Here is a 72,089-nt window from a genome sequence, read left to right as displayed (position 1 = left end):
ATAAAGAAAATGTGGTATGTTTTCACAAGAGAGTAAGAAACAATGACATCCTAAAATTCACAGGCAAATGGACAGAACAAGAAAAAAGCCATACTAAGTGAGGTAACCCAAAATCAGAAAGACAAATATAGTGTGTACTGATTCATAAGTGGACATCAGACATAAAGCTAAAGATACCCAGTCTACAATCCATATCCCCAGAGAAGCCCGAGCCCTCTTCCAGAAACGGATGGAAGTAGATGCAGAAATCCACAACTAGCCACTGGGCCAAGCTCCTGGAGTACAATAAAAGTGCGGGGGGAGTGATAATACAAACAAAGCAGTCAAGACCATGATGGGGGAAACCCACAGAATCAGCTGACTCAAGCCAGTGAGAGATCACTGACTCGGGTCTGACAAATGGGGAATCTGTATAAGACCAAACTAGACTCCCTTAATATAGGTGATAATGGTGTGACTGGGACAATATATGAGGCAGTGGGTGGAATACCTAACACTAATGTACAAACTGACTTAGTGGAGCCCATTCTATATGGAGAGATACCTTGCCCAGCCTAGACACAGGGGTGTGGGGATGGAGAGTTGCCCTGGTCCTGCCTCAGCCAGATGATGGGACAGACTTAGGAGACTTCCTATGGGAGGCCTTACCCTCTCCATGGAGCAGATGGAAGGAGGGGGAGTGGAGGGGTTGGGAGGGAAGGAGGGAGGGAGAACTGGGATTGGAACATAAAAAATTAAGTAATAATTAAAAATACACTATTAAAGAAAGTGGAGGGACAGACCAGTTTTGGTAGCTGTGTGGTTAAAGGGAAAGCACTGCTCAAGCTTCCAGCTGACAAGAGACTAGAATCTGCTCAGATAATGGCCAGCCACATGAGAATAAGGAAAGCCAACTTGGCAAAGGACAGGAACATTGCCTCTATCAGGCCAAACCCTTCACCAGAGGCACACAGAACCCTCCGTGGAACTGCTGAGACAGGCCCTCTCATTTCTTTTTGAAATGCATGTCCCAAGAGTATTAGATACACTCTGGAAGCAACCACACATTTCTGAATAATGATTTCTGAAGTGAAGACGTGTCAGTAGTGTAGTAATGTGGAGAAAAGAAAAATATTGTATTTGGTGGTAGGCTTGCAAACACTGCAGGATTCACTTTGACTCAAGCTGATGTCCACTAACAAGGTCTTCTGACTAAGTCATTACTGCCAAGGGGAAGCAGCTGTCCTTCACTATCCCCCTCTCCTGACTGCATGTTAAAAGTCACATTGAAGCATACCAAAAGAGCAAGTTCAGGCTCAGGGGCAGGCTCCTTTTATTTTAGAGATAGGATGTAGCTATAGAACCCAGACTAACCCTGAATTCATGGTCCTCTTGCCTTAGCCTCCTGAATGAGCCATCATGCCCTGCTCAGAGACAGATTCTGAGCATTTATCACATCAGACCACTTTCCTTGAACATGAGGGGATACATTTTCCAGCCCTGTCTACCCATCTGAAAAATAATAAAAACTTACATGTCCAGAAAACTCTTTAATTTGATTCATTGGATGAACACTATAAAGTGTTTAATGGGACTTATCACTTCTATCACTCTCTATATACACCCCAAAAAGACCAATACAAATCTATGTGAGACAAGATTACCCAATACTGGTAAGCCTCTCCCAGCCCAAACTCCTTCCTTCACCACACTGCAGGGACTTAGCCTCACTAGACTTATTTCTCTCTAAAATTCATCTTTTAAGAGATTTTAGAAGCATCATTCCTAGGCATGAAAGTACTAAATTAGTGCATTTTTGGATAATATCATGTTGAACTGTTTGATTTTTAAGGTTACTGTAGAGTTGCTGAATGAACTTTCATTTTAAAAATTATTAACTTTTGCTTAGAATTAGGATAGAATTTCCAGCAAGTATTAAAATGGCCTGAAACATACTTCTGCTATGTTGTAACATGTATTTATATGAAAAAGCATGTTCAGTGCTGAGTATTGCAAAATCAAAATACTGATAAGCTCTGAAAACCACCAAATGCATTCTGTACCCTGCATTATGAAATATTCAGCCAGGACTAAAGTCTTTGTGTGAAAGAAACAGCCACATCTATCTTAGTAGTATATAAATTTGTGTTATTAATAAATGGTTAAAGTATGTGACTACTGAAGAATTGGTTTGCATAAAGTTCTGTATGATTATTATCAGTAAGTATTTAGTGAGCATAACTATTTTATATACTCAGAAACTCAAGATAACATTAAAATTTCTTAGCAAGACTGTTTCACAGTATTCTACTTAGCAATGATGCTGCAATTTAGTAATTCACTCCATTCTGAGCAGGCAGGATTTTTTTTTGATGTTTTACTATTATGATTATTGCTACAAAATCATTTAGCATGTGTTGTAGCTTTTGATTAAAGCTATATACAAATTTCCATTGATTACAACATGCCAGGACATGATTTAGCTTAGCAGATATGGCCAAACTGTTTTCTAGTTTGACTATATTCAGTTCTCACACCAGCAGGGCCTCACAGGCAACACTGCTAGCAGCACTGTCTACTTCTCATTCTTACTAACACTCACTGTGTTGTCTGCTCTCCATATTAGCCATCTAGTCAGGGAGCATTATCACCTAGTGGATCTTGTTTGCTGTTCTGTGTTTTGGGTAGTCAGTCATTGTAATGAAGGACATTGACTTTGTAATGTTAAACTACTCTTGTGAACCTGAATAAAAGCTCCTTTTCAGTGTCGTTCTTAAAAAAAAATAACAGCCATTGTGGAACTCATATTAGGGGTTCCTGAATTATAAATAGAACTACCATATACATAAACTATTCTACTTCCAGGAGTATACCCAGTGGACTCTACACCCTGCCATAGAAAAACGTACACATTCATGTAGGGAGCCGTTCCTGCATTCTCCATTACAATGATGGTGCCTACAGGCACCGAATGTAAATTATTTCACAGGCGCTGGGTAATTTCCATTCCTTTGATCTCTGCCTATCCCGTGGCTCATTTGGCCTGAGGAGCTGAAGCCATTCATAGGGTAACACGTCCCAGGCAGCCGCGGCCAGCCTTTATTAAGGGATGGGATTCTTGGTTCAGGGTCTCCGCTCTGGTAAGCTTATGCTCTCCCCTCTCAAGATGCATTAAAGCTTTCCTGCAGAAGGATCCGAGTGTCCTGCCTGTATTTCTTGCCGGCGAGAACATATAGCGCGCGGGACACATTCATATTGAAAGACCCCGCCCCCTGGCTGGTTCTCTCTCGGTGACACTCCCGTACGCGCGCACACTCCCACACGCCTGGCGGCTGGCTCCCTCCCAAGCCGGTTCACCCAGGCGGGGGGCCCTCGACCCAGGCCCGCCCACCTGGCACCGCGCCCCGGGGCTGGGGCCGAGGGGGAGAGGACGCCCCCCGCCTCCGCGCCCCCCCGCCCGATGGGGAACCTCCGTCCCAAGGTCAGCCACCTGGGCGCGGAGGGAGGAATCAAGTCTGTTGTACCAGACACCAGACCTTGAGAATATGCTGATCTGGAATGGCTCTGTGCCTCATTTGAACCATCCAATAGAATCCCTGCTCCTAGCTTGCGCCTTTTTCCCTATATAAGGACCCCTTTCCCTTGGCTCGGGGCGCTTAGCCACACAGAAGCTAAGTCGCCCCGGGTACCCGCGTCTCCAATAAAGCCTCTTGTTTTTACATCCAGTTCGTGGCCTCGCTGATTCCTGGGTGTGGGTCTCCCTCTACGAAAGTACCCCTTCTGAGTACCCCTTTCAATATTTACCACTGTTCTATTCACAATAACAAGGAATTAAACCAATCTGTAAGTCCATCAACAGATTAATGGATAGTAAAAAGTTGGTATACATACTCTGTCTTAGGGGTTCTCTTCATGTGAAGAGACACCATGACCACAGCAACTCTTATAAGGAAAACATTTCATTGGGGTGGCAGCTTACAGTTTCAGAGGTTCAGTCTATTATCACGACAGGGAACATGGTGAAATGCAGGTAGACATGGAACAGGAAGCAACCGGAAGTGAGCTGAGACACTGAGCAAAGCTTAAGCAAAAGAAACCTCAAAGCCTGCCCCCACAGTGACACACTTCTTTCAACAAGGCCACACCTATCAATAGAGTCACTTCTTCTGAGGTTATGGGGACCAATTACATTCAAATTACCATTTATACAAATGAGATATTAATCAACTCTAAAACAAAGGAAGCATGAAATTTTCAGGAAGATAGATATGTTTAGAATGTTACCCAGTCTTAGGAAGAAAAATCCACGAGGTCTTCCTCATACACCAATTCTAGTCCATATGTATACATGTATATATGCAAACAGCTAAAAGTTTGGTGTCTTAGTTAGGGTTTCTTTTTTTGTGTGACAAGACATCATGCCCATGCCAACTCTTTTAAAGGAAAACATTTGACTGGGGATGGCTTACAGTTTCAGAAGTTTAGTTTATTATGGTCATGGCAGGGAGCATGGTAACGTGCAGGCAGCCATGGTGTTGGAGAAGGAGCTGAGGTAGGAGAAGTGAAAATGACACTAGGCCTAGCTTGAGCATTTGAGATCTCAAAGTCCACCCCTTACTGACACACCTTCTTCAACACACCTCCTCCAACAAGAACACACCTCCTAATAGTGCTACTCCCTATGGGCCTATGGGGCCATTTTCTTTCCAACTACCACCTTTAGAAAGGAGACCAAGAAAGGGTAGTATTTCTTTTGTGTGTGTATTCTACTTGATTTTCCCTTTTATTTCATTCAGGAACCCCACCATATTGGATGATGCTGTCCACATTCAGGATGAATCTTCCCCCTTCAGTTTAACTTCACTGAAAACACCCTCAACAGGCACAGAGAGAAGTGTTTCCTAGATAATCCTTCCCTAGTTTAGTTGACTGTGAAGCCTGACTATCATAGAATCCAAGGTTTAGCCCAAGAGGAAACCCTTCTTATTTCTAACTAAGCTTGAAGCTGTTGTAGTTACTAGAATTCATGGAGCTCTTTAGTTGCAGTAACATGGCCATGGGCAAGGAGCCACAGTCACCACCAACCCTACAGGAATAGACCAAATACTATAAGAATGATGGCTGTTCTCTCCTGCCTTCCCATCCCTGGTACCACCCTAGCATTGGATTGGACTCAGAAAGAAGCCAAAGGGAAGGTCAGGCTGCTATTGTTCACAGCTGTCAGTCTCTGAGTAGTAAGATGAGGAAGGGTGCAGAGTTGATTCAGGGGGGCAACTCATTCCCACCTAACTTCATAAAGGTCCCTCCAGGACATGCTCCCCCCTTTTTTTTGGTCAGGAAAGAAAGGGTAATATTAATTGATGAGGTAGTACAGAATTTAGGTCAAAAAACATGAGTTGAGAAAGAGGATATAAAGATAAGTTTTCACCTGGCTTCAATTCTGTCATGCTCTCAGCCACACACACTTGTGGTGGATAAGTACATAAAAGTGCAATTGGTCGTGAAAGAGTAAAATCTAAAGTGAAACTCTATGGTTTTAGAATGGCTAACTTAAGTGTCCAGACATTCGCTGAGGTATATAAATTTCAGGACTGAGTAATGTTGGCTTGAGTAGCTGCCTTCATCTAGCTTCATGATGTGTGTGAGTTCATCACAGCCAGGTGACTTTTATTTAAAACTATTAAAGGAAATTACCTAGGAGAACTGACAACTTCCATTTACACCAACATGAAATTTCCACACTGAATAACACAATTCATTAAGTTTAACGTTAGCCATCCCATTAGCTGCCTCCAGATGCTCATTGTGGATCATGAATGGAGAGGCCACAGTTTCCATACCGAAGTCACAGAGCCAGCCCAGGGAAATTCATCTGTGAACTTTAAATTATGTTCAGATCCACACTGACTGTGGTGGATCTAATTTGATTTTCTATTTCATGATGACCTTCTGCCACTACCCCTAGATTTTATTTTATTATTAGTTTATGTTTTTAGCATTGCCTCTAGGAATCCCTGTTTACCTAACAACAACAACAACAACAACGGCAATAATGAAAATCCTCTGACACTGCTTTGCTTGTTATTAAAAATCAATTTATTATAAAATTGTAGAACCAAAAAGCCAAATTACAGAATATTTAAAAAAAAAAAAAAAACAAAACTGCAGGCGAGGTGGTGGTATCTTGGAAGCTTGGATCTGGTTCCTCCCAGACTGTTTGACCTTTTCTCATTTCGATCACTGGCTGTAACTCTAAGTACAACTTTTGGGTCCTGAGAATCCTTTCAGTGAATAGTTTTCAAAATGACTGGCACACTTGAGTATATTGGTTGGTCTTCAGTTGCAGATTGTAGAGTCCACTCTTGCTAGCTTACGGAACAAATATATATCACCGTGTTTTTATAATTGTTGCAATAACTGAGAAAGTAGATAGGGCATCTAATAACCATCTCTATGCAAGAACTACACTATTTTTTTTTCAGAATCAGAAGGCTACCAAACCAAGAAATTGCTCGCTATAAAATCATAGTCTTAATTATGATTCATACAAGAAAAATGGCTGCCTGACTTGCCTCTTAATTCAGCCAAGTGAAAAACAGAATCTAAGCACTATGTGGAACTACTTCTTGACACCTGGAGATGTAATTTGTTTCAAAGTTCAAAGAAGGGAGTGAGAGTTCACAACGAGACAATACATAGTATCAACATATAATGTTAGAAGATGTTGTTAAATTTAACTTGGATTAAATTTCTTCTTAGCAAACTGTAACCTAATTGGTATGTAAATGAACTTCCACCTATGAGGAAGCTGAGGCAAGAGGACTACCTACTACTTCAATGCCAGCCTGAGCAATACAGTGAGACCTCACTTATCAAACCAGCCAGCCAACCTGTGCCTCCTAACTTAAGTGATGTTCTTGTAGGGCGAAGAGAAGAGAGATAACTAAGCCAGTAGCTTGTTTGCTGTACACCTAAGTTTACTTAAAAAAAAAAAAACTGGGTCATGCAGCACACACCTGTAATTCCAACACCTGGAAAGTGAATATAGGCAGGTTCATGGAGCTCACTGACTAGTCACCATAACCTACTCCTCAAGTTCTAGGCCAACGAGAAACGTGGTCTCTAAAAACAAGATGGTTGGCTCCTCAGGGATGGTATCTGAGGTTGACTTCCAGCTTCTACATGTATGTACCCATGTGCAAGTGCATCCATGTGCAAACACATGCACCTTTGTGACACCTACCCATCTCTAAGGAGTATGTTCTCTAAGCAATACTTGATCCTTGCACATTCAGAAAAGCTAAGCTTTTGGCTAATCACAAGCTGCACACTGCCAGACATGCTCAAATAAGAAAGAGTGGCCTAACCAATCAGGCTTTTTCTGGATGGCAGACCCATTTCTTGGCTCTAAGTATTCCTTCGCCAAGGAGGAGAGCAGAGCTCTCTAAATAGGCGCCCCCCCAATTAAATTTAACTTGTATGATTATTTTCTTTTTCTAAGATTGGTATACAAAATACAGTTCCAGTGAAACCTGGGAGTTCAGAGTGCTCCGAGGGCCCTGCCAAGGCCGATTGTGCCCACCCATCCTTGCAGGTGACTGTAAGTTCTATCACATTGGAGTTACGGGAGTCTGTATTTTGAATTCTTATGTTTATATGAGCAGTCCTTAAACTGGACTGAATTCATGGTTTTATTGAATCCAGTAACTGACCAGGCCCAATCATCTTTGAGTAGTTACCTTTCTAAGAACAGGCTAGTTCCAACCAAGGAGTCTGGGATGCTATTCTCTGGGTCTCCAGCTAATTTTATGTGTTAAGAGTTAAGGAATTAGAGTATCTGTATCGCCAGCCAAATGGGTTAGCTTTACTAGAGGTTAGAATGAAATGGCTGACTTGGGAAAATTTTTAAATTACATAAAATTATTTACTTGCCAAATAAACTAGAAAGACATTTCAAGGTCCCCACTAAAGAGATGGTATGAATTTGTAATTGGTATATGGAAACATGTAAAATTGGATGGGTTAACTTAGCTTACCTAGAGTTTCCTAGAGTAGAAGACAAGTGAAAAACCTGAGAACCACATGGCTAGAATGAGCCCTAGTCCTTCCACTTTAATTTGAATACAGAGTTCATTGACCTTCCACTTTAATTTGAATACAGAGTTCATTGCTTGGTTAGCTTCTCAGGCTGTTAATAAGAAGCCAGGACTTAGACAAATGCCTTATAAAATGAGCGTGGGCAGGCGGATGTACCTGCTACCACTGAGTTTTCTTCAGTCACGGTCTAAAAAAAGAAAACAAAACAAAGCTCTCTTCTAAACCCAGAGTAAACCCCCTCAAAAGTTTATGAAAGAATCTGGAATTGTCATAAAGACTTACCGTGTAGGAATATGCAATGTTTATGTACTTATCAGTGGGATACTGGGGCCTGGATGGCAACACTGGAAGAGAAAGAAGTCTAGGAGGATTTGAAACACTCTTCACCTTACCACCAAGCCCCTCATTAAACCAGCCAAAGGAACTGTTGGAAAGCTAGATTGACTCCTCAATGTATTCCTACAAAGACATACATTAAAAATATTCACTAATTATAGAATTTGACAGACAAAGAAAACACCACCACCAATAGCAACAACACCTCCAGATCAGCTACTTTCAGAGCATAGAGAATTTTTTTAAAGCTGTAGGACAATATTACTGGTTTAAAAGTAAAATATCCTAGGGCAGAACTTGCAGAGCTCATAGTTGCAAGGTTTTTAGGTGCTGCCAGATTATAGAGCTTGAGAAAACTATTTGTTTTGTTTTTCAAAAGTACGTATGTATGTATTTTATGTGGATGCATATTTTGTCTGCATGTGTGTCTGTGCATGCCTGGCCAGAAGAGGGTACCAGACCCTCTGGTACTGGAGGTATGGATGGCTGTGAGCTACCATGCAGGTACCAAGAATCGAACCTCAGCCTTCTGGTAGATCATATAGTTCTTTTAACCACTAAGCCATCTCTTCAGCCTTAAAAAAAAATTGTAAACCAATCTGGAGTTCATATAATTGGGGTACTTCCTATAGGAGCTGAGGAGCTTTTCCTGTTGTATTTGAAAATGGACTGACTTTATTAGCCCAGTTAGAGAACAGAAGCTGGGCGGAGGGAGTCTGCAGTCAGGATTTGTCAGCCTCCCGCAAGAGTTTATTTCCTTACTCAGTTAATATTTTCATCGATTATTCAGGAATTTCACATCATGCACCCCAATCACTCCTAGTCCTCCCAGCTTGGCCCCCTATCCTGGCAACCCCCAAAAAATGAGGAAGAGAAAAAAAATCCTATTTGTGTTGCCCTTATACTCACTGGAACATGGTCAAGCTCCCATTGGCCAACCCTTAAAGAAAACTGAGTCCTTCTGCACCTGAACCCCAGCCAGAAGCCATCAATTGTGGAGAGGCAGGCTTCAGCATCCTTATCACAATTTTTAAGGGTTCTCTTCAGTGGCTTTCTGAAAGGCTGTTATTTTTATGGGGTGGGATAAGGTGGGAAGAGAGGTTGTCACAGAAGCTTCTATGTCTCTCATTCTCAACTGCAGTCATTGATGACACTGCGAAAGTAGCTTCCTTGTCTTTTATAGTCAACAGGAGTGTGGGTCATGGACTTACACATGAGTTCTGGGGACACCATAGACGATGGACATCTACATGGCCATCAGTGTAACATGTGTCACAGGCCTCAGCATGGTCTCCGGTGGCAGTGCAGACCATAGACATCAACATGGCCCCCTGCTACAGCACAGGCCACAGACACTGTCATAGCCCTGGGCAGCAGCAGAGGTGAAGAATATCAACATGCCCTTCCGGGCAACATGGACCATGAACACCCATATGGTTTCCATTGGGGTGTTTGGGTGCTGGGTCTGCCCAAGCTCCAGGTTGCTGCATGCCACTGTGTTGGCTCTACATGGCAACTGCATGGTCCCTTGTCCGCCACAGCTTTCTCTCACACCTGTCCCTGTGGTTGTGTCTCTACTTCTACCTCTCTCCCTGGAGCACTCACTGCTCTGTTTCTCCATCTTTCCCACCTCTATGGCATGTTTGTTCATAGTAATGCAATGGGAAGCTGCAGTGTGTCACCAAACAGCTTCACATTCAAATATTCATTACAACACACCCTTGGCCTGGTTCAAGGTATCTGGTTTCCGATGCACCCATCAATACTAGACCATTGTCTTGGATAGCCTGCTGTTGCCTAGAGTCAGGGTGAGGCTGTGGCTAGTGGGTCTTATGTTTATATGGAAAGGGTTAAAAATGTGAGGTCTGTAAAATCTCAAATAGGCCATTCTGAAATTTTGTTCAAGTGACCCCAATAGTCACCGAAGCTTGAAGCCTTCAGTGACTTTTCTCAGTGTGGAGGGTGCAATTAAACAGACCATCACGCTGCCTGCCAATGATTGTTACACCCTGCTCCTGCTGGCTTGAGAGCCAAACAGATGAGCCTATGGACTTGTTCAAGAGTTAGGGCGATGGATAAGACTACTAAGCTCTGAACCCTAATATCTTGTCTGATCGGCTCTCAGTTTCAAAACTGAACATACAAGTGGGACCACATGCTTCTCAAAGTAGACAATCAATTACCTCTTGGCACCCATAGCCCGTGCAGGGGCCACAAAGACTCCCTAGGATAAAAGCTTTCCGGGGAGGGGGTGGGGGGGAAAGAGTTACCAAGCACGGGATGTCTGATCATTGGGCACCCACAAATAGGATGGGGTTATGTCTTTTACTTCCTGTCACACTCTTGTTCCTAGCAGATAGCCACAAGGATTAACTGTTAGGCAGCTACCAGAGCAGGCTGTAGCCTAGAGCTCCGGAAAGCGGCCAGTCTCCTAATTCTGCAGCCTTTCATTGCTTCGTTCACTACCCTCAGCTATCCAGGAGGGAGATAAATGAAGTGGGATTACAGGCAGTCTGCCAGGCTCACATGGCTTTTGCATGGATTGTGGCGATCTGAACTGGGTATTTACCTCCAGCACCTTGAACCTCACTTTATCTGAGCACCAGTATCTAGATCACAATGTGGGATTCAGTTATGAAAACTTAAATGATATAGTAATATAATTGGATGTTTGTATTCTTTCTCTTAGGAAGTAAGGCTTTGACTCTGACGGGAGAAGCAGGTAGGCTGACTGCACACTTTCACTGTTCCTTCTGCTTCTTAAAACCACATCCCTCAGTCCCATCCTCAGCTGTGCAAGAGACCTTCAGTAGCTTCTACCTCATCTCGTCTCTAGTGGATCCCACAGATCTTCCCCTCCTAGCCTCCTACCACCCCTCATTGCATAACCCCTGCCCCTGACTCCAGCAGACATTCCCTGGGAAAGAACTCGACACACAAGAAAGGGAAGGCTGGGGAAGCAAGCAGACTAACTGTAGATCTTCACCTCTCCCTCCATTCTAGCAAGTACAATCACCAAGCTCATTCCCAGCTCTGTAGCAGACAGACCTTCTGCTGTGGCCTCTCCTCATTCTCTGTCTCCATTCCCAAGGGGCTAACTAAGCAGATCCTGGCTGGTGGAATAACTTGCTTTCCTCCCTCTTGTGAAACACCCCACTGCCCAAAGTACACCCCTATTCCTAAGTGTGAAGACACAATTCCCTTAACACATTTTATCTGGAACTCCCAGTGGCCACACAGATCAGGACTGCAGAAATTTTCCTACCAAGCAACAAACACACAGCCACCACACTCTTCTAAGAAACAGGGGAAACAGAAACCAAGGGAAAAAAACATTCATTCAACAAAGACAAGACCAGTTATCAGCACCTAGAATTAGAACCATCCCCATCCAAGATGCCTAGATGCCAGCATAATAACACAGTCAATACATCAAGGAAAATATGTCTCCACAAGAGTCCAGTAGTAACTCTACCACATCCAGCCCTGATTAGTCCAACATGGCTGAAGCATAAGCAAAAGCCTTTATGAATATGATAGAGGTCTTTAAAGGGAGATTGGATAAATTATTCAAAGAAATCAGTGAAAACACAAACAATGGAAGGAAATGAATCAAACAGGTCAACACCTGAAAGTAGAAATAGAATCAATATAGAAAACCCAAACTGAGGGCCATGTGGAAAATTTAGGTACTCGACTAGGAACCACAGAGAGACAGCTTTGCCAATAGAATACAAAAGATGGAAAACAGCCTCTCAGGCATTGAAGACACAATAGAAGAGAGGGGTACCTCAGTCAAAGAATATAATATTAGACCAGCAAAGTCAACACACACACACACACACACACACACACACACACACACACACACACCACCACCACCACCACCACCACCACCACCACCATCACCACCACCGCAGCAGCAGCAACCACAACAGCAAAATAACAGGAACCAGCAATCATTGGTTATTGATATATCTCAACACCAATGGTATCAATTCCCCAATAAAAAGACACAGACAAACAAAATAGATGAGAAAACAGGACCCACCCTTCTGCTGCATCCAAGAAAAACATCTTAACGTCCAAGATAGAAATCACCTCAGGATAAAGCACTGGAAAAAGATATTCCAAGCAAATGGACCTCAGAAAGAAGCTCTTGTAGCCATTTTAAAACCTGACAAAATAGACTTCAACCAATACTAATCAGAAGAGATAAGGAAGGGCACCACATACTCATCAAAGGAAAAGTCCAACAGGAGGACATTGCAATTCTTAATATCTCTGCCTCAAACACAAGGGCACCCATGTTTGTAAAAGAAATACTACTACAGCTTAAATCACATATTGACCCTCACACACTGATAGTGGGAGACTCCAATACCCCACTCTCACCAATAGATAGATGATTCATACAAAAACTAGTCAGAGATATGCTGGAGTTAACTGATGTTATAAACCTAATGCACCTAACAGGTATTTACAGAACATTTTGCACAAACGCAAAAGAATATACCTACTTCTCAGCACTTCATGGAACTTTCTCCAAAATTGGCCACATACTCAGACACAAAGCAAGTTTCAACAGATACAAGAAAATCGAAATAACACCTTTCATCCTATTAGACCACCATGGATTAAAGCTGCATCTCAACAACAACAGAAACAACCAGAAGCTTACAAACTCATGGAAACTGAACAACTCTCTACTGAATGAAAAATGGGTCAGGACAGAAATTTCTAGAATTCAATGAAAATGAATACACAACATACCCTAACTTATGGGATGGAATAAAGGCTGTTCCCAGAGGCAAGTTCATAGCACTAGGTGCGCACATGAAAAAAAAAATTGGAGAGATCTCATAGTAGCAACACACCTGATATCTCTAGAACAAAAAAGAAGAAATCACACCCAAAAGGAGTAGACAGTAAGAAATAATCTAATTCGGGGCTGAAATCAATAAAATAGGAAAAACAACAACAAAATATAAAGAATAGATGAAACAAAGAGTTATTTGAAAATAAGTGTGAGGTAAGGGATTTGATAATATGTCTAATCTTGAATTCTCTCCGCTTTTTGATGAGGATTATGAAGAAGCTAATTTTACAACCTTGGCAAGCTAGGACACAGTGAGGTTGGGGGGATTCATTTCCCAATTCCTTCCCGGCCTTATGAGCTGAGCTTGGTGTTTGCAATTCACTAACCAATCTAATTAAAAGTCTAGAAGCAAAGATGGCATTGGATAGTCCACACATATTATTTTGAGAGGCAAGAGAAGAACTACAGCTATTTGATTCCAGATCGAAAGAAGCATTTGTGTGTTGTGTAGACCCTTCACTGCCTTTACACTTGGTTATTTTCCCCACTAAATTGTCTCCTATGGGTATTACAGCATAAGAGGATGGATCATTTAAGGGTATGGGAGGGATTCCTGGTCCAGATATTCAACAATGTATTAATACTTTTTCCTCAACTCACCGAGTGGAACTAGCTGTTTTGATTAATTTATTAAGGATAATTCATAAACCCTTAAACACAACATCTGGTTAAAACCCACACACATCCTTTGTTTACTACTCATAACTTTGTAACTCTAACCTACCTGGTTTTATTGCAGTAGGAAATAAGCAATCGGATGCATTAACCTGGCCTATCTTTACTTCCCCAGAAGAAATTTGGGAAGGGGTATACATCTGTAATTGCAAACAGATCCACCAAAAATGTGGATTCCTCCTTGGCTTCTGCAGCCCTGGGCTATCAAGGACCAAGGGGGAAGGGCAGGGGACAGTGGAAGTCACCAGAAGCATAACAAAAACTCCCTGGATAAAAGACAAAAGGAGATGTGGACCATATCATCAGATGTCAAGTCTGCCAAGCTTACCTGGGGCCAAGTTAAAGGTCTATGTACCAAAGGAGAAGTTATTCTATAAAGCACAAAGAGCCCTATGTCTCCTGAGAGTCTTTTTCTAGCAATGCTAGCTAGCTGCTTGGTCTGTGCATCTGCAGTGAGAACTTCTGAACATATGTATTGGTCTCATGTTCTTCATCCTCTTTGCTTCAGCTTACAAGCAAAGATTAGATGGATCCAGCTCCTGTTACCTGTATTAATGACTCTGTGTTTATGACTGGAACTGGGGACTGTAGACTCCTCATTCATCTGAAGAAGGGACTGTGTTTCAGTTTTCCTTGCAATTTGAAGCACTTCCCTTTTGCATAGGACACCACAACATTTTTGTTCCTATTCAAGGACAAATATGGACTTAGGTTCTACAAGAGACCAGAACTACCAATCATATGTGTCTCTTTTCAAGCTATTCTCTAGATCTTTCCGATCAATGTAATAATGTAATCAAAAGTATCGGACACAGTTTGGACTCCTGTCCTTGGTGGCAGAGTATTACACACAGTGCTTTCACTGTTCTAATATTACTCATTACAACTATAATTTGTTTGCTTATAGGATACTCGAGCATCAAATGGCAATCAGATTTATCTATGGCATCTCAAATCAAAACCACTTTGGATATCCTACTACTAAAAATTGAAAAGAGGGAAGATGTCAGAACATGGTCATGGGAGGAGAATTCTGAGTACTTATAAGAAAACAAGACGAGGATCTTGTGACTTCAGTTTCCTAAAACGCACACAATTGTTCTTGGATCATGCCTTCATGTCTCTCTCAGGGATAGTAGATAGGAATGAGTTTACTTCAGATTGTTCATAACAACTGGCTATTGTTATTTGTTTATATGCCCCTGTGAAAATCGTTTTTTGCCATGTGTGTCTTTCCTGTCACATGAGCCCCTCCTGACTGTACATTTTACTCATGTGACTCCTCTTAGCCCTCAGACTACAAAATGTCTGCTGCTCTGAATAAAGTTGGATATTGCACAAGACTTTGTTCTGCCTCATTTTCCCACTCCATTCTCCAAGGACTCACCAGCAACTAGAGTAGTAAACAGTATAACACCTCAAGGGCTGCAAGAGACATCAGCTCCATAATGTTTGTAAATTATGTAGCACCATGAAAGTATAAGTAAAGTTTCCTAAGACCACAGTTTCTCCCTTCTTCCTTGGAAATATCATGTAAGATTTCTTTTGACATGCTTAGCTTCAGAATTTTAATTTTTTAAAAGAGAGTCTTTGGCACCATCAAAGGCTACAAAGTAACTTTTAATTGTCAAATTGCAACTTTTTTTGTACTAAATGTTCAAGGAATTTCCTCAGGGTAGGAAAAAACTGCATAATATTTACCAGTTTAACCAATTTCCTTGCAGTTTGAAAATTCATCAGAAACTTAATTTCAAGAAAAAATTTATTGGACATTATAAAGCAGCTATAGCATTCTTTACAATAAAATGTAATCTTTGAGTTGAAAATTAATCAAAAGGCAAAAGATCAGAAAATCTTTGGGCAGTATGGTGGACTTAGAGGCACTTGATATTTGTTCTGTTAAATTGCTACAGACATACAAATGTAACATGTTTCATGAGCGTAATCCATTCTGTCAGTCAAACAGCAGCAAGCATTTCTTCAGGAAAATACAGAAATAATATCTTTAAAAATTATGAGTATAATGCTTAGTTTGATTTCTTCATAATGATTCCTTTATGAGTTGGGCCAATCTCTGGAAGGCCTAAAATAGGAAGGAGATAAGAATTGAAGAAATTAGGATGTACTTTAGGAAACTCTTTCAAAATTCTGGAGATTTAAGTAGCATATCCACGTGAACATGGGATGAGGCAGTGAAAAGTAAGTTTGACAACAGCGTTGTCTGGGCACAATGCCCTCAGAAGCCATTGAAATGTGGGTAAGTATATACCAGGCTTATACAAATTCCCAATTTTTTAAAACTTAGAACTTTCATTCATCCTTTTCTATTTTGTATATTTTGTATTTTCATACATTTTCTCATCTGCAAACAGAACATAGAATTTGGTCTTCTCAAATCTGTTCACATATAGAGCAGGGCAAGCTTAGGGACAGCATAGTAGTAGCATGGGAAGCAAGTGAACAGAGGACACGCAGGGGCCTTGTCTCAGTACACATACACAGAGACAAAGACACACACACACACACACACACACACACACACACACACACACACACTTACACACACACACACATAGAGACACACAGAGACACATACTCACACAGACACACACACATATACATACAGACACACAGACACACACACAGACACACACAGAGAGACACACAGAGAGACACACTCACACACACAGACACACACTCACACAGACACATACAGACATACACACAGACATACACACACACACACACACACACATACACACACTCACACACTTCTAAAGTAAAGATAGGACACGCAGGGAACTGGTTCAATACACACAGACACACACACACACACACACACACACACACACACAGATACACACACTCACAACCACGGTAACACACTTCTAAAATAAAGACAAGACACACAGGAAACCTGTCCTACACACACACACACACACACACACACACACACACACACACACACACATATAACACACTCACACACTTCTAAAGTAAAGATAGGACACGCAGGGAACTGGTTCAATACACACACACACATACACACACATACACACACACACACACACACACACAGACACACACACTCACAACCACGGTAACACACTTCTAAAATAAAGACAAGACACACAGGAAACCTGTCCTACACACACACACACACACACACACACACAGAGCTCTGAAGGTCAAAGACAGTGTTTGGTTAGTAGCTCTTCCTTTTGTGCTTCTCTGCATACAGTTCTAAGAATCTTTTAAATTCTTTTTTCTTCAGAGATTTTCCTAATCATTTTTATGAATGCAAGAAGGAAGGAAAAGGTATTGCCACAGAGACTGTTGGACACCCCTCCCCCAAGTACAGTTCAATAAGTTCTGCCAGTTACTTGCAAAGACGACAAACTTCAACTCCAGTTTAGTCCACATTTGCCTACAGTTCATGACTGCTTCACTAAAATCTGGCTTTCAGGCCAGGCAGTGGTGGCGCATGCCTTTAATCCCAACACTCGGGAGGCAGAGGCAGAGGCAGAGGCAGAGGATCTCTGTGAGTTTGAGACCAGCCTGGTCTATAAGAGCTAGTTCCAAGACAGCCTCCAAAGCCACAGAGAAATTCTGCCTCGAAAAAACCAAAAAATTAAAAAAATAAAAAAAAAATCCAGCTTTCAGAAGTGTAGAAAGACATTAAATTCTAGGAGGCTGTGACTGAAGGGCATACTCACTAAGTCCATCTGCTCTGGAGTAACCAGAGAGAAGGCTGCTCTGAAGAAGGAGGTGGGGGCTGAGCTGTCGATGAAAAAACCATTTCCAGGAACCAATAAGACCTGTGAAAGATTACAGAAAACAGGTGAAGAAGAAATTAAAGAAAATGTACAGAAATGTAGTATTACTGTAGGGAGGACTACTTTAAGCTTAAAAGCCATTATTAAAAAAATAAATCCCAACAGAGAACAAAAATGTCATACAAAAATACATATGGCAATGATAGACAAACCTGAGCTCATGGAATTAGAAAAAAAAATTGCCACTGATATGACCAATGCTATTTCTTCTCCACATATAAAGAATAATAAAAAATGAGAAGAAAGCACCAAAATTTAAGTTTAAATGTGCAGAGGACAGGGTAGAAGAAATGGTAAAATAAAATAAAAATGAGTGGCTAATCTAGCTATAAAAGTAATATGAATGCAAACATTGAGGTTTCTAACTGGGACCCAAAAGCCAACTAGATATTGGCCTAACAAAGAGTAGGGACCAGTGTCTTAGGGAGAAACCTTGAAAGGTAAAGACCCTGGGATAGGAAGGAAGTGATATGTTTTAGGAAACTAAAAGGATGCAAATGTTTAATGCATAAAGCAGATAAAAATGTTAGTGTGTCAAAATGGGGTGAAGAAACAGCAAACTGCTCTTGTTATGGCCATGGTGGCAGGGACAGGTGAGTGACTGGGTACTGGCTCCCTCTTCATCCTAGACATACATGTACTTTGTTCTACCGTGATGATAATGGACTGAACCTCTGAAAATGTAAGGCACTCCATTAAATGTTTTTCTTTGTAAGAGTTGCTCTGGTCATGGTGTCTCTTCACATCAATAGAAACCCTAACTGAGACATCAGGACTACCTGCCTGGCTGTCTTGCTGGCCCAGGAAAGGGTTTTTATTGTCTTTACCAATAAGTCACAGGGAATGTAAGATACCCAAAGCTACATATGTGGTAAGGAGTGACTCTGCAATCAAAACAAATCCAGTTGCTGAGGAGAATTAGTGTATTTCTATCAGCCTAGCCCATCTGAATTGTAACTTCAAAATTTATTATAATTTAATGATTAGACAATATCCCAACCTAATATTCCAACATTACATGTGTCTGGGCCATAAAGTATCTTTCATCCCACTCAAAGAAAATTAGTTCAAAGAAATCATATACATTTTCTGTTGGCCACCTCCTTCTTTTACCTCTTTTTCAATAGCCTTTTCTTCAATCAGTCGTCGTGTGTCTGAGATTCCCTTAACTTTAATCCATAGAAAAAGCCCAGCTTTGGGAGCATGCCACTCTGCCAAACCTACAAAAAAAAGAAGATAGCATCTTCTAGACATTTCTGATGACACCAAACTCACAGATCCAACAGTACAGGTGCAGTGATTGTAAGCAAGGACTTACTTGTAGATAATTTGTTTCTGTGAAAGCATCTCAAAAATGTGATTTGATGAGACCCCCAAATTGATGTTTGGGGTTTATTTTAAAAAGCTCAGTGTTCTTAGGCATATACCCAAAAGAGGCCCATTTATACAACAAGGATATCTGTTCAACTATGTTCATAGCAGCATTATTTGTAATAGCCAGAACCTGGAAGCAGCCTAGATGCCCCTCAACTGAAGAATGGATAGAAAAAAATGTGGTACATTTACACAATGGAATACTACTCAGTGGGGAAAAAAAGGCAATAGAATCTTGAAATTCTCAGGCAAATGGATGGAACTAGAAGAAACCATTCTGAGCGAGGTAACCCAGTCACAAAAAGACAGGCATTGTATGTATTCACTCATATGTGGATTTTAGACATAGAGTAAAGAATTGCCAGCCTGCAGCCCAGGCTGCCGGAGAGGCTGGGTAACAAGGAGGACCCTAAGAGAGACATTCATGGTTCCTTGGAGAAGGGGAGAGGGACAAGATCGCCTGAGAAAATTGGGAGCATTGGGGGAGGGGGAGGGAACTAGGAGAATGAGAAGGGGAGATGAAGAGGGGTGAGGAAGACATGATGAGGCAGGGAAATTGAGTTGAGGGAAGAACAGAAGAGAGCAAGATAAGAGATAATATAATAGAGGGAGACATTATAAGTTTAAAGAGAAATCAGGCACTAGGGAAATGTCTGGAGAGCTACAAAGAAGACACTAACTAACAATCTCAGCAACAGAGGAGAGGTTACCTTAAATGCCCTCTCCTGAGATAATGAGATTGATAACTAATTCATATGCTGTCATATAGCCTTCATCCAGCAGCTGGTGGAAGTAGAATCAGACACCCACAGCTAAACCTTGAACTAAACAGGAATCCATAGAAGGAGGACTGATGAGCAAAGGGGTCCAGACCAGCCTGGTGAAACCCACAGAAACAGCTGATCTGAACAAGGGAAAACTCTTGGTCCCCAGACTGATACCTGGAAACCAGTATGGGGCTGATCCAGACCCCCTGAATGTGGGTGTCAGTGGACTTTAGGAGCCCATCCCACAAGGAGGGATACTCCTTGAGCCTAGATACAAGGGGGTTGACCTAGGCCCTATCCTAAAGAATATGACAGACTTTGAAGACCCCCTATGGAAGGCCTCACCCTTCCTGGGGAGCAGAAAGGGTATGGGATGGGTAGGGCGTTAGTTGAGAGGGGTAGGGGAGGAGGGGAAGGAGAGGGACATGGGATTGACACTTAAAATAATTTTCTTTCTAATAAAAAAGGAAAAAAGCTCAGTGTTGGGGTAAGGAATGTAGGGAGACAGTTGAGAGAGCAAGAAATTCAGTGTGTGTGTCTGTCACTCAGACTCACACTCACACCTAAGACAACAAACAGGCTGTTCCAATTTTAACGTTGATTCTTCAATTCTTTCTGGAGTTCCCTTGGATTCCATGAATTCCATTATTTATGTAATGGTTTGGATGCTCAGATGGATTAGTTTCTGCAGAAATGTAATCAATTAGGATAAAAGTACTAAAATCCAAGCATTCCAGGTCCATCTACAAGCGTTATATGTGAGTATTATGATATAAGAACTAAGGAGAAAGGACAAGTATGTTGAATTTAATTACTTAAAAACTCTTCCCATTAATATTTTGTCACCATTCCTTTATAAAGTGGTAGGAAAGCACTCTTATCATACACATATAATTCTGTTTTTAAATTCTTTTTCATTTAAATTCTTTAATTACTACTCATATTTACATAACCACCCCTCCCATTCCCTTGTCCTCCCATCCTCCCGTGTTCCCCCCACCCCCCAACCATCCCCCAACTCCTCCCCAGGGACAGTGAAGCCCTCCACCAGGTACCCTCAAAGTCTGTCATATTGTTTGGGGGAGGGCCCAGGCTCTTCTTGCTGTATCTGGGCTGCAATAGTTTCCCTCCATAGGGAATGGGCTACCAAAATCCATTTGTGCTCTAGGGTTAAAGATTGGCTCCACTGTTAGAGGCCCCATAGACTGTATTGGCCTCCTAGCTGGCACCCACATTCAGAGGGCTTGGTTTGGTCCAATGCTGGTTCCCCAGCTTTATGACTAGGTTCTCCATGCTCTCACTAGGTCAGGTCAACTGTTTCTGTGGCTTTCTGCAGCACCAACTTGGCTTCTTTGCTCATCCTTCCTCCCTCTCTACAAATGGATTCCAGGAATATGGTTCAGTGCTTAGCTATGGATGCCTGTTTCTGCTTCGAAAGCTACTGGATGAAGGCTCTAGGAATGGTAACCAAGGTAGACACCAATCTCATTATAGGGGAAGGGCATCAATGGCATCCTCTCCACCACTGCTTGGATTCTTAGTTGGGGTCATCTCTGTGTATCCCCTAACATTTCCCCTGTGCCAGACCTCTCTCCAAACCTGTACGGTCTCCCTCTATCAAGGCATCTCCTTTCTTGCCCTCCTCTATTCCTCCCCTGTCTCAGTCCTCTTGTTCTCCTCTCCCCCCCTCCCCTTCTTCCCTTCCTCTCCAGTCACATCCCATGCTCCCACTTTGTTCAGAGGTTCTTGCCCCCCCTTCTTTGAGAGACTATGCAATCTTCTCTTGGGGTCCTCCTTGTTTCCTAGCTCCTCTAGCAGTGTGGATTATAGACTGGTAATCCTTTGCTCTATGTCTAAAAGTCATGTATGAGTGAGTACACACCATGTTTGTCTTTTTGTGACTGGGTTACCTCACTCAGGATGGTTTCTTCTAGTTCCATCCATTTGCCTGTGAATTTCAAGATTCCATTGTTTTTTTTTCTGCTGAGTAGTACTCCATTGTGTAAATGTACCACATTTTCTCTATCCATTCTTCAGTTGAGGGGCATCTAGGTTGCTTCATGTTCTGGCTATTACAAATAATGCTGCTATGAATATAGTTGAACAGATGTCCTTATTGTATGAGTGTGCATTCTTTGTGCCCAAGAGAGGAATTGCTGGATCTGGCAGTAGGTTGATTCCCATTTTCCTGAGGGACCATGATATTGATTTCCAAAGTGGTTGTACAAGTTTGCACTCCCACCAGCAATGGAAAGTGTTCTCCTTTCTCCACATCCTTTCCAGCATAGACTGTCATTGGTGTTTTAATTTTAGCCATTCTGACAGGAGCAAGATGGTATCTCAGAGTGGTTTTGAGTTGCATTTTCCTGATGGCTAAGGATTTTGAGCACTTTCTCAAGTGTCTTGCAGCCATTTTAGATTCCTCTGTTGAGAATTCTCTATTTAGTTCTGCACTCCACTTTTTAATTGCATTGTTTGGTGTTTTGGTGGCTAGCTTCTTGAGTTCATTGTATATTTTGGTGATCAGTCCTTTGTCAGATGTGGGGATGGTGAATATCTTTTCCCATCTGTGGGCTGCCGTTTTGTCTTGCTGACTGTGTCCTTTGCTTTACAGAAGTTTCTCAGTTTCAGGAGGTCACAACTATTAATTGTTGATCTCAATGTTTGTGCTATTGGTGTTATGTTCAGAAAGAGGTCTCCTGTACCAATTTGTTTGAGGACCACCTACCTTCTCTTCTAGGAGTTTCAGTGTGGCTGAATTTATGTTGAGGTCTTTGATCCATTGGGATTTAAGTTTTGTGCATGGCGATAGATAGGGATCTATCTGCAATCTTCTACATGTCCAAATCCAGTTATGTCAACACCATTTGTTGAAGATGCTTTCTTTTTCCCATTGTATAACTTTAGCTTCAGGTATTAATAGGTGTGTGGGTTAATATCGGGTTTTCAATTCTATTCCATTGGTCAACCTGTCTATTTTTGTGCCAATACCAAGCTGTTTTCAAGGATTGACAATGTAGTACTTGTACAATTATCTGTAGGGAAACATTTCCTTCTCAAGAAAGCACCTATACTACTGTCTCTCCCACATCAAGCTGATCACATGTCCACATCCTCTCTAGAGATGCTACTGTTTATACTTATATTAACAACAGATGCTCCTCACTCACCACTTAACCATTTGTCTGCTGCCTCCAATACCGCATTCTTCTGGTCCCTGTAGAAATCAATAACTCTAGAAGACAAAGACAATGATATTGAGGTTCAAACCAGACACAAGAAAAGCTCTGACTGTAACCTGTAAGAATTTGTTTTCTGCTTCATAAGAACACTTATTACTTTGACATGTGTGCTGAAAAAAATTTAAAAAATCTTTCCCCCTTTTTATAGAGAAGTTAAAGTATAAAAACAAATAGAAGTCCATTTCTATATAAGATACAGAATTTAGATGTATAAAGTAACAGGATAGACCTTTGTGTTTGGTTGACTGAAGTAATGTCATTTTCAATGACAGATAACACTTGAATTGAAAGGAAACTGAATTGAGATGCTAAGTCACTGGTCTGGGAAAGAGGGGACTCTGTTTCTGCTTGCTCCTAAGTGGCTCAGGAGAGCACATATTTACATGACAAAAACAATTCATGACTGCCTCATTATACTGACCAGGCAAAGTGTGTGCTTTCACTCATTCTTACTTGAACCAGTTCCCATGTCCCCGTGTCCTTAGTTGATTATCAGATAAGTTTGTTTATATGTGTGGATACTTTTTCAGCTAAAACCATGAACCCTAACCTGGACCACTGTGGTATGGGTGGACAATAGTTTTGGCCAGACCTTAAATGCCACTGAGAAGACTTCATGTTACAACAAAAAGACTGTTGTGTTGGTGTGACTGTGAACATTGAAGAAGAAAGAATAAAGAGGATGGAGAGATGTCTCCGTGGCTAAGAACAGTTGCTACTCTTGCAGAGGACCTGGTAGGGTTTCCAGCCATACACAGCATCTCCTAACTAGTTCACAACAGCCTGTAACTCTGTTCTTGGGGAGCCAATGTCCTCCTCTGGTCTCCCAAGCACCAGGCCTGTGGTGTGCAAACATATACACAAGCAAACATTCATGCACACAGACTAAAAATAAGTCTTTGAAAGAGAAGGAAGGATAATAAATCAGTACTCAGGATGGTTTGTACTTTGTGTTCTGGGCTCCTATTTTGCTCACAAATATTTTAGCAGCCAACCTGTCTATGTGAGCCAGGAAGCCGTCTTCTCCCCATTGGTATAGAAGCTGTGATATCATGAGCTGAAAGAGAGAGAACAGTCTCACGTGATATCGTAGTTCATTCTCAAAAGCAAGGTTGCATGAATCACAGAAGGCAACCACTCTGCTTCCATGAAAACACACAGAAAGATGCAACACGGAGCCTAGATCAGATCAGTGACTTCAGTAGACTTCCATTGTTAACCAGGACAACAACAGTGCCCAGCAGGCTCAGTTAATAAAGCATGTGGGCCTGATTTGTACACAGGGATGCACACATGTATACTCACCCGCATCCACACATGTACATAGACATGAACAAATGCAAACATGCCCACAAAATCTAATCCTCTAGGCTATAACAGTTTCCAAATCCAGTATCTTTTCAAAGCTTGAGAGGAAGACACTAACCAGGCTGCTTTCTTCACATCATTATGAATCCCAACACAATGAAGCCAATGTTTGAATTACTTCATCAAATTCGGTTCTATTTTGTTTAGTGCTCCATAGGTTTTTTTTTTTAATGTTTGTTAATTGACTCACTTTTAGTGTTCTCCCAGAGACACAGATGAGTATGCCCAGATTCATGAGGATTCTGAGCAGGCAGAATGACTATACTAGCTTAAATGATTTCTCATTGGCTGCTTAGATTCGACCTCTGCAGATGCTGATCTGCCAATTCTGTCTTGGAAATGGAGATTCAGCATTTGATTTTTCTTCCCTGTCAACTTAAGTTACTGTTCCTTGCCTACAGCTGATTCTGATTAAAGATAAACAAAACCCAATGATGAATTGCACTTACCTGTGAGAGAGTGCAGGAATGCATTGATGAGACTTGTGTGTGTAAAACAATCCTCTCTATCAAGGACTTGGGGCCCGTCATAAACCCTACTCTCAACCTACAGAGAAAGAGAAAAGGGCTTCTACCAACCCCACATCAACAAGTAATGTGAATTATTTTGCTAATTTCATTAGGAGAAAAGTGATGACCTGGGGACAAATAGATCTTGATGACTTAAATATTCTAACCAAAGTACTTACTTCTTATTTAAAAAAACACCTAAATTTACTATAGATGATAAAATAATGCAAATATTACTAAGAATTTCTAACCATGGTATTCTAATACCAGTTTCCAGAATGCTGACCATACTCCTACAACTTAGACTCCTATCCAAGCATCTTTGAACACTAGAAATTATAGTACCCATTGTAAGAATAATACTGAAGTAAAAATACATATATGTCTATTAATGATCAAGTGTATTTTCATGCAAGTTGAATACAAGCCTTCTAAATAAGAAGAAGATCTTGAACTAAAAGATTTGAGGCTGGCTTCACGTTATAGATGAAAGCCTTACCCAGAGGACAGGATCTTTGAGAAGGTGTCAGCTCTGATCACACGGCCATCAACATCCATGGAGAGAAATGTTGGTACCCAGGGCTTAAAGAGAAAGAAAACCACTATTGGTTGGCAAACAACAGTTAATGTTGCATACTGACACTGAAGGGTCTCTAGTCATCCTGAGCATGGAAAACATGGCTCTGGTAGGCCTTGTCCTTCTCCCCCATTCCCTAGGCCTTGCTAAAAGCCATTAGATTATGTTCCTAAAGCTAGTCCCCAAGGTCTATTCCCTTATTTGACCAATCCCTCCTGCTGAGGCTGACTACCAAGGTACAGCTATCAAAAGAATTGAAGCCCAACAATTAAAAGCCCCCTTTGACTCACCTAATTAATGTGTCCAATTAAAATCGAACACTTCATTCTAATAGGGAGTCTCCCTCTTTACCTTTATAAACCATTATTTGCCTATGGGTCATATCTTTCTCCTCTCTATCCAGAGGCAATTCTTTGTCTTGCCCAACCACCAGGAAAAACACCCCTTATTCCTCTCCCTCATTCCCTTCCCCTTCCCTTCTATCTCCTATCTTTGTCTCCTTACTCCCTGTCTTTTGTCCTGCTTGGCAAATAAATCTCCTTTGTGCTGTGAACTTGGTCTTGGGGGTCCTGAGCTAAATTTTCCCTACAGACACTAAGATTGTCTTCAAAAATAGGACTAAGTTGATAGCTGGGAAACCAGTATAGGACTGTTCCAGAAACCCTGAATGAGGATGTCAGTTTAGAGGTCTGGGCAATCTATGGGGCCTCTGGTAGTGGATCAGTATTTATCCCTAGTTCACAAATGGACTTTGGGAACCCATTCCACATAGAGGGATACTCTCTCAGCCTAGACACACTGGCAAGGGTCTAGGCCCTGCCCCAAATGATATGACAGACTTTGAAGATCCTCCATGGAAGGCCTCATCCTCCCTGGGGAGCAGAAAGGGGATGGATAGGATAGGGGGTTGGTGGGGGGCAGGGAGAGGGAACTGGGATTGACATGTAATAGAATCTTGTTTTTAATTAAAAAAAAACTAGGACTAAGTGAGAAAGGAGTCCACAGTCACACTGACGGAAGGCAGGGCAAATCATGCTCTGCAAAACTATGCAGCAGAGAAGTTTGTGTCTTTTCAGTATATATAAAGGTAGGAACAGAATCCAGTTATAGGACTGGATGTCTGTAGTCCTGAAGGCATGTACTGGTTACTTACTGGCAGCGTGTACCACTACTACTGCCTGCTAGAAAACTGTTACCATGAAATGTAGCATACACTTATAGTGAGGATGACTTAAAAACAAAAACAAAAACAAAACAAAACCCTTGATCCTCCAGATGAGGGTCAGAGCACGTGACAAGGGCACAGTTATGTGGCTGTAGTGCCCTTCTCCATCAGTGGACAGCATTTACTGAGCACAGCCCTACTTCCCCTTCAGCTTGCATACCATCTCATCTCCCCTTAGCTATCATCCCAGTCAGCTACCATTACCACACTGAAGCTGAAATATAAGATGAGTCCAATATCATGTCCCTCATTTGATGTCTGAGGTAATACGAAATAGGATTCAGAGTTCAGCACCACCTGATGGGCTCTGCTCATCTGAAAGCATGTTTCAGACATCAAGCTACTATTCCAAAGGTAACTAATTTCTAGAAAGAACATTAATATAAAGAAGAAAACTGGAAAAACTGCAAGATTGAAAAAGTATAGAGAATACACTATTTATTCAAGTTCATTGACTCAAGCCAGGTTCACTTCCAATGCAGCTAATAAATTACTACAAATTATCTTTCGACAGTGACATAAGCCCACATGACCACGTACCTTATCGAACTGGAGAAAATAGTAAGGATCATCTTCTATTATGAGGAAATCATATTTTCTTGCAAGCTAAAATGTTAAAACAATAAATTTATCTCTTAAGGGCTGTCTAGAAGGAAAATTATTGGAATCACAGTTCTTTGTTCTCATTCATCCATTCATGAACTGTTGAGTTTCTATTATCCCCGACACTGAGGCTGGACATGAATGAGTTGCTAAAGGCTCCTTTTCTCATGCAAGACAGAATGTGCATAAGCCATTTGGGCAATGAATCAGAATTAAATGGAGGTCACATCTGAGGGAGAGTGATAGGACAGTGCACTGGCTAGTCTTATGTCAACTTGACTCAAGCTAGAGTTATCCAAAATGAGGGAACCTCAATTTCAAAAATACCTCCATAAGAGCCAGCTGTAAGGCATTCGCTTAATCAGTGATTATGGTGGAGGACACACCCCATAATGGGTGGTTCTATCTCTAAGCTGGTGGTCCTGGGCGTTATAAGAAAGCAGATTGAGCAAGAGATGGGGAGCAAGTCAGTAAGCAGCAGCCCTCCATGGCATCTGTGTCAGATCCTGACTCAGGGTTCCTGCCCTGCTTGAATTCCTGCCTTGACTTCCTTTGGTGAAGAACTGTGATAAACAGAATAAACCTTTTCCTCTCCAAGTTGCTTTGGTCATGGGGTTATATCACAGCAATAGTAACCCTAAGACAGAAATTTACTCAGGTCAAACCTCTGGGGAGCTCCTCCTGACAAGGTAAAATTAGAACTCAAGATGATCAGAATTGATTAATTATGCAGATATTAAGGAAGAGGATTCTAGACTGAGTAATGGATGAGTCTAGGATGGATGAGTGAAGGAAGAGATCATGGGGTGAACAAAAACTTGGGGCGATTAAAAGACAGAAAGGGATAATATGCCTTTGACATATGTAGTGCAGCTCAGAAGGGGAGAAAGAGAGAGAGAGAGAGAGAGAGAGAGAGAGAGAGAGAGAGAGAGAGAGAGAGAGAGAGAGAACAGAGTAACGGTATTCATCATACAGCCTCACAAACTTATAAAAAAATTATGTAACTTTAGAATTTCTGAAGCCACAAGGCTGACTTTTCATTTGCCATACAGCAGGGGCTAGGACTGGTTGCCATGCAAACAGTGACCAGTTAGACACTGGGGACCAAATGCAACAGGGTGGGTGATAATGTCATGATGTCATACAGTGTAGACAGACAGTGGATTAGGAAGCAAGGCCAGGAGTAATGGTGAAGAAAGATCAACTTAGAAGAACTTGGTGGTGCAGTCCACAGGATGAATTGGATATTAGAAGGGGAAAGAGAGAATAGCAAAGAAGAAATGAAGGTAATTCTTCATTATTATTGAGGCCGGAGAGCATGGGGGTTGGTTGTATATGAAAGGTTTAGGGTTGGGGCCAGGGAAAAGCCAGGAGTTCTATTTGGGCCAGGTTAATTTTGAAATGCTATTGTCATCTATGGAGATATCACAACAATACAAAAGTTAGAGTTCAGGGAGGAGATGGAGCTGAGAAAGGGGGAAATCATCTTATGCAAAATGAACCAGATTTACAACCATGGAATCAGATAATATGATCATCCGGGAATATGTAGATAGTACAGCTCAAGAGAGAGTCCCGGAGAGATAAAATAAAACAAATATCAAAGCAATATCTTGAACCTTTATGTTTTTCAGGTAAAAAGCACTGGTTGAAATCTGTCTGTGAGTCCACTGCACACAATTAGGTTCCATGTAGTTAAACAGAGCATAACACTTCTTTTTAGAGCAATTTTTAGGGAAAGGGCAGAGACTCAGGTGCAGCAACAAGACCTTACAGAAGGCTTTTGAGCTTAGTTTTTCAGATTTATGTACATCTCTGTGTAGGCTTGATATTAAAAAACTGGCAATAATACAAGTCATCATAGGTACCTAAAGAGAGTTTAGAAAGAAGAGACCCCTGTCACTTTTTAAAAAAATGCTTTGTAGCCTGGAATGACAATGAGTAGCAAATAGCAAGTCTAAAATACAGGGCAAACACAAGCATCCAGTAATGGGAACCAGATGTCTTTTCATAGCAGGTTGTCAAGAATGCCATTTTTCATGTATTAAAATACCAATTAAGTGAAAATAAATTCAGAAACAGAGATGTGGCAATTTGTTGTGTATTACTTCAGTAGGAACTTTGGCATAGATGACGGAGTCTCTTTTATTAAAAGTTATCTTCCCGGAAAACAAGAGAATAGTAGGAAAAGCAACTTGAATCGAAGACTCTCCCAAAAAGGTAAACAAGAATACAAAACACATCTTGGCACCTTCTTGTAAATACCTCATAGATTTCCTTCTTGCGGTCACCTGTCAGTGAGTAGCCTGTAGGATTGTTACCATTTGGGATAGTATAAAGCAATTTTGGAGTCTTTTTCGTGGGATCCCTGGAATCTTCTGGTTTCCACTGGGAAAGTATTTTTTTGAGACCCTCTGGAATAATCCCATGCTCATCACTGGGGACATTAATAATGTTGCTACCCAATGGTTTTATCTGTGGATGACAAAAAAAAGAGAGAGAGAGAGAGAGAGAATGTAGTATGGTTACGAAATGCTCCATTTTCTTTTAAAAACGAGTCAACAACTGAGCTATTTATGCCCTTAAATATGTAAAATGTACTCAGCTCCAAGCTCCAGAGGGCTGAGCTGTGTATTGTAATCCTATAATTCCTCTGAGGACAGCAATAGCTGCTTGTGCTTCTTAGCCTCATTGGTATTATGCTTGGTCATGTGTGTCTTATTCCGGTTCACAGAAGGTGAGCAGCAACTGACATGCTCATTTTTCCTAAGCAGAAACTTTAAAATACCAGCTATTGGTTGTCTATGTGGTTTTTTTCTTTTTTTCATTTGCCCCAAGACTGGCAATGTTCTGAACAGAGGGTGATTCTGTGAGATTGGGGCTTGGAAGGAAGATGCCAGGATGCAAGCTGCAGGTAGCCTTGTGCTGGGTGTGTAGTGTGAGAGAAATAAACAAAGCTTGGTAGCTGGCAGTGCTTGAGACTTGCCTCTTCTCACTGAACTATCTTACACGAGGTGGAAATGGTTCATCAGTATCTATGGGCAACTATGGGCAAGGCCGTAGGCATTCTGCAGTGCTGTGACAAGGTACACAGACAAAACTATTTAAGAAGGACAGGTTTATATAGACTCACGGTTTCAGACATTTCACTCCATTGTGGCAGGGAGAACACAGAGGAGCAGAGCAACTCACATCATGGTGGTTGGGAAAAGAGAGAGAGAGGGTGAGGGAAAGGGGTGGAGGTAGGGGTAGGGGAGAGAGGGTAAGAGCTATAGGGAGAGAGGGAGGGGGTAGAGGGCAAGAGGGAGAGAGGGAGGGAGGGTGTGGGAGAGAGAGAGAGAGAGAGAGAGAGAGAGAGAGAGAGAGAGAGAGTTAGTTCTCAGGCCAATCAGCCTAACAACAAACACTAGTCATTAATTATATCTCTCTAGGCAGATTGGTAAGGTTGACAGTCAGGAAGTTCTGAATTGGAGGTCTCCATCAAATCCCTCCCCTCAGATCTCAGGAAACCCTGTGCAAAAGGAGATGGAAAGCCAGAGGGGGTGGAGGGCATGGCGCTCTTAATGAACCAAGAAAGATGCATATGAACTCACAGAGACCGAAGCAGCAAGCACAGGACCTACATGGGTCTATGCCAGTTCCTCTGAGTATATATTATAGCTATTAGTTTAATATTTGCATGGGATTCCTGATTGGGGATTAGTGGGTCTCTGACTCTTGTGCCTGCTCTTGGGACTCTTTTTCTGTTGAGTGGCTGTGCCCAACTTCAATATGAAAGTTTTTGCTTCATCTTATTATGTATTATTTGGTCATGTTTGGCCATCTCTTAGAATTTTTTTCTCTTCTAATGAGAGATAGAAAGAAGGCGGATCTGGAGGGATGGGAAGAAACTGGGAAGAGGAGAAGGAGGGGAAAACTATAATCAAGACATATTGCATGAGAAAATAATCTATTTTTAATCAGTTCTACCACCCTAACAGCATGGACAAGTGGATCTAATTATTCTACAGGATGTGGCGAATTCCTATGCTTCTTTGATGGGAAAACTGCCACAGTTCCTAGAGCCATTCCTTGTATGACCTGACAGTTGTGAATTCTCTGTTAATTCCAGTTGCACTGTCCTGTTTCTTCCAGTTGTGGACACAGCCATGCTAGAATGGGATGCCCTGACCAACTGAGTGGTTGGTGGTGAGGCAGATAACAACCCTCTTCCTGCAGGTTGCAGGCTCACTGCTTTATCACTGGAGTAGGAACTCCTGACTATGCCATATTTGTTTAGAGTTACAGTAAATTGACATGTAACATGGCTGTACTTGGGCAATTGGCAAGGAAAAAGCAAGTTTTTGTGAATTAAGTCACATTTGATGTGAAATATTAAGAAATTGGACATGGCTTTCATATTGTGTAATCTTAGCACATACTCCTTTCCTTTGTAAAGAAGAAATAGGGTACGTTCAGTGTGTCACATACACCTTTTAGGAAGCTTTGGGGTACAGATGAAGATGCTAATTATAATTTTTAGTGGAGAGGCATTGTCTTTTATTTGTTTATATCCTCATATTGCTGTGAATTCAAAGAAAAACAGCAGAAAATCCAATCAGGTTTAGAAATGTAAGCACACTTTACATAATATAGCTTTTAAAACACCAAAGTGTATTGTAAGTCTACAAATAGGAAGGTTGCAGCTCAGTATTTGTAGTCATTAAGTTCCACAAATCCATTAAGCGCAAATGGATTCACAGCACACTCACACATAATCACCAACACCTTTGTCTGAAAGTCAACCACAGCTTAAGTAAACTTGATAATATGATCCAAAAAAATACTCAGATGAAATTGAATATATATAGTCAAAATAATTTCATTTTCTTAAACTTTAGTTTTAAACTAAAAATTTACCTACTCCTCACCCCGCCTTTGTCTTTCTCACAGCTCCTATCCTGGATGTTCAAAACATATCATGATGATATAGATATAACCATGTTTCCCGTAAAAGCGCATCTCTGCTAGCGCTGAGGAATTGGAACACAATCTCTTTCCACTCCTTAAATGTATGACCAAATGGTGGTAGTAGTTCATTGCTGTTAAGAGTGAGTCACCAAATGTATGTACAGGCTTCCAGACAACTTCAGTGGACTTTTTGGAAACCAAAAACTCTCTAAAAGCAATTTAGTAAGAGTGCACTTTTTTTTTTTTTGCTTTATCTATGTTCCTCTGTGCGTGCGTGCGTGCGTGTGTGTGCGTGCGTGCGTGCGTGCGTGCGTGCATGTGTGTGTGTGTGTTGCATGTATAGACCTAGGTTGATGTTGGGGAACCATCCTCTACTGATCTTCCATCTTATTTATTAAGTCAGGCTCTCTCCGTCAAATCTATACACAAAGCTACTCTAGACACCCAGCTTGCTTGTGGATTCCCAGGCTCCACCTTCTGTGTTTGGAATTACAGATAGGCTTCACTCCCACCAGAATTTACTTGGACTTTGGGCATTTGAACACTTGTCCTCTCCTTGCATAAACCACAATGAGCCAACATTTTAATCCCTTAAACTTCTCCCCAGTCCTCCAAAAACGCTTTTTTAAAAAAAACAAACCATGATTTTTGTTTTGAAAACAGCAGCTTTGACCTTAGAGTTTTGATGTTAATATGATTAATAACATATCATGTACTCAGAATTCAGCTGTCACACAAAATCAAGCATCATATTAAATTGTAATGAGAGAGACTTTACCGTGAGAGACAGGTTGAGGACCAAATGACTGTTCAGATGATAATAAATCACACAAATTTTGGACACTATTAAGTTTTTTTGCAAAGAAAGAACTCATCTTAAAAGGGTTTTTGAGGTGACAGACATTCTAAAGGGCTGTAAGAGACTTGCTGTTTTGTAAAAACATGTACTTACAGCATAAAGAACTCCAGTATACAAAGGTTCGTTTATGAGGATAATGTCTCCAGGACTAATGAGCATTTCAAACACCTGACAAAGGAAGCATAGGTTAGCTTGGATAGAATAGCTCCCATCTTCAGAACATGTTTCTTTTGTGCTCCCAGGATCTAAAGGGAAAGTGGGAAGTTTTTTTTAAGGGCTAGGTAATAACCATTGTGTGAGCCATAGTGTTTCTGTTGCAGCTGCTCATCTCTGCCTCCATAGCAACAGAGCAGCCACAGGCAATGTGTAAGTAAATAAGAGTATCTGGTGCCAATAAAACTTTATTTACCAGCTTAGCTGATGGTCTGGATTCTGCTGTCCAGCAGTATATTGACCTCCGTTGTAGGGTAAAATGAAGAACATAACTGGTTTGGCTCATAAAATTCATCTGTTTCTTTTATTGATTTTTGGAAAATGTTGACCTTGTTAGATGTTGACTATGAGTCAGGCCAGGGAAGAGTACTAGAGACAAAATCCTTGCAAAATGACCAGGTTCCTACTGTCATGAGGTAGCTAGACACTAATTAGATAATTATCTCAATAGAGAGGCCAAATCCATGGTGAGTACTGTTAGGGTCAGGTGCCCAACATCACGGACATCTCATTGCAGGACTTTGGCACTCAGAGAATGTAGGTAAGACTTCATCGAGGAAGTGATGTCCTGGTGTATGAAGGATAAGTGACAACTGGTATCTTTTGGTAAACTGGGAGACTTTTGGGACTTGAGGTGGAGTGTGAAAAGGCAGGGAGGGAGAGAGGGAAAGGCAGAGAGGGAAGGAGGGAGGGAGGGAGAGAGAGTGCCCATGCGCTCCAGAGAGAGAGACAGAGAGAGAGACAGAGAGAGAGAGAGAGAAAGAGAGAGAGAGAGAGAGAGAGAGAGAGAGAGAGAGAGAGAGAGAGAGAGAGAGGTGCAGTCAAAAAGAGACTACACCACGAAATCATTCAGGCCATAGAGGTGATTAAGGACTTTGGAAGGGAGAGAACAGGAGTAGCCACATTATCAGGCATGCAGTTTAGGAAGGTAACTTCTGACTACAGTATAAAATAGTAAGAGAAGAGGGAGAAGTTTGGAGGACTGTTTGGGAATTACTGCTATGGTCCCAGGGCTAAACATTGGTAGCCTGAGCTAGAGAGGTGGCACTGTAGGAAGGCCTGAGAGGTATTTAGGAAATGAAAACCAATGGGTCATGCTTATGGTCTATAAGGGGCTGAAGGATTAGAGTTGAAGATTTTTAGTGCCAATCACTTGAACACAGAGCTCAAAAGTAGCCCGTATGTGATCGAGATGAGTTTTTTTTTTTTCTGCCTTAAACATTCTGTTATAGTGTGAGGTAGACAAATGGACAAATGTATTTGGGAAGAGCACAGAAGTGTTGGGTATGTGCTTCATCACACGGGTGTGCCCAAACTCAGATGCATTGTGAAGATATACTCAAGAACTGAGGTGTGATGTCAGGAAATCAGGATGAGGTAAAGGAGGACTCACAAGTCTGATGTACGAGACAACGGGGAGTTGGAGTGTCAAACAAGGATGGAGTGGTCAGTACTGCTAAACAGTATTTAGTAGTTAAGGGTGACAAGGTTTGGTGGTGTGGGCTGTGTGAAGACTCCTGATGTCATTCGTCGAAGGCAAAAGTTTTTCCGGTACAAATGTGTGGGTCTATCATGACTCAACTGTGGGAGGGTGAAGGAATAGGGAGAGTGATATGTAAATAAGAGTGCTTCTAAAATAAAAAAGAATTTAAAAAAGAAGGGTTCAAGTCCAAGCACAAACCAGCTACCATGGAACACATGGAAGAAATATTAAACCAGATTTCAACACGCTCTCTGTAATAAAGCCCCTATACTAACTTCCTTTTTTTGATATGACTGGAATTGTAACAGATAATGAAGAAACAATTTTCTGTCCCTTTCCACAAGGAAAGGTCACAGTGTGCTTCCCAATGAAAATCACTTCTTTGAGAGAATTCCTAAATCTCAGTCTGTAGACTCACAAAGGTTTCCCTGCTGGCAAAAATATATACAGTAGCTAATTCTTTTTCTAAGCACAAATATAACAGGTTATTTTGATTTCTGATATCAATTGATTAACCTAAAGCATTGTACCTGACCCTTGTGTATCATCAATCTTCCCCCTTGCCTCTTGCTATCTTTTGACTTTGAATTTCCCATTTATTATCCTAGGTGAAGTGAAAAGGGTCTACTAGTAGTCCACAAAACATGACCCCCTTATAGTGTGTGGGAGATGACTGCATTGAGGAGTGTGCTTGATTATACACAAAACCTTTCTTCTCCCTCCTTTCTTACCTTACAGAGACCATCCTGGCAGCCAGAGGTGATGCAGATATCCATTTGTCCTTGAGTGGGTGGGTAGTGGACAGTGGGGGGGTTGTGCAACTTTATTTGCAACTGTTTTAGCCATGATAGAAGTTCTGGAATTCTAAGGCATACAATGCATTTCACAATTTATGGTCATAATAATCATAGAAATAGTAGGCAGAGAAGAAATAGTGAGTTAATATCAAACTCATTATACATTCAATTTAACAATCCCTCAAATGCCTTTCAGCAGTTTCAGTATTCTCACTTAAAAAATGAGGCAATAGAGTGAGACATTAAGAGATTCACATAAATTCAATCAGCCAGAAATTCACATAAAGCTGGTCACTTAATCCATGTGCCACGCCTGAATCCACATCCTACTTATGTGGAAGCCTGAAGGCTTGTTTCCTCCAGGACTTTCATTACATAGTAGAGTCTTTGCTATACTAGGAAGATTACTACAAGCTATCTAGACGTTTACCCAATTCATGTGCACACTAATAGCATGATTTCAACAAACTCTTCAAACACAGAGGAATTTTGTTTGTATGTATGACTGTGTATATAGCTCAGGCTGGCCTTGAGGTGATGAATATTCCACTATACCTGAACACAAATACATTTAGTAAACAATTGTATAAAGAATTAATAAATTAACCTTTATCAGTGGGAGAAGACCAGGTAAAAGAAGTCTTAAGATATATGGTTCAGTTTGCCTGTCAGCAGTTAGACATTTGAACCTATGGAAGCAATGCATTTGTGCCTGCTTAATAGGAAACATCATGGCACCTGGCAGAAAACCAGGTAGGCTACCTGCAGATCTTCTCTGATCTCTTATCTCCCCAAGACTCAATCTCTCAGTCTCTTTCTTAGTCCTGAAACAGATCATCAGCTGCAGCCTCCCTTCCCCTCTGCCCACATCTTCTGTAGACCCCACAGAGCATTCCTCCCTGACTGCCCTTCCTCCACTCATCACCACATCCCAGCCTTCATCACCAGCAGTCACTCCCTGTGAACATACCAGCTGAGCAGGCCAGTACAACAGACAATACACAGCCATCACACTCTGAAAATCCAGAGAGGAAACAGAAACCAAGGAACACAACACCCACCCAACAAAGACAAACTTAGAAATTGGCACCTAGACCTATAAGCATCTCAAACCCAGATGCCAATACACCAGCATAAAAATACAAACAATAACAGGCAGGACAGTATATCTCCACTAGAGTCCAGCTATCCTACCACAACACTCCCTGAATATTCCATCATAGCTGAAGCAAAAAAAAAAAAAAAAAAAAAAAGGACCTTACAACCAACTATATGAAGATGATAAAGTTCCTTAAGGAGGAAATGAATATATCCTTTACAGAAATCCTAGAACCCACAAACAAACGAGTGGCAGCCTAAAGAATGGGAAAAGATTTTACCAATTCCACACATCCAATAGAGAACCGATATCCAAAACATATAAATAATAAGCTAGATATCAAAACACTAAATAATACAATTAAAAATGAGTTACAGATCTAAATAGAGATTCTCAATAGAGGAATCTAAAATAGATGAGAAATGTTTAAAGAAATGTTAACATCTTTAGCCATCAGGGAAATGCAAATCAAAACTACCTTGAGATTCCATTTTACACCTGTCAGAATGGCTAAGACCAATAACACAAGTGACAGCTCATGCTGGAGAGGATGTGGAGCAAGGGGAACACTCCTCCATTTCTGATGGGAGTGCCAACTTGTACAGCCACTATGGAAAATCAATATGGAGGTTCTTCAGAAAGTTGGGAATCCATCTACTTCAAGACCTGGCTATACCACTCCTGGACATATACCCTAAAGGATGCTCCAACCTAGTTGAGAAGGTCACTTGCTCAACCCTGTTCACTGATGCTTTATTCATAGTAGCCAGAAACTGGAAACAGCCTAGATGTCCCTCAACAGAAAAATGGATAAAGAAAATGTGATACATTAACATAATGGAGTGTTATTCAGCTGCTAAAAAGTGCCATCACAAAATTCACATGCAAATGGATGAAGCTAGAAAAAAAACATTTTGAGTGAGGTAACCCAGACACAGAAAGAAAAATGTGGCATATAGGTATGTATTCACTACATAGATACTAGCAGTTAAGTAAATGATAACCAAGCTGCAACCCATAGACCCAAAGTGGTTAGGTAAAGAAGAATGGTCTGGAGGGATATATGGATCTCCTTGGGAAGGGGAAATTAAGTAGATTTTGTGGGTGGATTAGGGGTGGGTGGGATCAGGTAGGGGGATGGGATGGAGGAAGAGAGTTTGGAAGAGATGACTGGAATCGTGGGGCATTTGGGGGGTAGTGTGGAATCCTAGTGCAGTGGAAGCTTCCTGAAATCTATGAAGGTGATACTAACAAGGATTCCTTGTAATGGGGGATATGAAGTCTCAACAGGCCATTTCTTGTTGCCAAGTGAGACTTGCAGTGGCAGGACTTGGTTGCATTCATTTGGGTTGTTGGTCACAGGGGTCCTATGGAAATCCTGGAACAACGAAGGCTATTGCTAAAACAAAGGGTTGCTCTCTGCAAACTGACAGCAGGGGACAATACCCACACAATTCAGTGGACATGGAAAAGTGGAGTTGGTGCCTACAAGGAGCCTTCATGCCTATGCTCCAGTCTCTTTGGCATGGGAAGGTACTCTGTAGACTAGTGGAAGAGAAATGTGAACATCAGCTCAGGCACAAAGCCTTTGATCTACCATCTGTGCAGCCTGTAAGATATGCCAGGCCAATGGCAGCACAATTTTTGGGAGTATCCAGCCCATGTCTGATTTGACTTATGACTCACTCCATGAGAAGGAACATATAATTGACACTGCTTAGGTAATCAAGACCCAGAGACTAGATAGCCCAAAGTCCTAGGGTAAAACCAAACAAAACCCAAAAAACAAACAAACAAACAAACACCATTGAAATGATTCCAAATGATACTCTGCTATACTCATAGATCAGTGCCTTGTCCAGTCATCATCAGAGAGGCTTCCTCTTGTAGTAGATGGGAACAGATGCAGGGACCCACAGACAGACATTATGTAGAGAGAGAGAGTCTAAATTAGAGATCTCCATCAATTCCCTCCTTGCAGAGCCCAGTGAATGCCATGGGAAAGGAGTGGAAAGATGGTAAGAGTTGAGGACACCAGGAGAACAAGGTACTCTGAATCAACTAAGCAAGGTTCATCTGAACTCACAGACTGAAGCAGCAAGCACAGGACCCATATGGGTCTGCACCAGGTCCTCTGTACACATACTCTAGCTATTTAGCATCTTATGGGATCCCTAATTATGAGAATAAGTGGATCTCTGACTCTTGTGCCTGCTCTTGGGATTCTTCCTGTTGGGTTGCTGTGTCCAAACATGAAAGTTTTTGACTTATATTTTATTTTGTCATATTTTTTATCACTTAGAATCTAGTGGATGAGGGAGTGGATTAGCAAGGGAGGGGATGTGGGGAAGAACTGGCAAGAGTGGATGAGGGGAAACCATAATCAGGATATATTGTATGAGAAAAAAAATCTGTTGTCAATAAAAAATAAAATCCCCATTTAATTCTTAAAAAAGTAACATCAATGTTGTTCACTGTTTTATCCATTCTCTCTCTTTTTTCCAGTATACTGCTTCACCTAGCATTCTTTTTAGTGTCCCACTCAGCTCAAATGGTACCTTCTTCTAGATTTTTTTCCTCTGGCTTTCCTAGTCATTTACATTTAGTGCTGATTTTGCCTTTAGTATTTGAAAATTTCTTCTCCAAATTTTCCCAGGCTTTGTACTTCTCGTTAACAAAAGGACTAAGTCACTTTGCCAAAGGGGTATGACAATGAGCCAATAGAAATCTATCATCTATTGATAGCTTACCCGTAGCTTGGAGAATACTGAAGGGCTCTTTTGATCATATCTTCTTTAAATTGGATGGTGTTTCCATTTTCCACAGTGAAAGTAGCCGTCTTAAAGGGGAACATGGTTGGGTTTGGACTTCCAGGAGCCAGAGATATGAGGGATTTTGGTGCTTTGGACATTATGTCAGCTATGATAAACGTGAAAAAGAAGAAAGAATATGTCTCCTGAAGCTTACTTTAAACAGACAATTCATTATGCATTACCATCAACTATCATGTTTTACAACTTCTAGTGATACAATGTGCTGTGGCTTGTATGTGGATGTCTCTGACCAATTGCTAAATTAGAATCTAGTACTCAAAAACCACAAAGATGGCATTAGATCATGATAACTCTGCCCTCAGAAATGGAACTGGTGTTCTTATGAAAGTAGCCGAGCTGCAGTGAGAAGCATCATCTGGAATTACCTTCATTGGGTGTCTGATGTGGGACTTCCCAGCCTCCAGAGCCGACAGAAGAACATTCTTGCTATTTATTAAATTACCTGCTCATGCTAGTCTGGCATAGTGGCCTACTGCACTACGATAGAACGCTAGTCTAAAATAAATACGAACTGACTTTTTCTAGGCTTCCTCACTTGTGGAGGGATGGAAGAATCTGGATGGCCAAGAAAACCGGAGAGGGTTCTGGAATCAAGCAAAGGGCCACAGTAGCAGAGGGCCTTTGTCCACTCATTCCAAGACCTACCTGTGTGCCCTAGCTCCACTTCTGGCTTCCAGTTCCCAGGCCCTTCACGCCATACCCCTGCATTCCCATCTTCCCTGCAGAGCCTTTCTCTACAGCCGGCTTGAAGGCATTTGCCCTCCTCCGACCCCCAGCGAAAGTACTCATTGCCATGCCTTGCCTCAGCTCAGGTTCCTAGCAAACAAAACTTATCTATTCCTTTTTCAACTAATGCCCACAGATTGTCTTCACACTTGCAAGCAGCGGTGACCCGCACAACAGTGCACCGCGCAGAGCTTCTGAGAAGAAAACATCCCTCTTGCAAACCAGGGGAGGCGCAGACTTTGTTTTTCACCTGTGGCTCTGATGGGGGAAGGCTTTCTGGCAATGCTGGTTGCAGTGAGGAACCGTGAGTAATTCATGTCTCCGCCGGTCGCTTGGCGCAGGACTAGGAAAACCAATCACTTAGAAGGACCTCCCAGCTCACCGGGGTAGCACAGTCAGCTGTCTCAGCGTAATGCTGCAGAATGCCACCCAGCCTACCGGGCTGCAGGCTGCCTCTGGTGACTGCGATGTAAATAGGCTCGGGCCTGGGGTCTGCAGGGACAAAGTCTATCTGCAGAGGGGGCGGGAACCGGGCGGACAGCAGACTGCAGTAGGCCACGCCCTCTTCCACCCCTTGCCCAGGCCTATGGCAGCCAAGGGCAGACAGTGGCTGTACTGCAGTCCACTCGCCAAAATGGGCGTGTGGAGATGTGAAAGGCAAGATTTCGCAGTGATGCATAATCGCAACCGGGATTACTGCCCAAATCCACAAAAACACAGCATGGATCCTTGACCTTGAAGGTCAGTGTCCGGAACATAGAATCGCCTTTTAACAAGGTTCTGGCCTGCCAGATCTTTGAAATGAGCCCCTGGAACCGTACCTGACCTCAGGTCCTTTCGCGCCCTCTGGTGGTGGCTTTGTTCCATTGCAGTGGGTAGGCCAGTATCAAGGCTGTGTTAAATTTTTTTCTTTAATAAAACTCTTGTTTTTGTTTTTTTTTGTTTTTTGTTTTTTGTTTTTGTTTTTTTTTTCGCTGAGTAATACTCCACCGTGTAAATGTACCACATTTTCTCCATCCATTCTTTAGTTGAGGGGCATCTAGGTTGCTTTTACGTTCTGGATATTACAAACAACACTGCTATGAACATAGTTGAACATGTTGTATGAATGTGCATCTTTTGCATATGCCCAAGACTGGAATTGCTGGGTCTTGAGGCAGACTGATTCCCATTTTCCCGAGGAACCTCCATAATGATTTCCAAAGTGGCTATACAAGTTTGCATTCCCACCAGCAATGGAGGAGTGTTCTTTCTGCACATCCTTTCCAGCATAAACTGCCGTTGGCGGCTTTGATTTTAGCCATTCTAACAGGTGAAAGATGGCATCTCAAAGTTGTTTTGATTTGCATTTCCCTGATGGCTAAGGATGCTGAGCACTTTCTTATGTGTCTTTCAGCCATTTTAGATTCCTCTATTGAGAATTCTCTATTTAGTTCTGTACCCCATTTTTTTTATTGGATTATTTGGTGTTTTGGTGACTAGCTTCTTGAGTTCTTTGTATATTTTGGAGATCATCCGTCTGTATGGATGGAACTGGGAGAAACCATCCTGAGTGAGGTAACCCAGATACATGGACAAACATGGTATGTACTCACTCATAAGTGGATATTAGACATAGAGCAAAGGATTACCAGCCTACAATCCACAATCCCAGAGAAGCTAGGAAGCAAGGAGGACCCTAAAAGAGACACACATGGACTCATGAGAAGTAGAAAGAGACAAGATCTCCTGAGCAAATTGGGAGCACAGAGGGAGAGAGGTAGGAGAAAGAGGAGGCAAGAAGAGGAGGGGGGAGGAGAGCATGAGGGATCAGGAAGGCTGAGTTGGGGGAAGAACAGAGAAGGAGATCGAGAAAAGAGATACCTTAATAGAGGGAGCCATTATAGATTTAATGAGAAACCCAGGACTAAGGAAATGTTCAGGGATTCACAAGGATGACCCCAACTAAGTATCTAAGCGATAGTGGGAAGGATACATAAATGCCCTTCCTCTAGAATAAGATTGATGACTACCTTAAATACCATCATAGAGCCTTCATCCAGTAGCTGGTGGAAGCAGAAGCAGATGCCCACAGCTAAACACTGAGCTGAACTCCTGGAATCCAGTTGCCAAGAGGGAGGGGGGATGAGCAAAGAGGTCAAGACCATGCTGGGGAAACCTACAGAAACACCTGACCTGAGCAAGTGGGAACTCACTGACCCCAGTCCATTCTGACAGATGAGGAACCAGCATAGTACCAAACCATCCCCCTGAACATGGGTGTCAGTTGGGGGCTTGAGCAGTCTATGGGGCCTCTGACAGTGGAACCTGTATTTATCCCTAGTACATAAATGGACTTTGGGAGCCCATTCCTTATGGAGGGGATACTCTCTCTGCCTAGATACATGGGGAGGGCCTAGGCCCTGCTCTAAACAATGTGACAGACTTTAAAGATCCCCCATGGGAGGCCTCACATTCTCTGGGGAGTGGATGGGGGTCGGGTGAGGGGCATGGGAAGACAGGAAACTGGGATTGATATGTAAAATAAGATTGTTTTAATTTAAATAAAAACTAATTTTAAAAAGGGAGGAACACTCTTGTCACTCTCTGGCAGTTCTTCAAGGGGACTCAGATGGATTCCAGTAACTCTTTACCAATATATGAGCTCAGTAGAGAGAGGGGGAGAGTTGACTCCCAAATTTGAAGATGGATTCTTAATTGCCTGCTGAGCTCCAGAGCCTTCACTGTGTGAGAGCTGGGTTGGAAGTGTGCTGCATATAGCAAAGATAAAGCGATGACAAAGTATGATCTCATGAATTACCAGGCTGATGGCCATACAAAGAGAAACTGTCTTAGGTTCACAATCATTTAAAGGAGAAGGATACGGTGAAAAAAGTATTCCACAGGGAAAACTTTTCTCAGTCAAGGTACCTGGGCCATATAAGGAGTGAGTTCCAAAATCATTAAAGAACAGCTGAAAATAGCGTTAAAGCTTGTCTCTGGAAACAGGACAGGGCATTGCTTTTCAGGTGTCATCTTTATTTGACCATGGTAGTTAAAATAGCTGTGGCAGGTGAGGGTCTTTACCCAAGAGGAAGTTCTGGAGTGGGTAAGATGGCCTTTGGGGATTATAATCACCCCAAGGTTAAAAGGAACACATACTACAGTAGCTTGACTGCTCAGCGTTCGAGTTCAGTCTCTTACACACTCTGAAGAGAACACACTGTGTACAATCCAAACCATCAAGTCATGAGATGGAGACTCTTAATTCTTGGGTAGCTTCCTGCATTTTCTGTATGGCTTGTTCTGTGCTTTAGTTAATTTTATACTGTCATGATAAAACACCATTACCAAAACAACTTATAAAAGAAAGCATTTGATTTCAGGGCTCAAAGTTCCAGAGGATTAGAGTCTTTGGCCATCACAGCGGGGAGCGTGACAGCAGGCAGGCCAGTAGCAGTGGAGCTGAAGCTGGAGCTGGGAGTTTACATCTTGATCCACAGGCAAGAGGCAGGGAGAGATAACTTGGAACAGCGTCTTCGAAACAGTGTTTTTGAAACTCCAAAGCCTGTCACCAGTGGCACACCTCCTCCAACAAGGCCATACCTCCAAATCCTTCCCAAATACTTCCACCAGCTGGGGACCAAGTATTCAAATATATGAGACTATGGGGATCATTCTCATTCAAACAACTGCATCCTGGAATTAGAACAGGCAAAATAATTGAGATACTGACTGATTATAAGCTGGGTGGTTATTCAGAACAGGTGGGAAAACAAAGTGGCCTATCAGAGAAGACAATATGAAACAGCGTCCGGGGCGGGGGGGGGGGTTCCGGTTATAGAAATACTATAGCCACATTTTATGGGAACAGGCTGCATATTAGTTATATTTTCTTGTTGCAGTAACCAAATACTGGTGAAGAAGCAACTTAAGGGACAAAAGGGTTATTTTGGCTCATTGTTTAAGGAGATACAGTCATATTGACAGAAAAGATCAGAGGGAGGAGAGTGAAGTGTCTGGTCACAGACCTCTACAGTCAGAAAACAGAAAGCCTACAGAGGGAATTGGGACCAGGATGTAAAACCTCAAGCTCTCCCCCTAGTGAGTCACTTCCTCCAGTGAGGCCTCTCATCTGAAGATTTTAGAGCCTGCCCAAACAGCCTCAGTGTTCTTTCAAACCCATGAGCTTGTGGGAGAGATTTCACATTCAAACCACCACAGACTGTCAGCAGTTAAGCGGAGAAGAGCTTAGCCATCAATTTGAAGTCACAAGTTGAAGGTAAAATTGGCTGTCAGAGGGGCCAGACTTTGGCTTTGTCAAGAGTGGCAGGAGCAGGTCTCCAGAGGGAGCAAGATGAGTTAGCAAAGCTCAAGTCTTAGGACCGTGTCTTTAAAGACTTAGTTTAGGGTTGCTGGAGGATAGAGCGGAGGGGGCCAGAGCCTCTATCCAAACATTTATTGAATCACCTACTCTCTGCAAAGAAATGTAATGGATTTTAAAGGATAGCAGAGAAGAGCTATTGAAGAGCAGGAGAGGTGAGCCATATATAATACAGTGTCTGGCAGAGGTGGATACAAGCTGTTAAAGACAGGAGACTGGAGAATGAGGATTTTTAATAGACAGGAGTTCACAGATGGGTTGGGAACATATATTTCTTTTATGATCTTGGTCTTGGTTGTTACGATTGTTCTTCCCTTCAACCTGGTCCCACAGCCACGTCACCCTAAATGAACACACAGACACTGTATTAATTATAATACTGTTGGCCAATGACTAGGGCTTCTTTTTGGCTAGCTGTGTCTTAATTATTAACCCATAACTACTAATCTATGCATTTCTACATGGTCTTATCTTACCGGAAAATGCCTGACTCGAGTCCTCTCTTCCCTGGCTCACATTTTGACTCCTCTCTGCCTACACCTCCTAGAATTCTCTTTGTCTGGTAGCCCCACCTACCCTTCCTGCCGGCCACTAGCCACACAGTGCTTTATTCATTAACCAATAAGAGAAATGTGTGTACAGAAGACATCCCCATCAGTGGTTGCAGTCTAAAATCAAGCAGGGTTACATACAGCTTAATTGTCATTTTCTACAAATTTCTCTTAAGAATTACAGGACAAAGAAAGGCTTTTTTTTTTTTTTTAACTTAACAGGGTCTTGTCCCATAATCCTGGAGTTAACCAAGCTTTTACATGCCATGTGTGGGACTAGAGATATAGCATAGTGGTAGAGTGTTGGCCTAGCTTGTACCAAATCCTAGGTTCAGTCCTTAGCACCAGGAAGCACAGCAAAACAAAACCAAGAAACACAATTGTGTTTGGATACATTTTTCTCATTTATCTAATTTGCATACTTTGAGGCTAAGCTGTTAAGATAGTTTTGGCTGGTGAGATGAAAAATGAATCTACTTATTAGGAGGATAGTGGGCAAAAGCATATCGCCTATTTTTGACAAGTTATTCCCAAACATAACAATGGAATGTGTCTTCTAGGGATTCCATAAAAATACTCCTAGCAGCTCACACAGTGGCAATTAATTTTCTCCCAGTAGGGATGCTGTCAGGCCAAGGTCAAGGTGTTAGCTGGCCTGGTTTCTTCAGAGGGCATTCTCTTCAGTGTGTAGATAGATGTCTTTCCTCTCTGCGTATTCATATAGCCTGGTATCTCTTTCTCTTCTTTTAAGGGTACTAGTTATATGGGATCAGGCCTACCCTCAGGACCTTAGTTTACCTCTTTAAAAGTCCTATTCCAAACACAGTTAAAGTGGGACCAGGGCTTCAGGGTTGTTGATACCAAGATGAAACTGTGTTTGTCAGGCTCAGGATGCTGTAAAGGGGAACTCACATTTGCCTGTGTGTTCTAAGTCTGTACAAAATGCACAAGAAGTCCTTCCATTATGTACATACTGTGCACACCTCTAGTAGTCTTTAAAACTGTGTGGATATAGGAAAACAAAATGTTCAGGACAGATGAAACTTTACCCTGCCATGGTGTCTCCACCAGCGAGCTAGTTCCAGCTTACTTATCTCAAGTCTCCAAGACCATTGACTTTTTGTGTCTGCGCAGTAAGAATTTTCCCCTTCCGGTATGAATGACAACTCCTCTTAGGCTTCCTTCCTCTGGTGCAAATGGGGCCCAGAATAGTGTCCAAATTGGACTGTGACTATGAATAACTTTCCCCTTAGTATTGAAAGATTTTAGTTCACAGAGAGAAAAGTTTCCCACAGGCCTCGGCCCATTACAAGGAATTTGGCCCCAACCCAGTGCACACTCTGTGCTTTAGAGGGGTCGATCACTAAAACAACCCTCTTTGGGTCACACCTGGCTGGCCAATAGACAATCAGGGACTTTCCAGAAGTACATTCTGTGGTTTTTCCTTTTTAGGAAAGCACCTGGGTGACCTCTCTAACATGAGATCATACTTTGTAATCAATCACTTTGTGCCCCTTGCCTGTATGCCAATCTACGTTTTTTTTTCCTATAAAAAGAGCTTGCACCCCGTGCTGGGGTGTGCAGCTTTCTCAGTATTGCTGACACCCGAATGTGCATTCGTTCAATAAACTCTCTTGCTTTTGCAGCTCTTGGTCTGGTTTCTGAGTCTTGGGGGCTTCTCGGGATCCTGAGGCCCTTAGGGGTCTTTCATTTGGCGAGCCAGCCAGGAGACTGAGGAGACCCCAGACTCATTACCACAACGGAGAGGAGGTAAGTCTGGCCGGCACATTTATGTTCATGTTCTATGTTTGTCTGTCCATCCGGAAGCCCTGTATAGGCTATGCAGGTTTTGTAGAGACTCCGAGGTAGACTGACCAGTGGTTCCCCTCTGAGTCTGGCCCTGGAGGATGCTCCATGGGTAGTTTGGGTGGGCAAGGGCCAGGGCGAGGGCGAGCAGGCAACCCTTGTCCCCGGGAATGGAAGACGAAAGTCTCCGCTCCTGTTTGAATTTGTGGTTTCGGTTTGGCACCGATCTGCAGCTGAGTGGCCTTTGTTGTTTGGCCTGACTGTCTGTCTCAGTGTGTGTCTCTTTGTTTGTTTTGGTTTTTCACCATCTGACTGCCATGGGACAACAACTAAAGACCCCTTTAAGTTTGACTCTAGACCACTGGGGAGACGTTTGGGACCGGGCCAACAACCAGTCCCTGGACATAAAGAAGGAAAAAATGGCAAACTTTCTGCAGTTCCAAATGGCCAACATTTAATGTTGGTTGGCCTCGGGACGGTTCTTTTAATCTTGAGATTATTTTACAGGTAGAAGAAAAAGTGTTAGATTCTGGACCCCCATGGACACCCTGGCCAGGTTTGTCTAAGATAGGGATGTCTAAGAGAGAAAAAAAAAAAAAAGAGCAAAAAATAATAAAAATTTAAAGAGGGTCAAAAGAAAGTTGTAAAAGTGTCCAAGAAGAATGTAAACTGTTTACTATGGGCTTTCATATCTATTTATAATAGTAATACGGGTTAAAAGTTTTGACCACACCAGGTTAATTCTATTTAAAAGTTTTAAAAATTAATTCTGTATACTTGTTAAAAGGTTCTATCTGTATTTTCTGGTATAAATGTAAATTTTATTATAAGCCAAAAGCCAAAACAAAAATAGTTCAAATATTTTTGCTGTCTAATGCTAACAACAGCCAGTCATTTATGGGCATAGCTCAGAATTTATCTCTGAGCTCTAGTCATTAAATTTGGGTTATCAGGAATTCAGATGTCTTTTTAGTAAAGATAATATTAAAAGTGTTTCATGGTTAAATCTGTCAAAAAGTTAAAACTAGTAACACTGGGAATTGACAACATAAATTTAATAGTCACCCAGATGATAAAGGTTTTAAACACATCAAGGGTGCTTTATTTTTAATATTATTACAAAAAGACATTGAAAGATTTTTAATTGTTCAAATTTATAAGGTTATAAGATATTTATGTTTGTTATATTATTAATGTTTGTGCTTAAATCAAAAAAGGCTAAAATTTAAGATCACAGCCATAAGTTCCATATGCTAACAAAAATTGAGCTGTTTATTTCTTATGGTACAGTAAGACAATGACTTAAGTTTAACAAAGGGCTTAAAATAACTTCTAAGCCCATGGATCTCAATTCTTTAGAGTTTTAAAAAACAAAAGTCTTTTATAAGGGTAGTCTAGGACCATCTATGTCAGATGTTTACATTGATAACAACAAAAAATTGTATAATAAAGGTAAACTTGACAATATAAAGTCTTAGTTTTATAAAAGCTGCTAACCTGTTACAAGATGTTAAAAAAAATAAGTTACTAGTCATTCTTATAAATTAACAAGTTGCCAGATTTACCTAGGCAGACTTTTAATACTACAGAGATCTGCAGAAAATGGCATTTTAAGTGTTAACTAAAAAAGTTTATAATATCAGACAGAGAATTCCAGATCCTGACAGTGACCCAAGGTCTCTAAAGAAGATTATGGGGATCCATAGATTGTGACAACACTGACCAGTGAGCATGATGCTCAGATGCTACACCTACTACTTCCAGGCAGGACCGGGCTCAGACTGTGGACAGGCTACAGGACACTGGAGAATTGATTGCACCACCTTTGCCTAGACAAAATAAGGTCAGTCTTTTCCATGTCCCTCTTCCACAGAGAGAAAAAACTCTCACTTTATGGACCTGGCAAAGATTTACTTCTGCCCCCAACACTATTGAGACTTGGGTATGGCTAACTTTACATGGACTGGACCCTGTCATTTTTAATAGATTCAAAAGTTACACAGAATTTATCCTTCTCAGATCTCTGATAGAATTGATGATTAGACTAGCTATAGCTTTGTCAGCTTGGCAATATCAGTTAGCCTTAATATAGCTCCTAAATAAGAATCTAAAAAAATAAAGACATGTAAGTCTTAATAATATAAAAATAATTTAAAATATTAAAATACAGAGCTTAATATTTAATAAAATTTTAATAAGCTAGTAGAGCAGTGGCTATCAACTGTTCAGTCACAAGCTCAAGGTTTTAAGATTTAATTTGGTTGCCATCTAGACATAAACATAAAGGGATTTTCATCAGGCCTAAGGCACCCCTGTTCAATCTCTACCTGGATCTCCCAGGACAGAAGAAAAATGTATAAACTTCTAACTCAAATCTGTAATATTTGATAGAACTCAAAGATATAAATATGTTTCTGCCATCCTAGAGATACCCAATATCTGCTTTTTCTACAATGTGGATTTCAATACAGATTGGTAATGATAAAATATCTAAAACTTCTATGTTCTATTATATAATAAAGTTTGTATAGGCTTCAGAGGATCAAAAGTCATAAAGCTTGGATCCACTTCTCACAGGTAAAAAGGACTCCAGATAAGTACAACTTCTGTTATCCCATCTATTTGTTCCTGAGGATGGGATTTTTCTCCCTTGTCTTGGAACTCCTGTCCTTCTTGATCACTAAAAATATGGGCCTAAGAGTTCCAATAAGATATATAAGTTTTAACTTCTGTCCACAGTTTAAACATGTCTCAACAGATTTCCACTTCTGGTAGAAGAATATCAGTTGCTGACTACAGCCTGCTCCTAAAGACTTCAAGCCCTAGACTTGCTGTGGATGTGAACCAGTCCAGCTGATATGGACACCACCTATCTCTGCAACAGAGTCTGCCACCCAGAAGCTCCTAATGAATTCCCTGTAGGGGAAGCTGTAGCCACGTCTACTTAGGGGCTGGCTACAGGTGCCTGACCACGCTTTCGAGGGCGTGGTCAGGGTGATGTAGTGTGACTGTGTTTTCTCTTTCGCTCTCTCTTTTGGGCTTGTGTACAGACCGCTGCCACGCCGGCTGACTATGTCACTCTGTAAGTGAGGCTTTTCCCTATTAAATACCCTTATATTTCTACCTGACTCTGTATTGGTAATTTCCCACTATAATTCCCCATTGCCTAAATTCCCTTTTTGCTTTTGACTAGCATTTCAGCCTTCTTGGGTCCCTAACTTCGTCCCAAAGTTAGCAGGAAGTAGAATGGGAAAGAATACGTCCCCCATTTTCCCTGGTTAAAATGCTAAGTCAAAAGGAACTCCCTTACATGGAGGAATGCCAATATCTGTCACTCCCTGATGGTGACTCCGAGATGGCGGCCAGGGTCGGCATCGGAACTGCAGCACTGGTCCATGGACCCAGCCACTATAATGAGCTGAAAATGGCCATAGATGAGGATATTAAGGCCATAAAAGGGTCCATCACTAAACTAGAAAAATCTTTGGCCTCTCTGGTGGAAGTTGCTCTTTAGAATCATAGGGGGCTTGATCTTCTTTTCTTTAAGGAAGGCAGACTCTGTGCTGCCCTAAAAGAGGAGTGCTGTTTCTATGTTAATCATTCTAGACTTATTAGAGATTCCATGGCCAAATTCAGGGAAAGACTCAACCATCGACGGAAGGAATGAGAGTCCCAACAAGGCTGGTTTAAAGGATGGTTTAACGGATCCCCTTGGCTTACTACCCTAGTTTCCACACTCGTGGGACCCCCGCTTATTCTTTTACTACTACTTACTTTTGGGCCATGCATTCTTAATCACCTACTCCGATTTATTAAAGAATGCTTATCCATAATCCAAGCCCTAGTTCTTAATCAGGCAATAAGAAGGACCTAAGTTTTAGGATTAAAACCTCACAAAAAGAAATGGGGGAATGAAAGATTTTAGTTCACAGAGAGAAAAGTTTCCCACAGGCCTCGGCCCATTACAAGGAAACTGGCCCCAACCCAGGGCAAACTCTGTGGTTTAGATGGGAGTGATCACCAAAACAACCCTCTTTGGGTCACACCTGGATGGCCAATAGACAATCAGGGACTTTCCAGAAGCACATTCTGTGGTTTTTCCTTTGTAGAAAAGCAGGTCACACCTGGGTGACCTCTCTAACACAAGATCATACTTTGTAATCAATCACTTTGTGCCCCTTTCCTGTATGCTGATCTGCGTGTTTTTTTTTTTCCTATAAATAGAGCTTGCACCCCATGCTGGGGTGGGCTGCTTTCTCAGTATTGCTGACACCTGAATGTGCATTCGTTCAATAAACTCTCTTGCTTTTGTAGCTCTTGGTCTGGTTTCTGAGTCTCGGGGACTCCTCAGGATCCTGAGGCCCTTAGGAGTCTGGGGTCTTTCAGTATCTCTTCAGTTCTGACCCAAACATCCCTTATCTCATAATTACCTTGGGGCCGGAATTCAGGAACATTTTAGCTGGTGGCTCTGCTGTAGTTCGTCCCATGAAGTGGTGGTCAGGATGATGGTGTGAGCCTGGGAGAGCTGCTTTCAAAGTGGCGCATTCAAGTGATGTATTAATTTACAGTGATTGCAACGAAGTAGCCCAAGCAGGGTAGCGTATGCTTATTGGTTGTTTCAGAAAGTTAAAAGTACAAAATGAAGGTGCAAAATAAGGTAGGCTCTCTCTGACAAACACATGATGATTATTTATTTGTCTTCTGTGTTCTGGTGGCTTACTTTCAAACTTTTGCTTTTGTTGACTAATGATTGACTGTAACTCTTGTGCCAGTGCCAGAGTCTCCGGTACTTGGACTTAGTCGGACTGGGCTATGATTTACCTTAACGTTGTTTTCCTTGCCCCCGTGTATATATGTCACACCATAAGTCTGGAACTCAAATCACCAGCACTAGACCAACTCTGATGCAAAAACCAAGAGTCTCTGAGAGTTAACTCCGGTCCCTCCATCTGTCTGAAGCTGCGGGGGCAGCAACAACGACATCATCATCATCATCATCATTATCCACAGCAGCGGCAGGAGAACGGAGTAGGAGAGACTCAGAATGTTGAGGGAAAGTCTCCTTCCTTCCTTCCTTCCTTCCTTCCTTCCTTCCTTCCTTCCTTCCTTCCTTCCTTCCTTCCTTCCTTCCTTCCTTCCTTCCTCTCTCCTTTCCTTCCTTTATAGAGGAAAAGACCTGGGGGAATTCCAAGCCTCCAGGCTTGTGATTGGCTGCCCCCTTATGGGATGAAGGGAATGCCCAAGCTTAGAGATTTGGGATTGGCTGCCCCCATGGGGTGTGGTAAATTCCAAGCTTGCAGGTTTTGGATTGGCTGCCCCTCTGGGTTAAGGTCCAGAAAAGGTCAAGGTACATCTCTAGGGTAGGGGTTACTACTTCCCTATATGGGGAGTCTGCCTCTAGACTAGAGGTTACTACTCCACTATTTCCCTGCACTCCCCCAAAGGTCACGTCCCTAGGCTAGAGACTGCTACTTTACCACTCCGGGATTGGTCTGTTTTTCCTGCTCAGGGATTGGCTGGTTTTGTGTCAGGTGCAGAGATGGCTCTGATTTCAGGGCCAAATTGTGTTCTTTTTATGGTTCTTTTTAACTTTTAGGCTCTAATTGTTAGGTCCGGGGAGAATTTCTTTTACAGGTTCTGATTCTAGGGGCAAAGTGTATTCTTTTGGCACTGGTTTCGGGGTTAGGGTGTTTTTCCATGGCTCCAGATTGAGGGATAAAGTGTCTCTTTGGTTGGATTGGGTCGCAAATCCAGGGTGTGTTTCTTAAACTAGGTCGGGGCTCAGAGCCAAACGGTTCACAGACTGGGTAGGGGCTGCAGATCAGGGATTTGTGGGGCCTGGGTTAAAACCCTATCTTTAGGTAAGATTTCATTCAGAGGTAACAGGAGTTAAGATTATAACATATTTACTTTTTGGTTTGCCAGTTTTATCATTAACACATGGTTTTTGGCCCAGGTTGATGGTAGGGAGCTTTGATGCTTTCTCTGTGTGTTTTTCTTTCTGCAGGGCTGGATGAATGTCTCTGGGGGCACGGATGACTTGTTTGCCTCTGAGTAGTTTAAAAGGAAGGTCTCAATATGACAACTTTCAACAGCCACTTGCCCCCCACTTCTGCTGCATTCTGTCCACTGGAAATGGGCTCCTAACTTCAGTCCACATGGACAGAGGTTGGATTCCGCCTTTTGAGGCGAAGAATACATTTAGCTTGGGAACCATCATTGAAGGGGATCAAGGTTAGATCATAGCAGGCAAGAACCTTGGTCAGAGAAGAGGAATGGGGTTCAGGTACCAATCAAGTCACAGAGATGGTCCTTGAAGTTGCAGTAGATTGAGGCCTGAAAACACTCGAGGATTGAGTAGGTGCTAAAATGAGTTTCCAGTGACATTAAAGAGAAAACAAAACAGAGCAGAACTTCTGGGAAAGAAAGTGTCAGCAGCAAGACTGTCTTTTAAATTTCATGTATTACATTTTTAGTTCTACATTTTCCTTGTTCCTTTTTAAAATCTTCCTTTTACTGTTGGGACCACCCTTTCGTTCACTGTGTTTTCCTGGTGTGTTGCAATAGTTTGTTTAACCCAGTTAAGTACACCCAGTAGGTGTTCTCAAATCCTTGCCGGCTAATTTAAATGTCTAGCTCATCACAGCACAGCAATCATTGTTTTTGTTTACATCATGAAACTATGCCATGCATTTTCTGTTCCTTCACATTCAGAGTAATTTTAAGTTTATTGTGGCATTACAACTATGAGTCTATAGAGATCCTGAAATCTCTTTCAGCCTTCAAAAAGGGTTTTGTTTACACTTACTTAGTCTCTCTTTATCTCTCTCCCCTCACCCCTGTGTGTGTGTGTGTGTGTGTGTGTGTGTGTGTGTGTGTGGTCTGTGCATGCACATATCTGCCACAAAGTACGTGGAGGTCAGAAGACAACTTGTGCACATTGGTTCTCTCTTGCTTCATGTTTGTCCGGGGTACTGAACTCAGGTTGTCAGGCTTGCTAACTGAACTCTTTACTTGCTGAGCCATCTCACCAGCCCTAGCAAGGATTTTATGTGGAGATAATCAGAGGCATGTTGAGCTAAGAAGGTCTGGTGATATAATAGCTCAGCCATATCAATGTGAATAAATTTTAGTTATAAATAAAATGACCTTTTAATCATTTAGTATCAACCCTGACATTGGCTTTGTTTAGTCAAGGATACAGACATTTTTTAAATTTAATCCACAAGGTAAGTCATTGTTCTTCTTCCCCTCCTACACAGTGTATTCATTTTTGCACTTAATTACTGCTTTAACATAAATTAAAATTTTCATTTTTTTGTGACATATGGTGTGTGAGTGTGTGTGTGTGTGTGTGAGTGTGTGTGTGTGTGTGTGTTGGAGATATCTGGGGGCACCCGGGGTCATGCTGGAGAGGGTAGAGTGCAACAGGGAGTCAAGTCAAGCAAGATCTCATTTATTGTTTAACAGCAAAGTCCTCTTAAAGAAAAAAAAACAAAACAAAACTGAAGGGCGGGAAAATTATTACCCAATAATTTAAAAGGTATTCCTATTTTGTATCTAGTGTCCTATCCCTTTTTGGGCCCAGTCTGCTAGTGTGATGACCTCATCTGATGTGAGATTGGGCAGCCAATTGTTTTTCTTAGTAAACACTTGAAGCCTTGCCTCTGTAACTTCTTCCCAGCACCATCTTATAAAGGCGCCGGTCATCAGCTTTGAGCCACTCCCTCTTTTGGCTGAAGATGATCTGTGCTCCTCGGAGTGTGTGTGTGTGTGTGTGTGTGTGTGTGTGTGTGTGTGTGTGTGTGTATGTGTGTGTTGGTTCTCTGCTTCTACCATATGCACCCCAGAAATAGAATTCTGGTTATTGGATTTGGTAGCAAGTACCTTTACTCAGAAAATCATCTTGCCAGCCTAGTATAATTTAATAATAAATCATAAAATTTACAAGTTAGAAATTTGCCTGGGTCCTTATTTGCATATGAACTCCATTTCTTTTCTACATTCTACACCACTTGTCAATACTGTGATCAAACCAGCATTCCTGCATATAATGCTACAAGAATGCCAATGTGTATTTTAGTCACTCAGTAAAGATCTGCCTCAATTCATAGGTCATCAGAACATTATTTATACTCAATTGAAAACCAATTTCCTTCTCATGTCTACATGGAAATCTGTCATGTAGTTCTTCATCCCAAGACTTATTGAAATCCATCCTGTATTAAAACTAAACAAAACAACAACAACAACAAAAACCTCTCCTGAGCTGACTTCCTCTTTTGCCCACCTGCTGACCTTCCAATGAAAGGTTAGATTTCATAGAAAGCTCTGTACCATGCTGATGCCCCAGCCAAGAAAATACAAGATGCAACCAAGCATCATCCAAAGGTTCTCTATTTCCTCAAAATGCAGCTATATACCCTGGAGCAGCAGCATGGGGTGGGGGGGGGGAGTGAACCAGCAACACATTGCAAAGCATCCTGACTGGACCACAGAGAAGACTGCCTCAGAACACATCCTGCTACTGTTTCTCACAGTTCTTCAATAGACCAGAAAGTAGGATTTACTGATAAGAAAAATCATAATGAAGCATGTAAAAACAAACTCTAAACCACACTGGCTTGTTCCTGCAGCATGTATGCTATCATTTCTTTTGTTGTAGCCCTTAATATAAAAGCTTTGCATAGTCCCATGTCCATTGAATTCTTCAGATATTGTTGCCAGGCTTTGGCATGCAGAGGTGTGAGGTAGAAAGTCTTCCCATGCAAGAGGAACCTGTGCAATGACCTGCAATTGTGGTGATACATGTTCTGTTCATCAAAGAGTGATTTCATATTTCACGTCTCATAAATAAGAGCATGACAGTACAGACTGATGACAGCCCAGACCAAATGTGATTTAGCAGTGGTTTGATTTTTCTGATATTTTAAAACCAGCTGAACATTGTGGGTACCCAACGAATTAAAGTACCAAATGATCCTCAGATTAGGATTCCAAGGCCCATAGCAATGGTTTTCATAAATGGGACAATGACAATGTTCATATTGCCTAACTTCAGCCACAAAGCACTGGAGGATTCCTTAGAGCGGGAAAGTATCAGATTCATCACCAAAGTGACCAACGAAATGGCAGCCAAAGCATCTGCTGAGAAATTCCATATTGTATTTTTTTTTTACAGGGTACAAAGTAACAATAGTGCCCCAGAAGTGGAAAAGATGCCAAAAGCTTGGCCTGTCCTATCACTATTCATGACTCCAAGGACAGCAGACAACAAGTTTTAAAGTCATGTGAATTTCAAGACTTTAGGGCTGAGAGGCACTCTGTAGTTTGTCTCCAGGAGGCAAGTGAAACCCCAGTCCTACTCATCCCATAAGCTGGGTGTCCTGATACTTGTACTTCCTTCCTCACGGGCAGATCCTTTCAGTACACTCTCTACACCTCCCTTGAGGCTGGAAACTGTACAAGCTTTCCTTAACCTTCTCGACAGCTTTGACAAGTAACAGTACAGTGGCAGAAAGAAGGAGAGAAGAAACATGGCCATAGGTATCTCCAGGGATGAACTTCTCTTCCCAGCTGCCAGCAAGCATTTGTGATTGAAAGTCTAGATTGAATGAGAACAAAAGGAAGTGGTGCCTTGAAGCCTCATGAGGACTAAGAAGTGATGACATCATTTTCCTTGCCTGCCCTGGGGTGCTTGATGGTACCCATTCCAGAAGCGAACACTGCAACTCAATGCCCAGAGTATATGTGTAAATGGTTGTGTAATTTACAATCTGTAATCTATAAAAGCATGTGTCAATGCTTAGCTTGAAGGCTTGGCTTGGATGATACAAGGAGGAGTCAGTGACAAATGAACACATTGTGAATAGAAAGAACACCAGACCAGGAGTGAAAGTTTAATTGTTAGTAGGTTGGATGAAATTTAGTATTCTATTCTCAAAGAAGCAGAGTTATAACTTGTGGTTGAATTTTCCATATTTTATATCTGTGAAAATGGATATTCTCAAATGAAACAAATATAAGACATAGCTCTAAGGGAATGATAGTGACTTAGTGGGCAAAAGGTCTTGCTGACAAGCCTGGCAATCTGAGTTCCATCCTGTGATACACACAGGAGGGAGAGAACCAATTCCTTTAAGTTGACTTCTGACTTCCATGTGTGCCATGCCCATCTCCCATTCCATACCTCCTACAAAATAAATACGTAAATGAAGTAAAAAGAAGAAGACTTGAGTGTGTTTTCTTTAGCATAACTATATGGAAACCTAATGCTGTAGAGGTCTCTCTCTCTCTCTCTCTCTCTCTCTCTCTCTCTCTCTCTCTCTCTTTCTCTCTGTGTTTGTGTGTGTGTAATATAGATGAAGCCATAGTATTGTGGGAGACAATGCCCAAACTAGACATTTTATTCCACAAAGTAAAACCTATAGTGTTAGTAATGGGTTACATCAACAAGATTTTAAACTATCTTTTCCAATTGCTATCTATTAAGCCTTAATTTCTTTAGAATACAACATATGTCTTTAACAATTTTTAAGATTTATTTAAAGTTTCTAAGTAGCCTTTTCTAATCTAACCTTCAAAGCTGACAAGCTGATAAGACCTCATTTGCATCTTATCTGACCTGGCCTAATTTGCATTTACAAAGACACATTCAAGCTGTGAATCTAACAGGATGACTCTTGAGGCTTTTCACAAACCCTTTTTAAAATCATGTATCAATTTTTATTTTCTAGGTTTTCCTTTTTTAACCATAAAAAATTAGGAAGATCTGTATCCTCTCATCTGCCAAATATTACAGAATCATCCATAGATTCCTCATGTCTCTAAGCTAATGCTATAGGCTTTTGCTATCTTTTTCATTGACTATCTCCTGGGACTCTAATCATTAATTTTTCCTGTTAAGGCATTGATTGATTGACTGGATGCTCTTTATGACCATATTAACGTGATTTTGATATTTTTTAAAATATATATCCGAGGCAATGTAAATATCTCTCTAATCATATCCAAGGCAATTTAGGCATTTCCATTCATCCTCATTCATAAATTCACAATCACATCATACATCCAGGTGTGGCCACCCCATTCATTCATAACTTGCATACATCTCACATTTCTCCTTTTGCCTAGGTTATGATCAGTTTGTTGAAAAGAAAAATCCCAAATTGAAATTTCTCAACACAGCAGCTATAGTTAATCCTTGAAATATGAGCATCCAAAATTTGAACAAATCTAAGCTTAAATATGTTGCCCTTTCTTCTCTATAAGTCTCAAAAACAGTTTCTGTCCTGCTGTATCAATAGCATTTATATACATTGACTAGCATCAGCCATAGTGGCATTTCCCAAGGCTGTAAGTTACCCCGAGGAGCTTCAGGCTGTCTGCAGCCCTTTCAGCCATTTTGTTCAGCCTGCCGCAGACGCTGGCACAAGGTGGGAACAAGCTGCTGGCTGAGGAATGGCAGAACGAGGCCGCTGCCAGGGCTGACCTTGGCCTTAGTTTGATTATCCCTCTGGGCCGCTGGGAAATCTGCGGCTGTATTTTGGGCACAAGCCTGATCCCCTATTTTCTCTTTTGTTGGGGCTCTGTCTGACCTGGTGCCCTTCCTGGACATGTCCAAAGCAACCTCTAGAAGGCTCTGTGCATTTCTTCCTCCCTATTCCTTGCTTTCTCTGTAGGAATAACATGTTATTAACTGAAGTTCCTGTAAGGCAGCCACCATTGCTAATCCCTGAGTGTAAGTTAGGTCCACATCTGAAAAGATCTTAATGAACTGGCCTATGTCAGTCCTCTTCCTGTGAGACCTTAGCGTGGTCTGGCATGCAGTACCAGCATTCTCATAAGCTAGCTGTTTCACCATCAAAGTTCCAACACCTGTGTCTCTAACACAGGCCTAATGTCCACACAGGCCTAGAAACCAATTCTGAACTAACTCCCTAGGTCCCTGCCTGTTCTCTATAACAAATATCCTCCTCCTGACCGGTAGGCCTTGGTTACCCACTTTCAATTTCCTGGGGGTGAGGCTTCTACAGTCATATTTGTTATTCTTTTGTTTAAAAAGAAGAAAAGAGAAATTATGAGACAAACATAAGACTTAAGACTATAAGTTTATTATAAGGCCCGGTAGAATGGGGAGACTAAGAAGAGGAACAGGGTAATGGCTGACTGCCTTGGCCGGTCGCCATAGAGAGAGAGAGCGGGAAACAGAGAAACAGGGGGAGAGAGAGAGAGACAGACAGAGAGAGAGTAAGAGAGAGTAAAGGGGTAGAGAGCGTAAAGGTGCAGGGGCCTATCTTTTAAAGGGGTCCTCTGCACCTGCGTGCAGACTTCTTTCCCATGGAACCTTGGGCTGACCAGGGTATTGCCTGAGTGGATTCCACCAGGTAACAGGGGCAGGCCAGCATAATGCCTGAACCTTTCAATATTCCTTATCAGCCTCTGGGTAAAAATTGCTGTTGGTCCGTACTGGACACAAGCCATTTTTAGTTCTTTGAGCTGTTTGAATGGTATTGGCACATGCAACTTGTTTATATTCTCCTGAGCCTCTGTCTCTCTGATCCGAGGAAACCTGTAAATTTCCATCTCCTGCAAGAGTGATTTAGCTAGATCTTTTAAGCCTCTTAGCTCCCTGTTGAATTTTACCATTGAGTATTTGCCTTTCTGTATTCTCAGTTTAAAATGAAGGAGGTGAAGACTCCCTTCATCTTGGTACTTATTAACTCTCTCTCCCTGCTCATCCCAATCATTTGTCCTGTATATTCTTTATCATCCAGCTGCCCCTTAATAGGCACGGAGTTTTCTGTTCTCCATTACATTCCTAGATTATCTCCCCAGGGCCTGCGTGTATGCGAGACCGCACCTATGCCTTCCCAAGCCCCTGAGCAACTTGAAACGCTGCATCATGGTGGTGGCTTTTGCAAGCAGGAAGGATCCTTTTAAAACTCTAAAATCTCCTATACTTGCCTTCATTTTGTTTTAGCTCTCCTGGCTATTAAACGATACCCAAGTAAATAAATATACAATCATCTGACTAACAATTACCTACCTGATTTCTCTAACTATATACATTTTACTTTCAAAGCTAACTTACTTCTCTTTACCATCTGGCTAATATTCCTGTTTCATATTTACAATTACCTGCATTTTTCATTTTGAAGTTTAAGGCATTACATTTTACCATTTTATCATCTGATTGACATTTCAGTCTCACATATATTTTGTGCACCTTCTCTTATTTTAAGGGTTAAATAACCTGCTTTACCTATTTTCATCAGCTGCTGGCTGATGTTTTCCTATTTGTGCACCTTCTATTACTTTAAGGGTTAAATAACCCGATTTATCTTTTTTCATCAGCTGCTGGCTGATGTTTTCCTATTTGTGCACCTTCTATTACTTTAAGGGTTAAATAACCCGATTTATCTTTTTTCATCAGCTGCTGGCTGACCTCTTCTTATTTTATATTACACATATCTATTTTCTATTTCTACAATTATACACAGTTTTATTCCTGACATAACGCTGTTCACTCACCACATTCGGCCACTTCTTTCTTCTTTTTTCTGCTCATGCTTCTTCTCTGACCGGTTTGACCATGATGACTATCTCTTCAAAGTGTCCAAGCCTCTGCCTTGTCCTTTTGTGGTGTCCATGGCTTCTTCCCTTGTTCTCAGGTCCCACATTCGGGCGCCATTTTGTCGTGACTGGGCGTGTCTCAGCCTTAACCCATGAGGTTCGGCCTGAGTGGGGGTGTGTGGACCTGGAAACTCCTAGCAAGCCAGCAGTGATAAAGACCAAACACAGGCATCTTGTCTTCTTTAGAGAGCTCTCAGCTCCATGTTGTGAAACTAGAGTCTTTTCTTTATTTGCCATCTTTTCTACTGTTTCTTTACCGTCCTTCCATTACCACGAGGGAACCATTTCTGTCCTTTTTCTCCTCTCTCCTGGCTAGCCCCTCTCTCCAGTCCTCCCTAGTCACTCACACACCTAGCCTCTCTGCCAAGGTGCCAGTCTATTCAGATGCTTAGGTGCATAGAGATGCAAATTAGGAGCCATATTATCCTGAGGCCATGGTAAACAATAGTAGCCCTACTGGCATTAACAATACAATAGTGGGCCGGAGCTTTCTGGTGTTCCTGTTTACTGAAGCTGGAGGCTGGGCCTCAAAATATTTCATAATGGAACTATTTTGGTCCTCCACACCAAAACTAGAGACAAGTCTTACTTGTGTCATCAAATATGGGGTAGTCAAGCTGGTAGCCAACTAGGAGCTTCACCCCTACTGACTAGTGTTTATCATGCTGGAAGGTACTCTTCATGCTATAGGAGCAGGAAATTAATCTTCAGTATAATCCACTTACAAACACAGCAGCCTACAACAGCAACCTATCTGCAAGATTATACTGGTGCAATAGTGGCACAGATGTTATGGAAAACACCAAGCACTTTTGATTGGACTTAAGGTTCACTCTGAGATGAAACCCATACATGATACTATAAAGAAGCCAATAAATAACCTGAAACTAGATAGGTCATGGACTAGGGGAAAGCCTACTACTGTTATTCTGCTAAAGGAACATAACAATAAAATGACTACTAATGATTCACTGTTGTACCCTTAGATCAGTACCTTTCTCAACCCTTGTGATGGGTAGTTTATGCTAACTTGACACAAGCTAATGTCATCTGAGAGGAGGAAATCTCAAATAAGAAAACACTGGCATAAGGTCAGGTTGTAGGCAGGCTTGTGGAGGGCCCAGCGCATTATGGATGCTGCCATCCCTGGGTGGTGGTCCTGGGTTCTATAAGAAATCAGGCTGAGCAAGCCATGGGGAACAAGCCATGGGGAACAAGCCAGTAAGCAGCATTCCTCCATGTCCTTTGCAACAACTTCTGCCTCTAGGTTCCTGCCTTGTGTGAGTTCTGCCCTCATAACTTTTGATGATGAAGTATTATATGGAAGTATGAGTGAAATAAACCCTTTCTTCCCTAAGTTACTTTTGGTTATAGTGTTTCATCATAGCAATAGTAGCCCTATTTAAGATGGTATCTAATTACCATCTGCTACAGAGGCATTTCTTCTTGTAGTAGATGGTAATTAACATAGAGTCCCACAAGTGGGCAATGTGAAGAGAATGAGGGACTTTGGAGTACCTGGTCCTAAATGGGATGTCTTCAAGGGTCAGGGATCTGGTAGTGAGAGGAGATAGAAAGACTGTAAGTGTCAGTTAGTGATGGGTGACTCAATAGCCCAGGAGTAGAGTGCTTGCCTATGATGTGCAAGTCCCTGGGTTCAATCCCCAGTAACAATAACAGCTCCAAAGAAAAATAAAACATTGGTGTTTCACCAATTGCTATTAGTCCCCAAACCATTCACACCTTTCTCAGCTTCCTTGTGTCCACTGCAATAACCTTCATGCTAAGAAAATATTTGAAAATGAAGATTGGATTGTATTTCTTGCCACTTAAGATCCTTCAGTTGTGTTCCCCAGGATTCCTGAGTAAAATCATAACATAAAGAATAAAGTGCTGAGTAGCCCCTAGGTTCCCAATGTACGAGCCCTGGACTCCCCTCCAGCTTACCCTCCCATGCCCTCCCTCCATTCCTGGTTTTCTCACAGATGTCCCAATACTCCAAGCTTTCTCTTACCTCATTACCGTACACATGGTGTTTTCTCCCTGGAAAATGCCCTCTTTGCCATTGCTGACTTCTATCTTATTCTGGCTTCATGACTCAGCTTTAATGTTGTCTCCTCAGAATGAACTTTATTGAACCCTTTAACTTTTCCTTTAAATTTACTTTTGCAATTGTTTTGTTCATACTTCTGCAAAAATAGCAAATCCCATGTGGTTAGGTACCACATTTATCTTGCTAATTGTTGAACAGTGGCACTGCTTTGGATATATGAAGAGATAGATGTTATTTGGAATCACGAATTAGTATATCCCTGTCATTGAATTCTAGAAACATACAGAGTATGACCATGCAAAGTGTTCATTAAATGTTTTAGAATGTCTGAATTATTTAGTGGAAGTGATAGAATTAGCTGAAACACACACACACACACACAAACACACACACACACACACACACACAGAGAGAGAGAGAGAGAGAGAGAGAGAGAGAGAGAGAGAGAGAGAGAGACAGACAGAGAGAGAGAGAGAGAGAGAGAGAGAGAGAGAGAGAGAGAGAGAGAGAGAGACTTGAAAGGGGTGTATACTAGAGAAAAAGCTAGCAATCGAAACGGAGGCACTTGTAGTAAGGTGGAAGAAAATTAATGTAATGTGATAGGACAGATAAAAAAGAGAAAGAATGAGAAAGAATATAGAAAGGGACGATCAGTCCAGATGTTAAGTTTATATAGTATCTAACCCAGATGCAACAGAGAAATCTGAACTTAGAGATGTAAAGTCATTGCTAAACTTGACCTAGATGTTTGATGCTTTTGTGGAGGGTTTGGTACACAAGGAGATTTTAAGTGGGCTGAAAATGAAGGGGACATAAGGGAATGAGATTTCTTTGCAAAATTTAAAAGAAAGCTAGGTGGGTGGGGGCAGTTAGCTTTAGATGGATGTTAGAATGCTTTATGTTCAGACCAGCATTCCAGGGCAGCTCTCACCTCTCACATGGTTTCATATGAGGTTTGGTGCCTGGAATATTTCCCTGAAAAAAGATAAAAGAGTCCCTAGAGTGCACTGAGATCATCTCTTTGTGAAGGTGTATTGTTTTAGTCTGTTTTCTGTCATTGTAACAATATCTGAGACTGCTTTACATGGTAAAAGAGGTTTCTCCTTGATCACAGTTCTGGGAGATGCAGGGCACCTAAGATAAAGGCAACAGCAGCTGCTTGGCTTTTGTTGAGGACCTCATGGTGGAAAATGTGACAGATGTAGCAAACTCCAGGATGTGTGCAGGAGTGGTAGGTGCATGCGGAATGGAGTGGAGGGAAGAACCATCCATGTATGTAGTTTATAGAAGCCCATCTGAACAATAGCTAATCCACTCCCATGGGAACTACATTCACGTCTTCACAGATAAGGATGCTTATGATTTAATTCCATCTTAAAGATCTTGCCGCTTTTCAGTACAATGACAAATAAGGGCTCTGACTCGGTTCATGGAGGCTCTGTCTGCCTGATGGACAATCCCTCACACCTCAAGTTACACTGGAGCACTGAGGGTTAAATCTCAACATGTAAATTTGGAGGGTATGTAAGCATTTGGATGATGCGGATTCCTAAGCACCCCCCCCCACACCTGCAACTTTCTCACCCACTTTTGCCAACATCTACTTTGTAAGAAAGTAGCAGAGGTCAGGAACCTGAGCTTTCCGTAGGCTTCTAAGGGAATCTGTTGCAAGAGATCTATATAGAATGAGCTTTGAGAAAGAGCATTGCAGAGACTCTCTACATACTAACCATCATAAATCAATACCGACACAGGCATCCTTGCTTTCTTTTGTTCTTATACAAGGTTAAAGCCTTATGGCTATTTGTGCTCTCTTTTACTCTCATCCTCTTAAGGGACACCTGACTCTGTCTTCTTTTTAATTAAACCATGCTCAATTTTGATAATGTATTTATCTGGAGGTCAACTTTTTTTGACTGGATCTTACTCAATAATCTTGTGAATTACATATTGTACATTATTTCCATTGTTTGGTAATTGACTACCCATAAGATGTTTTGTGGTATGTTAACTGTCTGACCATAAACCCATAACATGTGCCTTTCCTGTGATCATAAAAATAACTGCAAAATTTCACTTTTAATCACTTGCTCTCTTGGCATAAAAAGACTATTCTGCCTTTAATCCAGGCCATTTTCATTCTCCTAATACAGGAGACTGAAAGTATGGCCCAGCCATCATTAAAGTTTACTTTGCAACATCTTGGTGTTGGCTCCTGGTTTTCAATACCATAACAACACTTACATTCTTTAAATTAAAAATATTATTTTATGTGCATGGGTGTTTGCATGAATGTATTTCTATGCATCATGTGTGTACAATGCACTGAGAGGCCAGAAGAGGGCACTGGATCCCCTGGAACTGGAGTTGTGAATGGTCATGCACTGCCATGTGGGGCTGGGAATCATACCTTGGTCCTGCAGAAGAGCAGCCAGTGCTCCTAACTGCTGAGCCATCTCTCCAGCCTTCACATTTCTCTTTTGATGAAATAACCACCTTTGTCCCTCAAGCTTTTGAAGAACCTCAAGCTGTCATGAACTCTTTAGATCTTTAAGCTTCTCTACCACACCTTGGCTTTCCTGAAGTTTGGCTGTCTACAACAGAGACTGGTTTTCTTATAGGTCTCTCAAACGAAACTTCTCATCTTTCAAATCCTGCCCCACCTAGCCCTACTATTGCAATGTGAACATGGGATAGTTCCCCACACCATTGCCATATCATTTCCCTACACTTCCTTTCCACACCCATTCCTCCTGAGATTTATGCTGTCTGGCTCTGCCTAGCATGCTTTTCCATGCTCTTCTTCACCTTTCCTTAACTTCTATTCTAGGATATTTTGAAAGCTGGTGCCCCTCAGAAGCCCCCTATTTCCAACATGTCAGCATAAGCATTTAGTGTCTGCTCAGTTTCCATCTCTCTAGCTTCCTACTTTCAACTCTTAACCACATGGGGTTTTCAACTTCCAGGTGCATCTAAGTCATGGGATGTTACGCTTTGCCTACCAGCTGCCACATTTAATCGATTCTCTATGATCTCAGGTGCAGTATCAACTCTCCTTCCAATATTCTCACTTCTCTTAGTCCATACATCTCTCATTACATTCATATGTGGAAACCCAATTATGTGTAGACAATGTATGTATGTATGTATGTATGTATGTATGTATGTATGTATGTATATATGTATGTATTATACCCTAAGTGAAATGTTGACACCCATGCCATGATAAGGACCACACTTTCTACTGCTACTCTTGAGCATGAATTTTGTGGATGACAATAGCATGTTAAAGTGTCACAAGGTTGACTACACTTGGGTCCATCATGGGAGGAATTATGGCAGCAAGAGCATGAGATGGTCACATTGCATCCAAGGTCAGTTTGCTTTCTCTTTTTTATCTAGTCCACTACCCCAGGACATTGGATGGTGTCACCTATATCCATGGCATATCTTCAATGCTCAGTTAAAACTTTCTGGAAACATTATCATAGAAACACTTCAAGGTAATTTCCTTGGGGATACTAAAACAGTCAAGTTGATAATTAAGATAAACCACGACACAGCCTTTTTTGTTACTTGTAATTCCTGATTTTTTGCCTTTGTGTTATTATTACAAATACTTTACAAACATTTTCAGTATTTTCCAAATTTTCCAATTTCTTTCCTTCTTCTAGCTCCTCTCATGTGTCCCCCTCCACCCCAGTTCTCTCTCAAATTTATGGTCTCTTTTTTTTTAGTTGCATATTTTAAGTCTAGCAATAATAAGATATTATTATTATTATTATTATTATTATTATTATTATTATTATTATTATTTGCAAGAGAGAGCCAATTTACTTTATTAGATTGGCTTTTTACTTGTATTGGTATGGGTAGGAATTATTTGCATATTCAGCTGCTATTGTTAGTCCAATCCATTAGTGTTGGAAAATTTTAATCACATCAAAGTTTTACATTAAAAAATGTGTGTATGTGTGTGTGTATGTGTGTGTGTGTGTGTGTGTGTGTGTGTGTGTGTGTGTGTGTGCTAGTGTGAATTCACATAGCCATGGCATGGAGTGCTTGTGGAGGTCAGAGGGCAACTTGATGGAGTCAGTTCTCACCTGTGACCTTGTGGGACCAATGATCCAACTTAAGTCATCAGATCTGTGGGCAAGCAAGCACCTCTACCTCCTTAGTCAACTCACTGGCCTTCAAATAAAGTTTTAAAAATTGAACTTCTGTTGTGTTAGCTAATAATGATAACTGTCTTGCCTAAAAGACATTCATGTAGATCATTTTAAATAAATTATTGTTTTCACCTACATATAGAAGAAAGCCATCAAAGAAGCTAGCATTTAGTTAGAGTGGAAGACGGGGTCAGATAGAGGGAAGTAAATTGGTGCTGAATAGAATGAACTTCCTTTGGCTATCTGTTACTTTTTAAGAAACCAGTTGAAAACAGTTTGTTATTATCTGATTTTGAGGGTTGACTGATCTCACGGAATGCCTCTCTTGGAGCTGTTGCCAGGTGGAGGTAAGGGGTTCAGTAAGCTGAAGGTTTGACTGGGTGGTTACCCAGGATCACCATGACTGGAGCTGTGTACTGGAAACTGTGGGATGGAGGGCTCCCATTTGACTTCTCTTTGGGGTGTTGGCATTCTAATGCTGCCAGGCCAGTTAATGGTTACACCTGGCACTGGCACAGAATTACTTTTCCTGCACTTAGCTAATCAAAGCAACCAAGGGGAATGCTGAGATTCAGTAAAGTAGAGAAATAAACCTCTCTTGATGCGGGAATGTGAGCTACACATTATAGTGTGATGACAGTGCCTGTTCATGTCTATTGAGGGCTTAGTATGTGACAGGCAGTGTGTTCAGTGCTCTGAGTACATTTGATTTCATGCTGGAGGATGTGAACCATTGTTAAGTTGCTCTCTCTGGAAATGGTTATCTGATACAGGACTTTTCAAAGAGCATGCCATCAAACTGTGACTAAGTCATGTGTCTGACACTAAGGATAGTCTACCATGCAGATTTCAGTCCTCTTTATCCCAGGAAGCCAGACTCTTGTAGATGATACCATGTTCAATTTTTGTTGTTTGCACCTCAGGAAAAATTCTTGCAAAAGCTATTTCTCTGAGTTCTGGCTTTTCCTGTTTTTTTTTTTTATCATATCCATTATTGCCCTGTCCAACATAATCAGCATGAATAGCCAGCTCTGCTGCAGCAGATGAACTATGCTGCCTTGCTAGAGAATTTTGTAGGAGAATCTATAAAGTTCATGTTATGATCCTCACTTATTCTGGAGAAGTTTAAAGTGTAGGAGAATTCTTCCAAGGTACCTCTTGCTATCTGGAGCATTTAGAACTTGAAAGCTACCTTCGGAGGCCTGATGTTGGTGCTTATGGTTTTTTGCTAAGCAGTATAGTATGATGGCAGTGCCTGTTCATGTCTATTGAGGGCTTAGTATGAGACAGGCTGTGTGCTCAGTGCTCTGAATACATTTGTGTTCATGCTGTAGACTCTATTATAGATGAAGAGGCTTGGGCTTTGAAAAGTGAAATATCTTGGCAAGAGGCTATAGATCTAATAAACAATAGAGTCTAAGCAATCAAGTCTATTGGATGGAGGACATGGGGACTCTGAACAACTTCGTGCTCACTCCATTCCAGAGTTAGATCCAGCCAAAAGCCTATTCTGATTTGAAAACTGGCCAGTGACTTCCTTGGTGCAAGGCTACATTCACCTTTACTTAACATTAAAAAAAGTGAAGTGGAAATGGTCTCTACTGGCATCATAAAGTGCTACGTAAGTATTCATAGTCAATAGCCAAAGTGAGGAACCCCCGAGGACTTAGCTGTCATATAGATGATGCCTGCAAGCTCATGCTATAGTAGGTGATCTCTTACTCCAAGAAAAGGTTCACCCTGTTATTATGCATGAACATAGCCAACTATACTTCGGGCTTTTGCCTTTGTGCTAAAGAAACCCTACATGCTGCTCTTCATAGATCTGCTTTAGTCTCTATGATCATCGTATTTTTGTGACTTGGTCTGTATGCTGTATTTCCTGGGCATTGCAACACTCTTTCCTGAAGGGAGAAGGGAAGCTCACAGGACTCAGGAAGATAAAGATATTCCTGAAAATAAAAGACTCACAGTTATTATTCATGAAGTAGACAACGATTGAGAACAGGAAGCTGTCCGATGGGGCTGTCTATGGCTTGCAAGCTCCAGGGGTGCAGCTTTGTGAGGCATCGTTTGTGCTCCGATGAATAATTTGGTGATCCAGCTGCCTTTAGCCATCCGTGCTTCTGAGAGGAACATTCACATGTTTTCCTGCAAGTAATTCCAATAAACCCATTCACTCTTCAAGCTAAACTTGAGTAGAATCATTTCTTCATTGTCATTAGTGCAATATCCGAGGTAAATAACATTTGTTCATATCTCCTCCAGAAAAGTCCCACAGTAGGATAAAAAACCATGTCTTTTGATTTCTGAAAATAACTCTGAGTAGAGAGTGACACATGTATATATAAGAGAATAAAACTGACTAAATGTGCGTTTCTGTGTATTGTGGCCTCTATCAAAATGCTGGGAACATATCCACACACCTACATCCTCCTGAGGTCTTGGCAGCAACCCTTAACCACAAGTTGGCACATTATTTCTGGCTATGGAACTGGGGAAATAGCTCAGATACATGACCCAAGGTGTCAGGAAAGATATGAGTATCAGACTAAGACAACAAGAAAAAAACTCAAACAAAAACAAACAAACAAAACTGAAAAACAACAAAGCCTGGAATGGGCCATAAACTGTTGTATCATTTGCTTGTCATATTAAATAATGTGGTATAAACAGAAAAAAAAGGTAGGAGAATGGGATGCATCACAAACCATTTTTTCAGCATATAGCACTCTTGTAGGTTTTCTGCAATTTGTGTTGTTGTTGAATTCTAACTTTAAACCATGGTAACTCAGTAAGACACAGGGGATTATTACAATTTTTTTGTATCTGTTGAGGTTTGCTTTGTTACCGAGTATGTGGTCAATTTTAGAGAAGGTTCCCTGAGGTGCTGAGAAGAAGGTATATTCTTTTGTATTTGGGTGGAATGTTCTATAGATGTCTGTTAAACCCATTTGAGTCATAACATCTATTAATTCCTTTATATATCTGTTAAGTTTCTGTCGGACAGACCTGTCCAATGGTGAGAGTGGGATGTAGAAGTCTCCCACTATTAGTGTGTGGAGCTTGATGTGCGATTTAAGCTTTAGTAATGTTTCTTTTACAAATGTGGGTTCCCCTTGTATGTGGGGCATAAATGTTCAGAATTGAGACTTCATCTTGATGGAGTTTTTCTGTGATGAATATGAAATGTCTGTCTTCATCTCTTGTGATTAATTTTAGTTTGAAGTCTATTTTTGTTAGATATTCAGATACCTCACCGGCTTGTTTCTTAGGTCCATTTGATTGGAAATCTTTCCCTAACTCTTTAATCTGAGGTAATGTCTGTCTTTGAAATTGAGGCATGTTCCTTGTGTGCAGCAGAAGAATGGATTGTGTTTTTGTATCCATTCTGTTAGCCTGTGACTTTTAATAGGTGAACTGAGTCCATTGCTATTAAGGGATATTAATGACCAGTGATTGCTAGTTCCTCTTATTTTTGTTGTTGTTGTTATTGTGTGTGTATTTTCCTTCTCTGGGATATGCTGGTATGGGGTTATCTATTGCCTGTGTTTTTCTGGGTGCAGTTAACTTTCTTGGCTTAGAGTTTTCCTTCTATTACTTTCTGTAGGGCCGGATTTGTGGATAGGTATTGTTTAAATCTGGTTTTGTCATGGAATATCTTGTTTTCTCCATCTATAGTGATTGAAATCTTTGCTGGGTATAGTAGTCTTGGCTGGCATCCGTGGTCTCTTAGTGTCTTCATAAAGCATGTTCAGGACCTTCTGGCTTTTGTTGTTTCCATTGAGAAGTTGGGTATAATTTTGATAGGTCTGCCTTTATGTTACTTGGCCTTTTTCCTTTGGAGCTCCTAAAATTCTTTCTTTATTTTGTATGTTTGGTGTTTTATTATGTGGTGAGGGTATATAGCATCAATCCCTGCCTGTCACATGTGACTTAAATAGGGGCTGGTGTTGCATGTGACAGCAGCCCTCACTGAGCCTTCTCAGTCTAGTCAAATGTTAGCTTCATCACCATTTCTTTATTCCTTCCTAGCAAGAGGAGAATTCCATCAGGAACCTGGCATGAGCACTAAGCAATTAGCAGGGCTTACCATGTGCCTTTACCCTGCAGAGACTATGCAACTGGCTTAAATAAGGAAATAGCCAAAGCTGTCTAGGTCTTATCACTCCTGGAATCATCTTTTCCTCCATGTGCCCTTTTGGACCTAGACACAGGTTATTGAAACTGTGCAGTAATTGTAACAGAAGTACATTCGTGCAGATAGATGATTGATAGATGTTTGCTCTACCAGGTGGGATTCTGGGGGAAGACGAAACATTCAAATAGCAGTATCCATAAAGACATGACTTGAGTACTTAGGAATTGCTAAGATAGCTCAGGACTCCAGACTGTGCCCTAGTAGGTCTACTTAAATGAGAAGGTTGTGGGTGGCAAGAACTGCTTGGCAGGGGTTGTGACCTAGAATTGGAGCCCCCAGCAGAGAGGAAATGCAAGGACTAGACACTCAATCTCACACTCCTTTTTCTTCATCATTTCCCCAGTGCTCACCATTGAATGTGTCTATTTGGAAGCCTTGGTGCAAGAGAGGTTGCCAAGGCCAAGCAGTGAGAGCTGTGCCTTGCACAGAGTGGGAAAGCAAGAAAAGAATGGATCTCCATAGCAAATGGAAAACCCCCTGCCCACATCTGCATTCCTCTACTGTCACATAAAAGGAAAAAGTGGGGAATTCTAGTTAAGGGGAACATCCTTGGAGGTTTTGACTTTCATCCAGACATATCCTGACAGTACCAAAAAGGGGACCTGTAGGAAGTGCATGGAGGACCACTAACAAGTAATTCTGATAAAAAGATCAGATAGGAACCAGATAGTTCCAGGAACAAAACCATTCAAGGGTCTTAAGCAGGCATTGACCCTGGACCATTCAACTCTGTCTTGGATCATTATAATAAAGATACAAAACCTCAGGATTAAAACACTGAATTAAAGCAGCTTTGACCACAACTGTGATTCATATATTGAATGTTCAATACATGAATCTGCTTTTTGTTACCCTAATAAACACTTGAGATGACACTCTTATG

The 72,089-nt window shown here is 41.5% G+C and overlaps 1 protein-coding gene across 1 annotated transcript; it reads right to left on the bottom strand.

Moving 5' to 3' along the window:
• Positions 1–15,831: 15,831 nt before the first annotated feature.
• Positions 15,832–40,889, bottom strand: LOC100771752 (kynurenine/alpha-aminoadipate aminotransferase, mitochondrial). Its single transcript, XM_027394085.2, has 13 exons — positions 40,679–40,889; positions 39,619–39,787; positions 35,704–35,836; positions 33,370–33,444; positions 29,733–29,942; positions 27,405–27,470; positions 25,562–25,644; positions 25,003–25,099; positions 24,181–24,242; positions 23,114–23,178; positions 18,916–19,022; positions 17,683–17,784; positions 15,832–16,049 (listed from the first exon to the last, which is right to left on the bottom strand). Exons 1-13 carry the CDS (start codon positions 40,743–40,745, stop codon positions 16,008–16,010), a joined length of 1,278 nt encoding a protein of 425 aa, XP_027249886.1. The 5' UTR covers positions 40,746–40,889; the 3' UTR covers positions 15,832–16,007.
• Positions 40,890–72,089: the final 31,200 nt, after the last annotated feature.

Source organism: Cricetulus griseus (genome assembly GCF_003668045.3).
Source record: "Cricetulus griseus strain 17A/GY chromosome 1 unlocalized genomic scaffold, alternate assembly CriGri-PICRH-1.0 chr1_0, whole genome shotgun sequence".
NCBI classification, from domain to species: domain Eukaryota; kingdom Metazoa; phylum Chordata; class Mammalia; order Rodentia; family Cricetidae; genus Cricetulus; species Cricetulus griseus.
The sequence above is the reverse complement of the archived record's forward strand: the minus strand, read 5'-3'. Positions and strand labels throughout refer to the sequence as shown.

Coding starts and splice junctions, on each gene's coding strand:
- LOC100771752 (XM_027394085.2), bottom strand. CDS start 40,745: ATGAATTACTCACGGTTCCTCACTGCAACCAGCATTGCCAGAAAGCCT. Junction 27,471..29,732: donor GCAAGAAGGAAATCTATGAG/GTATTTACAAGA, acceptor TTAACATTTTAG/CTTGCAAGAAAATATGATTT. Junction 24,243..25,002: donor ATTCCTGCACTCTCTCACAG/GTAAGTGCAATT, acceptor TCTCTCTTTCAG/CTCATGATATCACAGCTTCT.